General features: G+C 41.9%; 1 protein-coding gene, 1 long non-coding RNA gene and 1 pseudogene across 21 annotated transcripts; 2 read left to right on the forward strand and 1 right to left on the reverse strand.

Annotated features, from left to right (window-relative positions):
- The first annotated feature begins 19828 nt into the window (after positions 1–19828).
- LOC125537457 lies at positions 19829–22325 on the forward strand. 3 transcript variants are annotated; one of them, XR_007295915.1, is made up of 4 exons: positions 19829–21039; positions 21375–21477; positions 21546–21717; positions 21818–22325. It is a non-coding gene; the product is annotated as an uncharacterized LOC125537457 (long non-coding RNA). The 3 variants fall into 3 exon arrangements; XR_007295916.1 differs by having other exon boundaries at positions 21546–21692; XR_007295914.1 differs by having other exon boundaries at positions 21546–22325.
- Positions 22326–26069: 3744 nt separating this feature from the next.
- LOC125537460 lies at positions 26070–28278 on the forward strand (annotated as a pseudogene).
- A 364-nt stretch (positions 28279–28642) lies between these two features.
- LOC125537458 lies at positions 28643–46110 on the reverse strand. Of its 18 annotated transcripts, XR_007295922.1 has the most exons (15): positions 45957–46110; positions 45792–45869; positions 45618–45689; positions 36850–36948; positions 35915–36001; positions 35212–35820; positions 34662–35123; positions 34099–34160; positions 33903–34002; positions 33152–33231; positions 32770–33060; positions 32082–32580; positions 31873–31959; positions 31706–31772; positions 28643–31473 (listed from the first exon to the last, which is right to left on the reverse strand). XR_007295922.1 is itself a non-coding variant. In XM_048700776.1 (12 exons), exons 1-12 carry the CDS (start codon positions 46038–46040, stop codon positions 32544–32546), a joined length of 2052 nt encoding a protein of 683 aa, XP_048556733.1. In that variant the 5' UTR covers positions 46041–46110; the 3' UTR covers positions 31998–32543. The 18 variants fall into 18 exon arrangements, 7 of the variants coding, with proteins under 7 accessions (XP_048556733.1, XP_048556732.1, XP_048556737.1 ...); XR_007295921.1 differs by having other exon boundaries at positions 28643–31772; XR_007295920.1 differs by having other exon boundaries at positions 28643–31772; positions 31869–31959.
- Positions 46111–72089: the final 25979 nt, after the last annotated feature.

A 72089-nucleotide genomic window follows, 5' to 3' on the forward strand; every position in this document is an offset into this window, starting at 1 on the left:
TATGGATTTTAATGTGGCAGGCCCGTTGACTAAGCCTCTTCCATGAGAAAAACATGATCATCACCAAGACTCCATGGGTGTTAGAATCATTACAATGTAATCTAGATTATTGACTCTAGTGCAAGTGGGAGAGTGAAGAAAATATGCCTTGGAGGCAATAATAAAGTTGTTATTTTATATTTCCTTATATCATGATAAATGTTTATTATTCATGCTAGAATTGTATTAACCGGAAACTTGATACATGTGTGGATACATAGACAAAACACCGTGTCCCTAGTAAGCCTCTACTAGACTAGCTCGTTAATCAAAGATGGTTAAGTTTCCTAACCATAGATATGTGTTGTCATTTGATGAACGGGATCACATCATTAGGAGAATGATGTGATGGACAAGACCCATCCGTTAGCTTAGCATGTTGATCATTCAGTTTTATTGCTATTGCCTTCTTTGTGTGAAATACATATTCCTTCGACTATGAGATTATGCAACTCCCGGATACCGAAGGAATACCTTGTGTGCTCTCAAACGTCACAACCTAACTGGGTGATTATAAAGATGCTCTACAGGTATCTCTGAAGGTATTTGTTGGGTTGGCATAGATCAAGATTAGGATTTGTCACTCCGAGTATCGGAGAGGTATCTCTGGGCCCTCTCGCTAATGCACATCATAATAAGCCTTGCAAGCAATGTGACTAATGAGTTAGTTACGGGATGATGTATTACGAAACGACTAAAGGGACTTGCCGGTAACGAGATTGAACTAGGTATGACGATACCGACGATCGAATCTCGGGCAAGTAACATGCCGATGACAAAGAGAATAACGTATGTTGTCATTACGGTACGACCGATAAAGATCTTCGTAGAATATGTGGGAACCAATATGAGCATCCAGGTTCCGTTGTTGATTATTAACCGGAGAGGTGTCTCGGTCATGTCTACATAGTTCTCGAACCCGTAGGGTCCGCACGCTTAACGTTCAATGACGATTTTGTATTATATGAGTTATGTGATTTGGTGACTGAATGTTGTTCAGAGTACCGAATGAGATAATAGACATGACGAGGAGTCTCGAAATGGTCAAGAGGTAAAGATTCATATATGGGACGATGATATTCGGACACTGGAAGTGTTCCGGGGGTATCGGGTACATATCGGGTCACCCGAAGGGGTTCCGGGCACCCCCGAGCAACTATATGGGCCTAATGGGCCAAGAGGTGGACAGACCAGCCTCTGAGGGCCTGGTGCGCCCCCATATAGGTCGAACCTGTAGGGGAAGAGATGAGGAAGGGGAGGGATTCGGCCTCCCCCATCCTTCCCTCCTCCCTCCTCCTTCCTTCCCCCACCGGAAGTTATGGTAAGGGGGGCGAGTTGCACTAGGGCCCCAAGTAGGATTCCTCCTACTTGGGCGCCCCCTTGGCTGCTCCCTCCCTCTCCCTCCCACATATATATATTCTGATCACAACCTGAACCGCCTGAGTAACGCGCCTGAACTTCCCTCTGTACGAACCCGACCTTCGGGCTATCTTCGCAACCGTGGCTTCCCTCGCGAATTATTCTGGTTAGTCGTGTTGTATATGATGTTAGTGTAATCTAGAAATGTTTTTAGCAACTAAATATCGGTTTTAAATAGGAATCTCATGCGTTGGCGGATCTTGCTCTCGGGTCGTGATGAAATTGCGTTTTTTGCATTTTACTGCCTGAGTTGTTCGACCTGAACTTCTCCCACTGCTAGGTTGAACTTCCGCCAACATTGCCCAAATGGGACTTGCTATATACCATTGGAAAGCTATCGACACCAGTATCATCACCCAAGTTAAATTTTTGGCAAAATTTAAGCGGTTTAAGAGCAGTTTTGAAAATCGTTTTTTCTTCATACAAAAAACGTGAATCGTATTTTCGATCGCATTTTAAAAGCGTTTATCAGAATGAGGCAAATAATATGGTGTTGGAAAGCTGCTGCAAAACCTCTCCTTCCACATGTTGAAAGTTTTCTCTAATTCCCTACGGTTAAAGAGTAATTTGGAAAATCGTAAAATTTCACAAACTGAACAACCAAGTTCGTATTTTCGATGTCATTTCTAAACAGCTAATCCAATTGAGACAAATGATATGGCGTTGGAAAGCCTATGAAGATGCGCTACTTTTTTATGTAGAAAGTTTTTTCTAATTTTGAACGGTTTAAGAGTAATTTAGACAACAGTACAAGTTCCACCGAGTTCGTATTTTCGATATATTTTTATAACCGTATGTTCGAATGCAGCAAATGATATGGTGTTGGAAAGCTTGAGAAAATGCAAAACTTTTTGGTATATATTGTTTCTCCCAATTCCTTACTGTTTTAAGTAAATTTTGAAAATGGCTAAAAACTTATTTTCACCGTAATTTATACAAACCTTATCGGAATGGGGCAAGTAATATACCATTGAAAAGCTAAGGAAAATGCAAAACTTTTTCATGTTGATGGTTTTCCCTGATTCCTAGCCGTTTTCAAGTAATTTAGAAAATGGCGAGATCATTTGTTTCGCCTTTATCGCGAAACAGATTATTCGAAAATGCACCGCATGAAGAACCTGAACTTCTCGGCATGTCTACTTGAACTTTACTCTGTTTTTCACGTGCTTTTTTTGCCCGTAGCTCTCCATCCACTCACCGGAACACTCACCGAAATTGAGCAAGTAATATACCGGTGGAAAACTGATGTAAACACGCAACTTTCTCGTGTTGATCATTTTTTCATACTCGCGAAGTTTAAAAGTTTTTCATCTCAAATTCATTCACTATAGTAGTCGAACTTCCTGTTGTTTTCACGTTGAACTTCTGTGACGTATTTTCATTTGTAATTTTCTCATCCATTTCATCAGTGTTACACAAATGATATTCTTTTTGTACAAACCTCTCTCACAATATTTTTTTAACTTTCTCCGGCTGAGGACTTGAACTTACACAAATGATATTCCTGTCGTTTTGAAGTAAATTAGAGAAATGATGAGATCATGATTTCTGCCTTCATTGCGAATAGAAGCGCACTGCATGAAGTAGTTGAACTTCTCGGGCATGTCTGTTTGAACCTCACTCTGTTTTCGACGTGTTGTTTTTTGCATTGCGTGAAGTAGTTGAACTTCTGGGGCATGTCTATTTGAACTTCACTCTGTTTCACTTTATTATTATTGTTTTCTTATATGAAATACACACCATTTAGTACGTGAACTTTTGGTTATTATCACTCTGAACTTCTCTCTGGTTTGAGAGAATTATTTTAAAACACAAGAAACAAATATTTTTTAATGTATTTTGGAAATCTAAATACACGGTGAACCTCTCTCACAAGAATTTTTTGAACCTTTCCTCACCAAGCACTTGAACTTCTAGCAACCATTTTTTCGGTTATGAGTTGTTTTTAAAAGTGCAAAAAACGGTGTTGTGTTTTTTATTTTTTGAACAAGTAAATCCTAGGTTTTAATAAACTCTGAACTTCTCTGTTATTTCAATATGAACTTCACCTTTTTATATTTTGAGTAAAGAATTGTATTCGATCTTTATATGGGAGAAATCAAACATGGAAATACAAGGTGAACCTCTCTCGCAAGAATTTTTGAACTTCCCCGGACAGAGCACTTGAACTTATTTCAACAAACCTTTTAAGCTTTTCTTTTTCTATTCTTTTATTCATACCTAAAATGCATTCCTTGTAGTAGTTGACTTCTCGTTGTTTTCACCTTGAACTTCTATCACATATTTTTGTTCAACCTCTCTCACCGGAATTTTTGACATTTCTCGGGCTGAGCACTTGAACTTCTAGCAACAAAACTTTAGGCTTTGCATTTTCATTGTTTTTTAATACAAAATGCACTTCATGTAGTACATGAACTTCTGGCAGTTATCAATCTGAACTTCTGAGATCATGCATTCTGCTTTCATCAGAAAAATAAAGTCTCTGAAAATGCACTTCGTGAAGAGGTTGAACTTTTGGAGCAGTTCTTTTTGAACTTCACTCTGTTTTTCACGTGTTTTCTTTTACCCATAACTCCCCAACCACTTACCAGAATTTTGCAAATGATATACCAATGAAAAGCTGTTGAAAACACACAACTTTGCCGTGTCGATCATTTTGTCATACTCTTGACGGTTCAAAACATTTTTTTTCAATACATAAAAATGTTTTTTAATTGGTATACATGAAATATTTAAACCATACATCGGAATGTAGCATATAATATACCTTTGGAAAGCTTATGAATAGGAGCAACTTTTTCATGTAGACAGTTGTCACAAATTCAGTGCCGTTTGACTATAGTTTTAAAAATGTCAAAAACAACATAATTTCTCACCCGGTCGTCAGAGTTGCATGAATGATATACATTTTGGGAGCAGTTTTAAAAAATGGCAAAACAACATCGTTTTGCCTTTTTTTACATGCAACGGAAGGTCGGACGTCTCGCAATATAATTTTTGAACCGTGCAGGGAGGAGCACATGAGCTTCTTGCAACAAACCTTTTAGGCTTTTAATTTTGTATTCTTTTATTCTCATCAGAAACGCATTCCAGGTAGCAGTCGAACTGCTCGTTGTTTTCACATTGAACTTTTTTCACGTATTTTTGTTCGTAATTCCTCACCCGTTCGTTGGAGTTACACAAATTATATACCTTTTTTGAAACTTGTTGAAAAGATGCAAATTTTTTTAATACGGTTAAATTTTTTTTCCAACAACATACACCAATTTGATTATAATCGTTTTATTTTTGGAATAAGAATAAGATATATCCTTGGAAAATTGTTGAATAGGAAGAACATTTTTTCTATCGAGTATTGTGTTTCAAATTTGTAATGCATTGACAGAATTGTTTTGAAACACAAAAAATAGCATTTTTTGTGTGTTTTTGCACAAGTAAATACAGGGTGGACCTCCTTTACAAGAATTTTTGAACTTCCTGGGCCGACCACGTGAACTTCTAGCAACAAAATTTTAGACATTGCCTTTTATTCTTTTTTATCATATGAAACACACACCATGTAGTATGTGAACTTCTAGTTGTCATCACATTAAAGCGCTCTTTGTTTTTTTAGCCTAACTCCTAAAACACTCATCAAAATTGAGCATGTAAATCCTAGGTTTTATAAACTTCGAACCTGTCTATTTTTCTTAACTTCTTAGTTTAATTCTTAGGAAAGCAAAAAATAATTTTGAAGTAAAAATCGACCAACTTTTTTTGAAATTGAACTTCATACATTTATTTTGCCTAAAAAAATTGGAATGTTTTCGAGTTTTTTGTATACATTGAACTTCTGTCATATTTTTGTTCGTAATTTCCACTCGCTCATCGAATTTTGCACAAATGATGTACCTTCGGATAGCTGTTGAAAAGAGGCAAAATTTTCTTGTTGACTTTTTTAAATCTCCATGGGTTTTAAACTTTCTTTGAATACGATAAAACTTATTTTTTACAAACGATATACACCTAAATTTTGAACCGCTTTTAACATAATAAGTCCTATGATACACCGTTTTAGAAAGAGTCTAAATAGTAGAAAACTTTTCATGTATAAAGTTTTTTTAATTTGTCGTTGTATTATGAGAAACTTTAAGAGTGCCAAAAATGATGGTGTTCTTTTTTGGTTCTTGCCCATGTAAATCTTAGGTTTTAATAAACTTCGAACTTCTGTGTTTTCTTTTAATTTAAACTTCACAATTTTTACTATTTGAGTAAAAAATTCTTTTTATTTTGAAATAATCATTGAATTTGCCTATTTCTTAAATTTGAACTTCATGGTTGTATTCATTATTAACGAGGGATATCTAAGTTTTTTATAGGGTCGAACTTCATGGTCGTATTCTTGTTTTTTTTAATAAATGTTGAACTTCTACATAATTGAAATTTAAACTTGAGATTTTTTAGAAATGAGGGATTTTATTAATAATTTTTTAACTGCTCTATTTTTTAAATTTGAACTTCTTAGTTTATTGTTTAATAAGGGGGAAAACCCAAGTTTCGTAATAAACATCGAATCGCTGCACTATATAAATTTGAACTCCTAGGTTTTTTCACCTTCTCTCTTATGTAAATTTGAACTTCTAAGTTTATTTAGAAATGGGGTATGCCCATTTTTATAAACCTTTTTGAACTTCTTTTGTTTTTCTAATTTGACCTTCTTGGTTTTGTAATATACATTACATTTCTCTGTTTATTGTTTAGTAACGGGAAAAATCATAGTTTTGCAATAAACATCAAACTGCTCCGCCTTTTAATTTGAACTTCTCATATTTCTAGATATGAGGAAAATCATTTTCTTTGTTGAACTTTTTTGAACTATTCAGTTTGTTTTAATTTGCCCCCCTTGGGTTGTTATAGAAATGTAAGAAATATAAATTGTTACAAAATTCAGACATCTTTATGTTATTTCAATTTAAATTTTGGTCATATTTTTATACACCCGTAATATTTTCTTCGAACTATATCATCTTTTCAAAACTAGACACGTCGCTTTAATGTTTTTTCAGCAACATGTACATTTTAGTATGTTGTACATCCCGGCTCATTTTTTTCTTTTGACACATTAAAACAAATAGCTTGGGGAGAAGGAATGCTTTAAAAAAAGTTTGCCAATTACCATAAAATCAAATAGATGTGGTCTATTTAGAAACACATGTAGCTACATACATATAAGCCTTTTTTAATGTACGTATAAGGAAACACTAGGTAGTAGCAGAATTATTCTAGAAGAAAAATAGTTGAAGGTCAAATTGACAACGTAGTCATCTTGACTAGTCTATTTTCTTTCATTAGTACATCTTCTGAACTTGTCAGCACTACACTGCCATCAAAATCTGCAGTTCATTCAGTGAGCCTGTGCAGTCCGACGAAGCTTGCGTGCTTGTATCCAATAGTATACACTACCGATATATCAAAAGGCAAGCACCAATCTTTTTCATTACTAAACAATAGTGTGTGCTGTTTGATGGAATGGACTCGCAATGAAGTGGGCAAAATTTCTCGTGTTTAAGTTGAGCCAATTTGTGGCTTTAATCATCCCGTGTCAATAGGAAAAATTGGTTGCTTCACATGTGCCTATGCGGCTCTGTTGGTGGTTTCTTGCATGAAATTTAAGATGACAGCCAACCTGGGCCAATGGTTGACCACCAGCCCCACGCGTGTATTAGGCGCTGCCTGTAGCTGCAGGAGACGTCGACCTGTAGTTGGAGGAGGCCCTGACCTTCAGCTGGAAATTTGGAGGAACTTGCCACTCTGAAAATCTGAAAAACGCTATACTTGTTTTTGTTCTTTAGAAGTTCCGGTAACTGGCTAGCTCACTATGAAAACCTTCTCTGGCTGTACTAACTAGTACGTACTACTAAACTAAAATAATCCGGTGAAGTAGATAATGCTCGTGCCCATGGACGCATGGGAGATTTTGATGGCAGTGTAGTGATGACAAGTTCAAAAGATGTACTAATGGAAGAAAACAGACTAGTCAAGATGACTACGTTGTCAATTTGACCTTCAACTATTTTTCTTCTAGAGTAATTCTCCTACTACCTAGTGTTTCCTTATACGTACATTAAAAAAGGCAGTCCGACGATGCTTGCGTGCTTGTATCCAATAGTATACACTACGGATATAACAAAAGGCAAGCACCGATCTCTTTCATTACTAAACAATAGTGTGTGATGTTTGATGGAATGGATTCGCAATAAAGTGGGCAAAATTTCTCGTGTTTAAGTTGAGCCAATTAGTGGCTTTAATCATCTTGTGTCAGTAGGAAAAATTGGTTGCTTCACATGTGCGTGTGCGGCTCTGTTGGTGGTTTCTTGCATGACATTTAAGATGACAGCCAACCTGGGCCAATGGTTGACCACCAGCCCCACGCGTGGATTAGGCGCTGCCTGCAGCTGCAGGAGACATCGACCTGCAGTTGGAGGAGGCCCTGACCTTCAGCTGGCAATTTGGAGGAACTTGCCACTCTAAAATCTGAAAACACTGTACTTGTTTTTGTTCTTCAGAAGTTCGGGTAACTGGCTTGCTCACTGTGAAAACCTTCTCTGGCTGTACTAACTAGTACGTACTACTAAACTAAAATAATCTTGTGAAGTAGATAATGCTCGTGCCCATGGACGCATGGGAGATTTTGATGGCAGTGTAGTGATGACAAGTTCAGAAGATGAGCTAATGAAAGAAAACAAACTAGTCAAGATGATTACATTATCAATTTGACCTTCAACTATTTTTCTTCTAGAATAATTCTGCTACTACCTAGTGTTTCCTCATACGTACATTAAAAAGGCTTATATGTATGTAGCTACATGTGTTTCTAAATAGACCGCATCTATTTGATTTTATGGTAATTGGCAAACATTTTTTTAAAAGCATTCCTTCTCCCCAAGCTATTTGTTTTAATGTGTCAAAAGAAGAAGAAAAATGAGTCGGGATGTACAACATACTAAAATGTACATGTTGCTGAAAAAACACTAAAGCGTCATCTCTAGTTTTGAAAAGATGATATAGTTCAAAGAAAATATTATGGGTCTACAAAAATATGACCAAAATTCAAATTGAAATAACAGAAAGATGTCTGAATTTTGTAACAATTTATATTTCTTACATTTCTATAACAACCCAAGGGGGTCAAATTAAAACAAACTGAATAGTTCAAAAAAGTTCAACAAATAAAATGATTTTCCTCATATCTAGCAAAATGAGAAATTCAAATTAAAAAGGCGGAGCGGATTGATGTTTATTGCAAAACTATGATTTTCCTGTTATTAAACAATAAATAGAGAAATGCAATGTATATTACAAAACCAAGAAGGTCAAATTAGAAAAACAAAAGAAGTTCAAAAAGGTTTATAAAAATGGGCATACCCCATTTCTAAAAAAACTCAGAAGTTCAAATTTACATAAGAGAGAAGGTCCAAAAAACCTACGAGTTCAAATTTATATAGTGCAGCGATTCGATGTTTATTACGAAACTTGGGTTTTCCCCCTTATTAAACAATAAACTAGGAGGTTCAAATTTTAAAAACAGAGCAGTTAAAAAAATTATTAATAAAATCCCTCATTTCTAAAAAATCTTGAGTTTAAATTTAAATTATGTAGAAGTTCAACATTTGTTAAAAAACAAGAATACGACCATGAAGTTTGACCCTATAAAAAACTTAGATATCCCTCATTAATAATGAATACAACCATGAAGTTCAAATTTAAAAAATAGACAAATTCGATGATTATTTCAAAATAAAAAGAATTTTTTACTCAGATAGTAAAAATTATGAAGTTCAAATTAAAAAAACACAGAAGTTCGAAGTTTATTAAAACCTAAGATTTACATGGGCAAAAACCAAAAAAGAACAACGTCAATTTTGCCACTCTTAAAGTTTCTCATAATACAACGACAAATTAAAAAAAAATTTATACATGAAATTTTTCTACTATTTAGAATCTTTCTAAAAAAGTGTATCATAGGACCTATTATATTAAAAGTGGTTCAAAATTTAGGTGTATATCGTTTGTAAATAGTAAGTTTTATCGTATTCAAAGAAAGTTTAAAACCCATGGAGATTTAAAAAAGTCAACAAGAAAATTTTGCCTCTTTTCAACAGCTATCCGAAGGTACATCATTTGTGCAAAATTCAATGAGCGAGTGAAAAATTACGAAAAAAAACATGACAGAAGTTCAATGTATACAAAAAAACTCAAAAACATTCCAAATTTTTTAGGAAAAATAAATGTATGAAGTTCAATTTCAAAAAAAGTTGGCCGATTTTTACTTCGAAATTATTTTTTGCTTTCCTAAGAATTAAACTAAGAAGTTAAGAAAAATAGACAGGTTCAAATTTTATAAAACCTAGGATTTACAAGCTCAATTTTGATGAGTGTTTTAGGAGTTAGGCTAAAAAACAAAGAGAGGTTTAATGTGATGACAACTAGAAGTTCACGTACTACATGGTGTGTGTTTCATATGAGAGAAAAAGAATAAAAGGCAATGTTTAAAATTTTGTTGCTAGAAGTTCACGTGGTCGGCCCAGGAAGTTCAAAAATTCTTGTAAAGGAGGTTCACCCTGTATTTACTTGTGCAAAAACACACAAAAATGCTATTTTTTGTGTTTCAAAACAATTAGGTCAATCCATTACAAATTTGAAACACAATGCTCGATAGGAAAAATGTTCTTCCTATTCAACAATTTTCCAAGGATATATCTTATTCTTATTCCAAAAATAAAACGATTATAAACAAATTGGTGTATGTTGTTGGAAAAAAAGTTTAACCATATTAAAAAAAGTTGCATCTTTTCAACAAGTTTCAGAAAAGGTATATAATTTGTGTAACTCCAATGAACGGGTGAGGAATTGCGAACAGAAATACGTGACAAAAGTTCAATGTGAAAACAACAAGCAGTTCGACTACTACACGGAATGCGTTTCTGATGATAATAAAAGAATACAAAATTAAAAGCCTAAAAGGTTTTTTGCAAGAAGCTCATGTGCTCCTCCCTGCACGGTTCAAAAATTATATTGCGAGATGTTCGACCTTCCGTTACATGTAAAAAAAGGCAAAACGATGTTGTTTTGCCATTTTTTAGAACTGCTCCCAAAACGTATATCATTCATGCAACTTTGACGACCGGGTGAGAAATTATGTTGTTTTTTACATTTTTAAAACTGTAGTCAAACGGCACCGAATTTGTGACAACTGTCTACATGAAAAAGTTGCTCCTATTCATAAGCTTTCCAACGGTATATTATATGCTACATTCCGATGTATGGTTTAAATATTTCATGTATACCAATTAAAACACATTTTTATGTATTGAAAAAAAATCTTTTGAACCGTCAAGAGTATGAAAAAATGATCGACACGGCAAAGTTGCGTGTTTTCAACAGCTTTCCATTGGTATATCATTTACTCAATTCCGGTAAGTGTTTGGGGAGTTATGGGTAAAAGAAAACACGTGAAAAATAGAGTGAAGTTCAAAAAGAACTGCTCCAAAAGTTCAACCGCTTCACGAAGTGCATTTTCGGAGACTCTATTTTTCTGATGAAGGCAGAACACATGATCTCAGAGGTTCAGATTGATAACTGCCAGAAGTTCACGTACTACGCGGAGTGCATTTTGTATTAAAAAACAATGAAAATGCAAAGCCTAAAGTTTTGTTGCTAGAAGTTCAAGTGCTCAGCCCGAGAAATGTCAAAAATTCTTGTGAGAGAGGTTGAACAAAAATATGTGACAGAAGTTCAAGGTGAAAACAACGAGAAGTTCAACTACTACAAGGAATGCATTTTAGGTATGAATAAAAGTATAGGAAAAGAAAAGCTTAAAAGGTTTGTTGAAAGAAGTTCAAGTGCTCTGTCCGGGGAAGTTCAAAAATTCTTGCGAGAGAGGTTCACCTTGTATTTCCATGTTTGATTTCTCCGGTATAAAAATCGAATACAATTCTTTACTCAAAATATAAAAAGGTGAAGTTCATATTGAAATAACAAAGAAGTTCAGAGTTTATTAAAACCTAGGATTTACTTGTTCAAAAAATAAAAAACACAACGCCATTTTTTGCACTTTTAAAAACAACTCATAAACGAAAAAAATGGTTGCTAGAAGTTCAAGTGCTCGGTGAGGAAAAATTCAAAAAAAAATTGTGAGAGGTTCACCATGTATTTAGATGTCCAAAATACATTAAAAATGTTATTTTTTGTGTTTTAAAATAATTCTCTCAAACCAGAGAGAAGTTCAAAGTGATAATAACCAAAAGTTCACGTATTAAAGGGTGTGTATTTCATATAAGAAAAAATAATAATAAAGTGAAACAGAGTGAAGTTCAAATAAACATGCCCCAGAAGTTCAACTACTTCACGCAATGCAAAAAACAGCACGTCGAAAACAGAGTGAGGTTCAAATATACATGCCCGAGAAGTTCAACTACTTCACACAGTGCGTTTCCATTCGCAATGAAGGCAGAAATCGTGATCTCATCATTTCTCTAATTTACTTCAAAATGACAGGAATATCATTTGTGTAAGTTCAAGTCCTCAGTCGGAGAAAGTTAAAAAATATTGTGAGAAAGGTTTGTACAAAAAGAATATCATTTGTGTAACACTGACGAAATGGATGAGAAAATTACAAATGAAAATACGAAGTTCAACGTGAAAACAGCAAGAAGTTTGACTACTATAGTGAATGAATTTGAGATGATTTTTTTTTAAATCGTCGCGAGTATGAAAAAACAATCAACACGAGAAAGTTGCGTGTTTACATCAGTTTTCCACTGGTATATTACTTGCTCAATTTCGGTGAGTGTTCCGGTGAGTGGATGGAGAGCTACGGGCAAAGAAAGCACGTGAAAAACAAAGTGAAGTTCAAGTAGACATGTCGAGAAGTTTAGGTTCTTCACGTGGTGCATTTTCGAAGAATCTATTTCGCGATAAAGGCAGAACGAATGATCTCACCATTTTCTAAATTACTTGAAAACGGCTAGGAATCAGGGAAAACCATCAACATGAAAAAGTTTTGCATTTTCCTTAGCTTTTCAACGGTATATTATTTGCCCCATTGTGATAAAGTTTGTATAAATTACGGCGAAAATACGTTTTTAGCCATTTTCAAAATTGACTTAAAACAGTAAGGAATTGGGAGAAACAATATATACCAAAAACTTTCGCATTTCCTCAAGATTTCCAACGCCATATCATTTGCTGCATTCGAACATACGGTTATAAAAATAGATTGAAAATACGAACTCGGTGGAACTTGTACCGTTTTCTCAATTACTCTTAAACCATTCAAAACTAGAAAAAACTTTCTTCATGAAAAAGTAGCGCATCTTTCCAACGCCATATCATTTGCCTCAATTGGATTAGCCGTTTAGAAAATGACATCGAAAATACGAACTCGGTTGTTCGGTTTGTGAAATTTTACGATTTTCCAAATTACTCTTTAGCCGTAGGGAATTAGAGAAAACTTTAAACATGTGGAAGGAGCGGTTTTGCAGCAGCTTTCCGACACCATATTATTTGCCTCATTCCGATGAACGGTTTTAAAATGCGATCGAAAATACGATTCACGTTTTTGTATGAAGAAAAAACGATTTTCAAAACTGCTCTTAAACCGCTTACATTTTGCAAAAATTTAACTTGGGTGATGATACTGGTGTCGATAGCTTTCCAATGGTATATCGCAAGTCCCATTTGGGCAATGTTGGCGGAAGTTCAACCTAGCACTGGGAGAAGTTCAGGTCGAACAACTCAAGCAGTAAAATTGCAAAAACGCAATTTCATCACGACCCGAGAGCAAAATCCGCCAACGAGCGAGATTCCTATTTAAAACCGGTATTTAGTTGCTAAAAAACGTTTCTAGATTACACTAACATCATATAGAACACGACTAACCAGAATAATTCGCGGGGGAAGCCACGGTTGCGAAGATAGCCCGAAGGTCGGGTTCGTACAGAGGAAAGTTCAGGCGCGTTACTCGGGAGGTTCAGGTTGTGATCAGAATATTATTCTCATCCCGTGATCATAATAGTGTTTATGTGTGTGTGTGTGTGTGTATTATATATATATAGTAGTACGTTGAACTTCCCTGTGAACTAGGTTGAACTTCCGCCAATATTGCCCGAATGGGGCTTGCGATATACCGTTGGAAAGGTATGGACACCAGTATCATAACCCAACTTAAATTTTTGGCAAAATGCAAGCGGTTTAAGAGTAGTTTTGAAAACCGTTTTTTCTTCACACAAAAAACGTGAATCGTATTTTCGATCCCATTTCTAAACCATTTATCGGAATGAGGCATATAATATGGCGTTGGAAAGCTGCTGCAAAACCGCTCCTTCCACATGTTGAAAGTTTTCTCTAATTCCCTATGGTTAAAGAGTAATTTGAAAAATCATAGAATTTCACAAATGGAACAGCTGAGTTCGTATTTTCGATGTCATTTTTAAATGGCTAATCCAATTGAGGCATATGATATGGCGTTGGAAAGCTTATGAAAATGCGCTACTTTTTCATCTTGAAAGTTTTTTTTTCTAATTTTGAATGGTTTAAGAGTAATTTAGAAAATGGTCCAAGTCCTACCGAGTTCGTATTTTTGAGCTAATTTTTTAATCGTGCGTCCGAATGCAGCAAATGATATGGCGTTGGAAATCTTGAATAAATGCGAAACTTTTTGGTATGTATTGTTTCTCCTAATTCATTACGGTTTTATGTCAGTATTGAAAATGGCTAAAAATGTATTTTTGCCATAATTTCTACAAACTTTATCGGAATGGGGAAAATAATATACCGCTGAAAAGCTACGGAAAATGCGAAAAGAATTCATGTTGATGGTTTTCTGTGATTCCTTGCCGTTTTCAAGTAATTTCGTAAATGGCGAGATCATTCGTTCTGCCTTTATCGCGAAACAGATTCTTCGAAAATGCACCGCGTGAAGAACCTGAACTTCTCGACATGTCTACTTGAACTTCACTCTGTTTTTCACGTGCTTTTTTTGCCCATAGCTCTCCATCCACTGCTCGTAGCTCTCCATCCACTCGCCGGAATTGAGCAAGTGATATACCGATGGAAAGCTGCTGTAAACACGCAACTTTCCCGTGTTGATCGTTTTTCATACTCGCGATGATTTAAAAAAAATCATCTCAAATTCATTCACTATAGTAGTCGAACTTCGTGTTGTTTTCACGTTGACTTCTGTGACGTATTTTTGTTTTGAATTTTCCCATCCATTTCGTCAGTGTTACACAAATGATATTCTTTTTGTACAAACCTCTCTCACAATATATTTTTTAACTTCTCCGACGGAGGACTTGAATTTACACTAATGATATTCCTGTTTTTTTGAAGTAAATTAGAGAAATGACGAGATCATGATTTATGCCGTCATTGCGAATGGAAACGCACTGCGTGAAGTAGTTTAACTTCTCGCGCATGTTTGTTTGACCCTCACTCTGTTTTTGACATGTTTTTTGCACTCCGTGAAGTATTTGAACTTCTGGGGCATGTCTATTTGAACTTCACTCTGTTTCACTTTATTGTATTTTTCTTATATGAAATACACACCATGTAGTACGTGAACTTCCGATTGTTATCACTTTGAACTTCTCTCTGGTTTGAGAGAACTATTTTAAAACACAAAAAACAACATATTTTTAATGTATTTTGGACATCTAAATACACGGTGAACCTCTCTCAAAAGATTTTTTGAACTTTTCCTCGCCGAGCACTTGAACTTCTAGCAACCATTTTTTCCGATTATGAGTTGTTTTTAAAAGTGCAAAAAATGGCATTGTGTTTTTTATTTTTTTTGAATAGGTAAATCCTAGGTTTTAATAAACTGTGAACTTCTCTGTATTTCAATTTGAACTTCACCTTTTTATATTTTTAGTAAAGAATTGTATTTGATTTTTATACGGAAAAAATCGAACATAGAAATACAAGGTGAACCACTCTCGCAAGAATTTTTGAACTTCCGCGGAAAGAGCACTTGAACTTCTTTCAACAAACCTTTTAAGCTTTTATTTTTCTATACTTTTTATTCTCACCTAAAATGCATTCCTTGCAGTACTTGAACTTCTCGTTGTTTTCACTATGAACTTCTGTTGCATTTTTGTGTATACGTTGAATTACACGCAATTGATGGTCGGATGTCATTTTTTGCCATTTTAAAACATGTAATTGGAGGTCGGACGCCCCGCAATATAAATTCTGAACCGTGCATGGAGGTGCTGGTGAACTGCTTGCAACAAATCTGAGTTTTATATATACTTTGAACTTCTCTATTATTTTAATTTCAACTTCTTAGTCATATTCTTAGAAAGGAAATATGTTTTTAAATAAGCATCAAATATTTTTTTTGTAAATTGAACTTCATAGTTTTATTTTTCTTAGAAACGGTAATAATTTGAGTTCCCCGTATACATCAAACTACTCTTCTATTTTAAATTGAACTTCTTGGGGTTTTTTTTCAATTTGGAAATCTGGGTTCTTCATGTACATGGAACTATTCTAGTTATCAAAATTGAACTTCTTGATTTTTTCAATTTGGACTTCTTGGTGTTATTCATTTGTAACGGGAAAAAAATCATAGTTTGTAATAAACATCGTACAACTTCTATGTTATTTCGAACTTAATTTCTTGGTTTATTCGTTAGTGATGAAAAAATTTGAGTTTTTGTAATAAACATTGAACTGCTCCATTTTTTGAAATTGAACTTCTTGGTTTATTCATTAGTAACGAGGAAAATCAAAGTTTTTTATATATATTAGACTTCTCTATTTTTGTCAATTGGACTTCTCGGTTTATTTATTTTAGTAACAGAAATATCCTAGTTTTGTAATAAATATTGGACCGTCCGTTATTTAAATTTGAACTCCTAGAGGTTTTTAAATTTTAGAAATGATGAAAGTCCTTTTTATGATTTTTCAACTTCTCTATTTTGAAAATCAAACTTCTTTTATTTTTATTTTTAGGAACGGTGAAATATCCACTTCAAAGTGCTCTGCTATTTTTGTTTGAACTTCTTATTATCTTCTTGTTAGTAGATTTAGATTTTTCCCATTTTTATACATCTAACTATTATGTTATTTTATTCTGAACTTCTTGTTTCCATTCCATAATAATGAGGACAATTTGAGTTATCTATAATCATGGAACTACTCCATCTTTGTAATTTGGACTTCTTGGTCTTATCTCTTAGTAAAAGAAAAAAAATCCTAGTTTTTTTGTAATAAACATCAAAACACTCCTCTATTTTTATTTGAAGGTCTAGGTTTTCTTATAAATTGGAAAAAATTCATTGAAGTCTATGGGAATTGTTTGGACATTTTTGTTTTGTCATTTTCTTCAACCTCTCCATTTTATTAATTTTGAACTTTCAGAGTTGAAGAATTTTTCTGGATAAGGACCGACTTTCTTCTTCGTTTACTCACATAGTACCGCTCCTTTTTTTAAGTTGAACTTCTGGATTTTCCTTAGTGAAATAGCTTCCTTCTTATTTTTGTAAACTTGGGTTTTTCTTTAGTATTTGACTTTTGAACTTCCAAAATTCTTTTTGATGAATTCATCTTTTTCTTTGATGAATCCCCACATTTTTTTCCTTTCTTATATTATACTCCCTCCGTCTCAAAATAAGTGACTCAAATTTGTACTAAGTTTCCACTAAAGTTAGTACAAAGTCGAGTCACTTATTTTTGGATGGAGTGATACTTTTTTTAACTTGAAAACTTTTGAATCACGAATTCAAAAGAAGTCATTTTTAATTTGAATTTCTATAATACATTTCACTTACTAGGTAGTTATAATACATGACCTTTACACTCAGTAATATATGAACTTCTTAGAACATAATTTTCATTAAGCAATTTTAAACACAAAACATATATGAAGAAGGTCAAAGAAGCGGACGTGGGTGCATCTACATGTAAGAAAGTTTTGGCAGATCTTTTAACAATGCAAGGTCAAAATAAGTCTCATGTCCATCAAAATTTCATAACCTGGAGTTTTGTACTTGCAAAAATATTAACTATCAAACATCATCACAACAACCTGAAGAAAAAAGTTGGTTCTCATTGACATATCAACAAGCATGTACAGAGTACATAATCAGAACTTGTTCTCTACATCAACTTCACACTATGGTGCCCATCAGTAGCTGAGAGAGGTAGGGAGAGGTTCCTGTTGGAGCAGGGCTCATCAGAAGATGACCGACTTTTCTGCCCTGGCCTCTTGGAGCACTGGACGAACGAGAGGCGGGACTGTTGCAAGCTGCTCTTGCTGATGGCTTCGGGTGGACTATCGCGACACTCGGTGAGCAGGCGAGCATCCACGTAGTTGGGCAACGCCGCTCAGCTCATTATAGTGAGCAGAAGTAGTTTACTAATAGTAGCAGTAGCAGCTTGTGCTTTGAGAACAAGAAGCCACAAAGTGGAGAGAGGTCTTGAGGCCTGCGACTCCTGCTCCATTTTTCTTTTGCATTTTTTCCTGAAGGATTTCTAAAACTGAAACCAACATATCAAAACCCTAGTTTTTTGCTTGCACTGATACTATTGAACTTTAGAAAAATAGAATAGAACTAGAACTAGACAACACAATTTTAAACTGAATAATGGGGATAGATAATATTGTGAAGGACGTATGCGCCGAACTATTGTTTACATGGCTGGTGAACCTTGGTCAAAGCTAAAGTGGAATTGGCAGAACATACAAACATACATACACACATATATGGAGGGAGAAATTATAGGTGCACACACTTAGTAATACACGAACCTTCTGGGTTAGTAATACATGAACTTCTTTGTATAGACTTTTTTCTCATGTTCACATGCACATTTGTTTCTCAAAACAAAAGATCAACAAAATTTGGCAAAAATGGAAACATGCACGCATATATAAGTGGTTGGGCAAAACAACAAACTACGTGTATATGGCAATGGAAAGCCGCAGCTAACTCTCAAGACGCGGAGAGGTGCCTGAGGAGGTGGACGGCGACTAGCACCCGAGTCTTTTTGCGTGCTCTGTTTTTGTGGTGATAACAAGAAGAGAAGGTGTCGCGGGTGGGGATGGCAACTAGTAGAAATGAGCCAGAAAACTATTCCACGGAGACAGTGCAGCCATTAGCCTACTGACCAACTACTTTTAATATACAGATTCACAAACATTCTACCTGCTATAATTTTTTAGTGCACAGAATTGGTTAATGAACACATTGGCCTGCTGAATAATCAAACATTGGACTGCAGTATATTACACTTACGGTGATACATAACCAGTTCAACTTGTTGAGGTATAGAAAAACTTTAGGTTGTTTTACCTACATAATAACAGACACCTTTGAGAGCAAAATTTTACAATGGCAGGGTGGCCTCGACGCAGATGGACCTCGATGAAAAAAGATGGATGCCCTATCACAGGGCCCTGCAAAATATACATAGTTATAGTCCACTTAATGATCTTCAGAAAATCAACACACTGAACTTCTCGAGGACCAGATGCTGACCTTTTTTTGTTCGCACCGCTGGTGCTGACCTGTAATTGAAGAGAGACCAGATGCATCTAGGGGAGAAAGAACGGTATGGGTGTTGTAGGGAGCAGGACATTCGCCGTGTGGGGGAGAAGGGAGGTCGAGGCAAAGCGGGAGTAGCCATTGTACTGTTTGGAGAAGGAATCCATCGACGATTGGGCAGGTCAGCCATAGAAGCTCAGGCAGATGTGGATCAGGGTCGAGGAAGACGACCACCACCTCGATGGGCTGTAGCGGCTGGTGCAGGCCATCTATGGAGGAGGTGCGGACTGCAGCGGCGGGGAGGGACCGCGCCGGTCACAGAGGAGAATTGGCAGGCGTGTGTCGGCCGTGGGGAGGGAGCACGCCATCCGGGGAGGGAGCTCGCCAGCCGCAGGAAGGGAGCGCGCCGGTTGGGGAGGGAGCATACCGACCGCGGGGAGGGAGCGTGCCGGCCGGGGAGTGAGCGTGCTAGCCGCGAGGAGGGAGCGCGCCGGCCGCAGGGAGGGAGCGCGCTGGCAGGGGAGGGAGCGCGCCGGCCATGAGGAGGGAGTGCATCGATGACGGAGAAGGAGTGGCGACGGCAACGCGGGTCGTGGGGGCGGCGACGGCGAGATCTGGCGTTCGGCGGATGGAATCGAGGGAGGAGGTGGGGATCGGGGCAGCGGGTGGAGTGTGGTGCGGTGTTTTTCTGTTATATCTGGTGTGGATCTCAGGAGAATTTCATTGGGCCCTTATATACATAGAAAAAGTAACACTATTCTAATCCGAGGATCAGAATAACTATTCGAATCACGATCGGGCCTATAAGAGGGCGCGGAGATGTTCCTGGATCTGAAAAGGCCAACCCGCCCGAACTTCCCGTAAAAGAAAAAAAATCCCTCGGCGCCCACCTTATCCACTCCCCCTGCGTCCTCCCACGATCCTCCCCGGCCAACCTCCCGCCGCCGTCTCCCTGGCTCCGGCGCACCTCCCGCCGCTAGCCCCACGACCCCGGCGTGCTTCCCGCCGCTGCATCCCTCGGCCCCGGTGCGCCCCCGCCGCCGCCCACCCTGGCTGTGACGCGCCTTCGCCACTACTTCGCCCACCCTGGCCCCGACGCGCCTCCATCCGCCGCCCCCCGACGCGCCTCCCGCCGCCGCCCTTCCGGTCCCGATGCGCCTCCTGCTGCCTCCCTCCACCTGCTTCGACGACGGCGCCGGCCACCTCCACCTTCTTCCACCTGCAGCCACCGGCCTCCTACCACAGCAAGCGACCGCCGCGGCCATCCTCCACCTGTCGCTGTAGCCTTCCTATCCGACCGCCTCCACGACACGCTGGCCTTCGTCTACCTCTGGCTCCGCTGCTGCCCAAGGTCGTGTGCGCGATGGCAGCCCATGTCGTTTATCGTCCTAGTTGCGTACACGCTGACGAGTGATGCCCCGATCCAGCTCCCCCATCCTCCAGCCACGGCAAGTCCAAAAGAAATACATTCAGTCTAGCAAGCTAAATGGTTGACTACCAGCCCATGCGTGGATTGGCCCCGACCTGCAGCTGGAGGAGGCCGCAACCTTCAGCTGTAGGAGACGTCGACCTACAGCTGGAGGAGGCACCGACCTTCAGCTGACAATTTTGAGGAACTAGCTACTCGGAAAATCTAACTTGACACCGTACTTGTTTTTGTTCTTCAGAAGTTCAGGCAACTAGGTTGCTCACTAGGAAAAGCCTGAACCACCATGAACAAAAGCAATTTCATGGCTGAGGCCCAGCAAATGCAAAGCTTCGTCATCTTCATAGTAGAGAGCTTTGCTTACTTGCTTGCTTGCTTCATGCCTACAACATGCATGCACTTTCTATGTGACCAAAGAAGTCAGAGACCTCAGAGGAGGCATGTGGACTGTAAGGCAAAACAGGCACATGGACTCAAGGACTTGTACATCGGTGAAATATGAAGCATTTTTCAGGCTTCAAGTTTGAGAAGAAGATGGCATCAACGAGGAATGGAGCCGAGGGAGGTTCACAGTTGCGAACATCGCCGTCTCAACGCTTTCTGGAGCGCCCCTTGAGGAATCTGGTAAGAAACGTGGAGTCTGCTCCTGCCACTGCTACGTACAAGGAGGAAATCCATGTGTTAGGTGTTTAAACTGCTAGCATAAATGTGTGGTTGATTGATTGGCAGCAATGTCAGAGCCATAAGTGAGAATACAAATGCAATAGCAAAGCTCCATGATTAGCAATTCTCAGTCATCGATCCTTCTTTTTTGTAGATGAACATTTGTAGTGAAGTAATCAATCAAATTGTTCAACAATATTTCCTCAGTATATTCCTTTTTGAGCCTCTATGTACAGACAGTTCACTGTATCTCTCTTTAAGGAAAACCAACACCTTTGTGCCACATACATGTGCAGTTGACGATTTGGCCGGCAGCAGCAACATTTCTTGGCACGTGAGTGCTGCTTTTGGCAGGCAAGCAAGCAGCAACGAGCAGCTGTAGGAAAAAGCTACTAGCAGGTGAAAAAATAATTCTAGATCAACAATGTTTTACAACACGACCTCACTTGTTCATAATTTGATTGTAGGATGTTAGATTTAGTCGACAGTTGATGGTGTCATGTCATTCCTACTATTGAATGCACTCTGAATTTGTATGGTCAATGCTATGAATTATTGAAGCGGATGGACAAGTTTGTAGAATACTCAACCAGATGTTTCACACAGCAACAGAGGTCGTTTTCAAACAGCAGCACCAATGTACATCTTCTACAAACAAAAAAAGGGAAAATATGCTAGTCTTGCTGCTTATCTACTCTTAATTTTGAACTAACAAAAAATTATTGATCTGAACTGGCAGGTGTTGATTGGCTCCTCTCACTCCCTTCGCGATGCCACTCACCTCGCGTCGCTAGACCAACGCGGTCGCTGGCAGAATCCTTTTGTTCAGTATCCAGCGCAAGCAATCTGAATCCGCACGCGCAAGCCTTCTGTTCCGAGTCAGCCCTCCTTCTGCTGACTGCTTCTGCGGTAGCAAGTTGCGCCACCTGCACTTGTTATCACCACAAGACGTTCTACTACACCTATATGTTCTACTACGACTAAACGCCGGTGGTGGTGAAGTTCTACTACGGCTATACGCTAAGTTCTACTACAGTTGTATGTCAGCGACCATGAAAATTCTACTACAGATGTACGCCAAGTTGTACTACAGTTATACTCCTGTGTGGTTACAGGACATGTGTGTGTGTGCGCGCTTGTAGGATTGATGGACGTGTGTTGGCCTAAGCAATAGGCTTTCTCTCAACACTACATCCTTATATTTTTCTCTCTTGCTATTTACTTCACAAAAATGTACGCATGCTTTATTTTCTCTCTAAAAACTGTGCGCACACGAGTGAAAAACCTAGAATTTCAAATTAAAAAATGATCATTTCAAAAACTATAAAAAGAAGGATTTCCCCGTTTCAAGAAAAAACCTTGGGGTTCAAATTTAGAAGACAAAGAAGATCAAAGTTTATTAGAAACCCAAGAAGGTAGAATGAAAAAACATCTCATTTTTTAAATAAAGACGGGATATTCTCCGTTAGAAAAAATCCTAGAAGTTCGATTGAAAAAATGGAGCAGTGTGATGTTTATACAAAATTCAAAATTTCCTGCTTATTAAAGAATGAAAACACGAAGTTCAAAATAAAATAACGCAGTATTTCAAAATCTTAAAATAGAACAGTTCAAAATTCATAAAAAGGATTTCACCATTTCAAAAGAAAAAACTTTCGAAGTTCAAATTTAAATAACAAAGCGGTTTAATACTTATTACAAAACTAGGAAACCAAGAAGTCCAATTTACAAAAATAGAGCAGTTCGGTATTTATAAAAAATATATTTCCTTGCTACCAAAGAAATAAAATCATGAAGTTAAATTTAAATCAAGAAATAAAAAATTGATGTATATGGAAAATCTAAAATTCTTTCCATTTCTAGGGAAAATAAAAGTATGTGGTTCAATTTTAAAAATGTTTGATGCTTATTTGAAAACATATTTTTTTCGAGGAAATAAGACTAAGAAGTTCAATTTAAAATAACATAGAAGTTCGAAGTATATAAAAAACTTAGACTTGTTGCAAAAAGTTCACGTGCACCTCCGTGCAAGGATCAGAATTTATATTGCGGGACGTCCGACCTCCAATTACATGTTTTCAAAAATGGCAAAAAATGATGTCCGACCTTCAATTGTATGTAATTCGACGTATACACAAAAATGTGACAGAAGTTCATGATGAAAACAACGAGAAGTTCAAGTACTGCAATAAATGCATTTCAGGTGAAAATAAAAGTATAAAAAATGAAAGCTTAAAAGGTTTGTTGAAAGAAGTTCAAGTGCTCTATCTGGGAAGGTTCAAAATTCTTGCGAGAGAGGTTCACCTTGTATTTCCTTGTTTCAAAACACAAAAAGGGAAAAAATGCATTTTAAAACAATTCTCTCAATCCACAAAGAAATTCAGTTATTATTTGGTAGCAATTTGATTTCAAAAAGAAAATAAAAAATTCAAATTACAATGGATAAAGTTAATGTACTACATGGTGTGTGTTTAATATGAGAAAAATGAATTAAAGGGCAATGTCCACTTTTTGTTATTATAAGTTCAAGTCCTCGGTCGGAAAAAGTAAAAAAAAAGAGAGGTTTGTGTAAAAGGAATATCATTTGTGTAACACTAACGAATGGATGAGAAAATTATAGACGAAAATACGTCATAGAAGTTCAACGTGAAAACAGCAGGAAGTTCAACGACTGCACTGAATGAATTTCGGATGAAAAACTTTTAAAACAATCGCGAGTATGAAAAGATGATCAACACGGGAAAGTTGTGTGTTTACAACAACTTTTCATCAATATATCACTTGCTCAATTCTGGTGAGTGGATGGAGAACTAGGATAGAAAAAAGCACATAAAAATAGAGTGAAGTTCAAGTAGACATGACGAGAAGTTCAAGTCTTCACGTGGTGCATTTTTGAAAAATCCGTTTCGCGATAAAGACAGAATGCGTGATCTCGTCGTTTTCGAAATTACTTGAAACGGATAGGAATCAGAGAAAACCGTCAACATGAAAAAGTTTCACATTTTCCGTAGCTTTTCAGCGGTATATTATTTGCCACATTCCGATAAAGTTTTAGAAATTACAGCAAACATATGTTTTTAGCCATTTTCAAAATTGACTTAAAACTGTAACGAATTGGGAGAAATAATATATATACCAAAAAGTTTCGCATTTTCCCAAGCTTTCCAATGCCATATCATTTGCTGCATTCGGAATTACGGTTAAAAAATTAGCTCGAAAATACAAACTCGGTGGAACTTATACCATTTTCTAAATTACTTTTAAACCGTTCAAAATTAGAAAAAACTTTTAGCGTGAAAAAGTAGAGTATTTTCATAAGCTTTCCAATGCCATATCATTTGCCTCAATTGCATTAGCCATTTAGAAATGTCATAAAAATACGAACTCGGTTGTTCAGTTTGCGAAATTTTACGATTTGCCAAATTACTCTTTATCAATAGGGAATTAGAGAAAACATTCAATATGTGGAAGGAGCGGTTTTGCAGTAGCTTTCCAACGCCATATTATTTGCCTCATTTCGATGAACGGTTTAGAAATGTGATCGAAAATACGATTCACGTTTTCTGTATGAAGAAAAAATGATTTTCGAAACTGCTCTTAAACCGCTTACATTTTGCCAAAAGTTTGACTTGGGTCATGATACTTGTGTACATAGCTTTCCAACGGTGTATCACAAGCCTCATTTAGACAATGTTGGCGGAAGTTCAACCTAGCACAGGGGGAAGTTCAGGTCGAACAACTCAGGCAGTAAAATTACAAAAAATGCAATTTCATCATGACCCGAGAGCAAAATCCGCCAACGAGCGAGATTCCTATTTAAAACCGGTATTTAGTTGCTAAAAAACGTTTCTAAATTACACTAACATCATATAGAACACGATTAACCAGAATAATTCGCATATATATATATATATATATGAGGGGGGAGGCGCCTAGAAAACACAACAACATATATTAGTCGTGTGCGGCGTCTCCCTCCATAGATTACACCTCTGGTCATATCTTCGTAGTGCTTAGGCGAAGTCCTGCGCGGATCACTTCACCATCATCGTCACCATGTCGTCATGCTGATGTAACTCTCCCTCGACACTTTGCTGGATCAAGAGTTCGAGGGACGTTATCGAGCTGAACGTGTGCAGAACTCGAAGGTGCCGTATGTTCGGTGCTTGATCGGTCGGAACGAGAAGAAGTTCGACTACATCAACCGCGTTGTCGAACGCTTCCGCTTTCGGTCTACAAGGGTACATGGACACACTCTCTCCCTCTCGTTGATGTGCGTCTCCTAAATAGATCTTGCGTGAGCGTAGGAATTTTCTTAAAATTGCATGCTGCGTTTCTCAACAATTCTGCGAAACAAAAAACATGCAACAAACGGAATTGGCACTGGGCACTGGACCAATATGTTAGTCACAAAAATAATATAAAAAGTTAACAAAAGTATATGAAAGTTGTAGAATATTGACATGAAACAATCAAAAATTATAGATACGACGGAGACGTATCAGCATCCCCAAGCTTAATTGCTACTCGTCCTCGAGTAGGTAAATGATAAAAGGAATGTTTTTGATATGAAACGCTACCTAGCATAATCCTTCCTACTTTGGGTTCTTAGCATGACAACTTTTTAATTATCTACTACAAATCATCACTAGGTGGTATACAAATATGGATGTATATTTTACGATAATTTTATACCTACATAAATTTTACACTATCCTTTCAACCGATTAATCTCTCCTCCCCTGAATTTTAGGGGGTGAGCCTCTCCCTCCCTCTACACCCAATAATAACCCTGATGTTAGACAGACCGTTAATTCTCTATCTTTTATTACTTCTGTTCGTTGTATTGTCATGATTGAAGATGAATAAATCAGAAGTTTCTACTATTTTTAAAAATACAGGTTGTATTTCCTATAAAAAAGAAAAGAAAAGAAAGATTCACTCGAGACTTTCCCATCTGACATCTCCTACTCTTAACAGCTTGAGTGGGGCCGGGAGGCAGTGAGAACGGACAAGAGAGCCGAAGCAGTACTTGTCGCATTCCTCCTCTTGTTCCGTCCCCAGCAAAAACTCCTCCGACATGCCGCCGGCGACGGCGCTGATGGACGATGTGGTCGTGGAGATCCTGCTTCGCCTCCCGCCCGACGAGCCCGGGTGCCTCGTCCGCGCCTGCCTCGTCTCCAAGCCCTGGCGCCGCCTCCTCACGGGTAACGCTTTCCTCCGCAGCTACCGCAAGTTCCACGGGGCACTGCCCATGCTGGGATTCCTCCACCGCCTCTACGACGAGGATCCCTGCGTCGCCCGATTCGTCCCCACCGCGAAGTCCTTCCGCCCGCCACGCACCGACCGCCGCTGCTGGTACGCACTCGATGCCCGCCATGGCCGAGCCCTCTTCTACGATTCAGAATCAGAACAGAAGCCCGCTGAGTTCGTCGTCTGGGACCCCGTCACCGACGGGCACCGGAGGATTCCCCTTCCCGAGACCCCCAAGTCCTGGAACGCGGCGGTGCTCTGCGCCGTAGATGGCTGCGACCACCTCGACTGCCATGGCGACGACCCCTTCCTTGTGGCATTCGTGGGCACCGACAAGGAGGAGAGGATCTGGATCACGTCCGCGTGCTTCTACTCGTCGGAAGCGAGTTCATGGAGCAGCACGAGCTTTGTTGAGCATCCGGATGCTTCCATCGAGATGCAGCCAAGCGCCCTCTCGGGAAACGCAGTCTACTTCCTCTGCGATCCGAGCACGCGAATTCTGCAATGCGACTTTGTTGGCGAGAGGAAGCTATCGGTGATTGACCGGCCGGACGTGCATGAGAATAACATCGTCCTCATAACAGCGGAGGACGGCACACTGGGATTTGCAGGCGTGCAGGAATCCAGCATCTACCTCTGGTCCATGGAAGTCGATCCCGATGGAGCTGCAGCGTGGGTACAACATCGTGTCGTCGACCTCGGGAAGCTGCTCCCCTCTCGCGCCCTCATGATCACGCCCGATGTGAGTGGTTTCGCCGAAGGCGTCGGTGTCATTTTCGTGAGGACTATTGTTGGCCTGTTCACCATCGAGCTCAAGTCCGGCCGAGTAAGAAAGGTGTCCAGCAGGGGAAGCGTCTGCACTGCCATTCCCTACACCAGCTTCTACACTCCAGGTACTAGCATCGTGCTTGGATATTTATTTAGTTATGAATTGGGAATTTTTGGTCAGAGTCTCAGAGACCATAGTACAAGTACGTAGTATTTTTGTTGGCAAGCAACATAAAAATATGGATGATGGTATCTGTGCTGGAACATGAACTAGATAAGTATAACCGGGAACTTGTATATGTTGTCTCCTTTGTACTCCCTCCATCGCATAATATAGGAGCGTTTTTGACACTATGTAGTGTCAAAAAAGTGTCAAAAACGCTTATATTATGGGACAGAGGGAGTAGTTTGTACTCAACCTGAAGCACACCTTCCAAACTCAATCATTTGTATGTCCCAATTTTCATTCTTCGTAGAAGTGAAGTTTTAGCAATGGCATGCTTATGCTTCTTCTTTTTTTCTTTACGAAATGCAGCTGCGCTGCTTCCATTCAATTAGCTGACATGCTTATGATTTTTGTGACTCATATCTTTGCAGATCGTGCTATTCGTCAATTGAACGCCAGTGATGATGCATTGATACATCTGTCGACATGAACCTGCTGGTGCTGGCTTCTTGCATAGCTCGTGCTTAAATAAGTGGTTTATCTTCAGCTGTGTAGTTTAAATAAGAGAGGAGCAAGTCCGCTTGATCAATCTAGAAAAGTGGAAGTCACTGTAATCAACCAACTAGATTTGTTTCTAGTTGGGAGGTTGAAATGAGAAAAGAGAAACGCGTGGTCAATTAGTATGTCTTCTCATTCAGCTGTTTGTAATCGTGGGTGAGTTCAACATGTCAGGTTTACATTTATGCCTGCTCGAGTAAATGCCATTTCAACGTGTCCTGTGCTGTAGAGGTACCGTTTTCTCTGAATATATTGATGTCAAAGTCATCAGAAAGCTGCATGTTAATTACTCGAGACCACTATGGGGAGAATTGCATCAAGATGAGGAAGGTACGGGTCTGCACTCTGCAGTGTAAATGCGGTTTCAGAAGCCTGTATTATAAACTGTAATACATCTTACATTTGGTATGCCAACCTAAATTTCCAATTAAGTACCTATATTATGTTGTGTATGCGCAAATTCAAGTGTCTGTGTGAAGGTCCCATTTGTTGTTTAACAGAATCATTTGTGCAATGCTGTGGGTGGACCATAATTTTCTTTGTGTTGTGATGGCCGGTTCGTTGCAGAGGAGCTCTGCTCTAGCAGTAGAAATGGAACTGCTGCTCCAGATCAAGGATTACAAATGAAGCGACCTGTTAAATCAACAGAGACTAGCTAGAAACATTGCCTTGTTCCAATCTTGAAGATTATTACAGATTTCCAGTCTTGATTATGGCGACAGATTTAGCGGAGCAGGTGTGAGGCTCAACGGTGATCTTAAAACAGGGTTTCTTCACTCTTCAGTAGAGGAAAGACTGCAGGAAGGATTGCAAGGGGAGTAAAATAACATGGAAGATAGTTTATGATTGTCATGCCACCCATCCGCCCCTCTCTGGGTTGGGTTTTACTAACATGAACACAACCCAGAGCCATGACAAATTACTACACTACTAAAAGCGCATCTAACAAGCGCTGAAATTGGGCTACAAAGCAAGATTACACGACGACGACGACGACTGTAGTAAGGGACCAATCCCATGTGTTGTTGCTACTTGCTAGTCCACTAGCGGGCCTTCTTCATGAAGTAGCAAGGGATCGGGAGCTCGCTCGGATCCGGGGGCACGACGCTCATGAACGTCGGGCCAGCGAACAGTTGCTCTGTCTCCGGAGCAGCTTCCTTGTCGACCGGAGCCTTGGGCTTCTTGTCACACCGATCGGTGGAAGGAGCGCGGCTGGCAGGCCTCTTGACAGCGCTCCAGCTTGTTTGGGACTCCTCGCGACCGGCGCGGTCACCGCCGCCCATGCCCAATGCCACGCGTCCGGCACGATCACCGCCGTCCGTGTCCGATGCCACGCGTCCGGCACGGTCGCCGCCGCCCATGTCCGATGCCACGCGTCTGACTCGCTCGCCTCCGCTCATCTCCGACAGCACGCGTCCGACGCGCTCACCGCCGGTCAAGTCCGACGCGGCGGCCAGAATCATAAATTTGTTATCTATCCATCTCCGGCTCGCCGACGCACGGCCAGGCTTCCCGTCCGTCCGCGATGTCTTGAGCAACGTGGCGATTGGGGCCGACGGTGGGGTTGGCAGCAGCGCAGGAAGAACCGCGGCCATCTTGATCTTGCCCTGTCAAGAACAGAGACAAAAGACCAAGGAAGCAGAAAAGGGGACGAAAAGCACGAACCCTAATTCGATCGGATCGACGGAGGAAGAAGAAGGCGACTTACTCGATTTGATCTTCGCGTTCCGCCGATCACCTTGCTGCCCAACGCGAGAGCTTCGAAACGAAAGGGAAAGCCGGGGTACGTATGTGGTTCCAGTATCTACGTATTTCTAGATCCGGACCTAGGTATTTGTAATTGTCTAGGTCGGTCGTATCTGTACGTCGTATTTCTAGATCTGACCTGCGTACATATCCTAGGTCTTTTTTTTTTTGAGAATCTCCTACGATGATAGGTAGCCGGCTCAGACCGGGACTCCTATTTCCCAACCCGTGCGGTGGAAAGCGAGGCCGCGCCCTGTCGCGCGAACTTGGGCTGGCCCAGCTACGTGGCAGGCCTTCCCTAAATTTTTTCGTTTATTTTTGTTTGTTATTTTTATTTTCTGTTTTTTCTTTTTTAGCTTCTTTAAAAATCTTCGAGATTTTAAAAAATTCCTTTGTTTAAAAAATATCAATTAAGTTTTAAAAAAAGTTCCAAAATTCAAAAACTGTTCGTGAGTCCAAAATTTGTTCTCAAATTGAAAAAATGCTCTTAAATTTGAAAATTATTATCTAATTTTAAATTAGTCCTTGCGTTGAAAAAAAGGGCCATAGAACTTTGTTGTAAGTTTCAAGCCTGTCTTGATACCAAATGCTGCAAGTCTGTAAGGCTGCATCTTTAAATAAAGAATATCTCCCACATTGTATTGTCTATATGTTATGTTTCTATCTGCATACTTTTTCATCCTTTCTTGTGCTACTAGAAGGTTGTGTTTGAGTTGAGCCATCATAGTTTCTTTTTTCTGGAGAAAAGTTTGGGCATCAGCATCTATTGGTCTAGGTACTGAGACTTCACCAATCATAGGTGGAGGAAATCCATACATGCACTGAAATGGAGTAAATTTTGTTGCAATGTGATAAGTGGTATTGAACCGCCACTCTGCCAAGAACAACCAGGAGCACCAGTTCTTGGGCTCATTAAATGCCATACTTCTCAAATAATTTTCCAGACATTAATTAACTCTCTCTGTCTAGCCATCACTTTGAGGATGGTGGGCAGTGCTCACTGTGTGGACCCATTGTTGAAGTTCTGAGTTGCCATCTTATTCTGCTGATGCTTACAGAACTATACTGTACTTGTTATATTCACATATTTTACCATTCTGTCAAGGTGACCAATAAAAGATAATGATGGATTGGGAATCTGGTATGTCCGATTGGTAAAATTGTTGAGAGTTTTGGACCCACTTTAGTTTGCTTCACAATGTCTTTAGCGGCGCGAATCTTGCGTCATAACAACTTATTTTATTTTTGAAATGGAGGCAAAAGATTTGCCTCATCTATTAAATAAAAAAAGAATAGAGTTTGTTACAAGGGTACACTTTTACACGGCATGGATGATTACTCACACAAAATAATGTTCCCTAATTTTTTAGCTCCCGTGGTGATCCAAAGGTTTGCCTCGCAGATGATGTTGTTTAGCAAGATTGGTGGTGGGGCGCTCTTGTTTCGAAAAACACGGGCATTCCGCTCGTTCCAAATGGTCCATGACACAAGCATGATTAGAGAGGCCATGGCCTTCCTGTTGGGGACTCAAGATGACTGGTAATCTGGTGTGTCCAATTAATTTGCTGTGTTTTAGTTTTGAGTCTGGATTGGTGGAAATAGTGTGTTGCTTACTGAAGTACTTGCATTGAAGTCTAACCACATTTTGATTTACTTTTATAAGGTTTGTCCTTGGGTGGCCGAAAGGTACATGTATTGTCATGCACATATATCTACAGACCACAAACTGCAGTTACATATACAACTCTTCCCTGTAGTACTGACTTGCTACTACCTCTGTTTCCGACCCTTGGAACTGCCTTTCAACTCATTGTACCCATGTACGTGTCCTGTGTTGTAGAGGTACTGTTTTCTCTCGAAGGGTAGAAGCTGATCAATGAGTTGAAAGGCAGGTACTGTTTTCTCTGAATATATTGATGTCAAAATAATCAGAAAGCTGCATGTGAGTTTCAGGCGAGATGAATCATAGCCTGTAATATGCATGCATTCATCGGAGTATCTATAAACTATAAAACATCTGACATTTGGTATGACAACCTAAATTTCCATTTAAGTACCTATAGTATGTTGTGTATGCACAAATTCAAGTGTTGTTGCTGACTGAATCATTTGTGCTATGTTGTGGGTGGACCATACCTTTCTTCCTGTTCTGATTCTGATGGCCCGTGCCATGCCCAATGGAAGCTTTTAACTCGCGGATTTTCTAATTCTCATATATAGCAAAAGCAAGGTATGAAGATAAAGCGAAAGAACCAATTGCCACTAAACCAGTACCACTTAAGCTAGGTGAAGAAGGTACCTACAAAATATCAACAGCACTTCACTTTTGGTGCAGCGCAGGATCTACAATGTCATGATTGTGTGCAGCCTGACGCCACAAACTTCCTTATCTGTAAGATTCAGCCAATTCAGATGGTACACCAGATCATAAACTTTTTCACGAATACGCTTTGGAGCGTATCTTTGCATTGATAGAGGGGAGAAAGTACAGAGAAGCGACTTAGCCACGTACACAAGCTGGCGTGGCCGGGACGCTAGGTGAGCAGAGGACAGAGGGGATGCTCAGCCCCAAAAACATCAGTTCAAGTTACAGGGATTAATGCATTAACTCCTGTGGCTCCGGCAGCTGCCCAGGAGCGAGCTTCCTCCATGATCGCGCGAACAAGGTCCGAGGTAGAGGGCATGATCTTGTCGAAGACTGCAGCGTTGCGGTATTGCCAGAGTGACCAGGCAATGAGGGTGGCAACGGAGACCAGGCCGCACCGCAGAGAGGCTGGAGAAGCGTCCAAGACCGTGGACAACCAATCAGAGAAACCAGATCATAAACTGAAGTACTAATTAAAAGTTGTAGTTACCAAATGAATTGTGCGAGCCAATATATACACATGTAACCAGCAAAGGAAGTTACAGTATCTGATTACCAAATATTCAACCACAGAAATGGTAGCGTGTCACCGGGTGCAACTTAATTGTTTCAGTACTGCACACAGAGCTCCTCAAATCTGGACAAGCTGCAACAAAACATTATCTATATGCGCATTTTGAGTAAAAGGTACTCCCTCCGTCCCATAATGTAAGACGTTTTTTGACACTACACTAGTATGGGACGGAGGGAGTGGTTGAATAAAAAAAGGCGAAAGTAGAAGCGAAACAAATATATCACTGAACTAAGCAGGGAAAAGATCATCATGGTCACGGACCTTTTAAGCAGAGGCTTTGGATTGTAAGGGAATAAATCTTTCTTATGAAGATCCTCCAAAGTTCGCTTTAACGAAAGGAGACACACTTTAGCACTCAGGAAAAGCTGTTCTTTGCTCTTATTTTCCTTGTCATGAGAGGAACCCAACTTAGTGCCTTCCATTGAGCTGCCAGTTAAACTATTTATATTTTTCAAGGTTCTTTGCCTTTTACAGTTGAATTTTTGTATTTGTGCCTCGTAAACTGAATCATCGACAAAAGCATCCCAACACCCAGATACCAGTCGTAAGCACCTGAGAACAGAGACATAGACATCACATTGGGGAGCCTACACGTGTCTGTCATTTGACTGTATCAGAAAAAATATGGAAGCTACTAACTGACCGTAATAGATACTGGGCACAATGCACACCTACATCTTTAGATATGAGATAATCAACAAGTACCAAGTGATCATAGTGCAACTGCAAAATAAATACAATAAACAATTAACAACTCAAAATGTATATTATACAGTCAAACAGGAGAATGAATTTGGATGATCTATAGAAAAGAAATGACTCATGGGTCAGCAAACTCAGGAGTCCTAAATAACACATTTGGTAAGTGTCGTTACAAATTGCCGAACACTCTAATAAAAATATATTTATTTGTACTTATGTGCAAACTGCAACACATTCCTACAATCTGAAGTTATAGACCATCTGAAATTTACCCATGCCTACAGTCTCACACTCACTTAGAAAACCAGTATGCTTAAGTTGAGTACGTGATAGTAACAAGAGATGATTTACCTCTAGCTATGGTAGCTGATGTACACTTATCCGGACCTATTATCTTGATTGTTATTAGAGCCCTAACGAATTAGCTGCCTACTTACTCTATGGAGTGCAGTAACCAGAATTCCTCAGCTAAAAAATCATTATAGGATGGCATCTCCTATCCTGTACTGCATAAACTACTGGAAGCTTGTTGCTACATCTTTAATAACACGTCACCAAGAAACCATGACAGCATGAAGCTATTTGCACAATCAAATGAACAAGAACTGAATGTCATAATACTGCTTTGCAGTGATAAATGAGCATCTAGCAAATCTAGCAGAATAAGATGTATAACATGTTGACTGACTCACCAATGAAAGCCATTGATGAAAAATACGAACTGGGTCAAAAACTACGGAGAACAGTTTGGCACCAATAAGTTCAGACGTCCATTTAGTTTCCATCTTATCTCTGCAAATTTGGATAGAAGGTGGTAACTATATAAACATACCTACAGTCTGGATAACTTTCCATTATGAAATATTATATGGTATATCTTCTGCTTACATTGCCAACGAAATAAGTGGAGCATCCAAAAGCTGCAAGAGAATGATGAATAACATATCGTCCTGCAATATGAAGGAGCATATGCCCAATACTATAACATTTACTCAAACACGAGGAATACATGTTAACACTAATAAAACAAAGCATTAAGAAGATAAAGGCTTCAGCATTTGGCCTGAAGTACAATTTACATTGGACGAACGGGGACAGGAGAGGAGAGGAACTGTATGTGCAAAGAAAAACATTAGCAAATTTGAGGTATAATGAGCATGATATCTCACTGATGCTCAAGATGTACTCAACACAGAAAGCAACTCCCTAGCAATGTGCACTAATATAGATCCAAATACTCTACTGTAAAGAAACAAACTACCTGCAAAAGCTGACAACAATCACTTATGAAGACAAACAGAATCAGAAATGCATGAGTATGAACATGAAACCCAACTTATCTAGTACCTAGAAGACATAACGAAAACCGACCAACTCACACAGAAGCTCGTTTTGTCATTGAACAATGAACAAAGTTAATGAGATTTCTGGCATTTAGAGCAGAAGCATACCTCCTCCATATATAACTGCAGAAAGCATAAAACAATGTCTGTTGATGATTTTGAGTCCAAAATCTTGTCTAAGCAACATCTCTGAAACCAAACTGAGATTTCTGATAAGCCAAAATAGTTGCAATTATCAGTGCAGCCTTCCCCCTTGTGACAACATTGATCTCTCTTACATGAACATTTCAGTCTACTATCATTTCCACTGCAAGCCAAGACTATCGAACAACTAAGAAACAAATACATAGCCTGCCTTTGTAAGTGCCGAGTAGATTTATCCTGAAGCTCGCCCAAACCTACACCACTTAACAAAAATGGGGATCCTTCTAAACAGTTCTCCAGTTTAGTGCTATGTTGGAACATAGGTTCATGGAGTGGACTCTGAAAGTGGCGTTGAAGTAATTTCAGCAAACAAACAACATGTGAGCAGTTCTGCTGTATGTGAGGCTTAAGCCTTATCATTAACATCTGCATCGAGAAAGCAATGATTGATGAGTACTTGGTTACAGATTGTTTCAACTTCGTAAGAAAAGATTGCTGAATGTATGAAAACTACCAATATTTTGTGCTTTGAATACTGAGAGAGACTTTTTGGGATATCCTGTTGCTCTTGTAAGAAAGTTGCTAATCTAGGAATGACATCTGCAAGTTCCACAAATATATCTCGTAGGTCTGTGTCTTCTGTGTCACTTTGCTCAACTAAAGAGCACAAGAGCTGGAGGAGACTGCCTGACACAATTCCAAACTGTGCAGAATCTTTAGTCAAACTATGTCGGTCATCTGTGACAATGCTTACAACTTTCCCGGCATTGAGTCGGTAACCAGGATCCCAATGTAACTTCTGAATATGATGAATGGACAGGCAAATGAAGTCATCTTTCAGTTCAGAGTCATTGAGTTTCAGAAGCTTCAGAATAATGTGTAGTACTCGAAAGAGGCAAGTCATTATCTGCCTATTGGTATTGACACATCGTAGTTTGAGTACTGCTATAAAGCTTGTAATACTGGTGCTTTCAGTCGTAGTGTCTTGACTTATGCTTTCCGCAGCAGAGGAACAACCAACAGAACCTTTGGTGGCATTAATTGTAGAATGATTATGAGCGCATGTTGATACCGTGTGTATAGCTGCCCAGACCAGCTCAACAAACTGAATCCAAACGGCTTCCTATGAACACAACAACAGATACAATAATAAATAAATAATTCTATAGAGAAACTTATGCACCATAAAAACAAGGAGAAGAGCATGAGCAGCATACAAACTTCATTAGGGAATTAGAGATGGCCATCAAGATATTCCCAGCTGAGTGCTTAATATAATCACTACATAGATGAAGTAAGCCAACCTGAAAAGGATGGGGTAACATAGAAGTTCAGTAGCTTATGAGCCATGATACTCCGGGCTGCAATAATACATAAAATAAGATAAATAACAACACACTAGCCAATATTCATAATATGAATTTAAGTGGATGGTGTATAAGAACAATGAAAATCACCAAGGCAAAAGGTTATGCCAAGCCGAGCATATTGACAGCAGCACACACAGTTCTGCACATGCTAGATGTTAGATGGGGTGGCAAATTGGCATGAATAGGATGCACACCCAAAACATTATGCCAAATTGCCACTTCAACAATAAATAATATCTTCATTATAAACCTAAAAGCAGCGAGTCCAACAAATAGCCTGATGTGATGCCACCACAAATTATCAATCTAATACTGAAATAATAAAGGACTCAAAGTTCCACAAGTTCCTCAGGTTAATTATTGGTGCAATGTTGATGTTATCCATTGTCATGTAGGTAGGTTTAGTTTGGACACGCCAACGCTACTTATGGACCAAACGATAAGATTGATACATATTCCGAAACTGTGAGCTTCACCCTTGCTCTTCTCCTCATGTCAAAAGTAATTACTAAAAAATGTCAAAGCAGGAGGTTGCAAAATAAAATGTAGCCAAGTTCTATTATTAGAAAAGAAAACACAACATGAGTGTTATTAGTTACTGACGCCTGATAGAAAAATAACTTTCAAAAAGGTACTACTGCCCAAAAACCTTGATGGGTATATGATGCTTGTGCATGAGGGCAGGTTGGTCTGGATATGCAGCAGCTTGGCTGGGGGGGGGGGGGGGGGGGGGGGGGGGGGGGGGCATGAAACATGGAGGACATCACATGAGAACTTCTTACCACTATGGAGATAATATTGGCCAGGCAGCTAAACCCATCATCAAAATGGTGGTCAGGTGGCAAACAGCAACTGTGAGCTTCTTCCGAGCACGAAACAATCTCCAAAAAGGCAAGGGGATGAAACAGGTAAATATGTATTATCTCTTAATAACATTGTACTAAAGTATAGATAGCAAATGTGCATGAGTTTGAGTTCAACAAAATATAAGAATAAGATACAAGACAAAAATTAAGTATGGTACAGAATATCTCAATAAAAATGCACAAGACCTGTAGGTTTCAAGGAAAGCATGTGAAAGCTCAATTTTCTATTCTAACTACTGACTGAAACTCACTCTGTCGGTTGCATGATTGGCACACTCGAGCTGCTCCACGAGACATCTTACAATACGGACTACATTTATGTGCTACTGGTTACTTGCAAGTTTGGTACGTGTTGACACCTGATTTTGGCAAGATATAGATTGCAATGAAGATGGTCTCGAGTGAACGGGTTTTCAGCATGAAAAGATTCACATCGCCGCGTGGGACAACTTTGATGTTTCGGTTATATTCATTTGACCTTATCTTACGGACCGAAACTATACTCCGAGTGTCATAATTCAATGTTTCGAGTGGTTTTTGGCCAATCACGTCTTCAAGATGAACCTCGGATGAAGGAGCACTCTTAAGGAATTGTCTTCGTCTCGTTGAGCCAATCGATTTTGATATATAAATCATCTCAATCCGAGTTCATATGCAAAAGTTAGAGGCAATACACTGCAGACCGAACCTCAACGGAAATATGGCGCGAGGTGCGAGACACTTGTCTGATAGGTTGCGCGAGTAATTCGGCCATCAAGGCGGCCTTGAATCGAAAAACCTTCAACACGAAAAAGTTTTGTCTCGTCGAGCCGATCGTTTTTCATATAAAATTTGTCTCAATCCAGATCGTATGCAACCTGGAGAGGCAAATCAAGATCAGGCTGTGTTTTCAGTCGGGAAATCCGAGTGAAAAGTTTACCATCCGAGTGAAAACCTACCGATCGAGTAAAAGGTCGAGTGAAAACTTATCGATCGAGTAAAAGATTGGCTTCCGAGTGAAAATATAGTAATCCGAGTGAAATTATCATCCGAGTGAAGTTATTCCGAGTGAAAAGATTACCATCGGAATGAAAACTTGACGTTCGAGTAAGATATTGCCTTCCGAGTGAAATATAGTCATCCGAGTGAAAGATTGTCATCCGAGTGAAAGACTCTAACATCCGAGTGAAAAGGTCTAGTTGGACGAAAAACTCTAATATCCGAGTGAGATGAGCTCGGATCCGAGTGAAACTGAAGATGTGCCCGAAAGGTAATCCAGATGACCTCGGATGGAAAAGTGATCAACACGGAAGTTGTGCGCATCGTCAAAACGGTGAACTTTGCTTTTGGAGTCATTATCATCTGAGATAGTATACGGCCTGTAAGTTCACTACGAGACTCGGACAATCCAGTCCGTTACATGACCGAGTCCGACTGGATATTAAAGATGGCTTCGTAGAATATTTAAGATGGTCTTATTTGGAAAAGTGTTCAACATAAGAATTGTTCGTCTCGTCGAGGCGCACAAGTTTCATATTTGGGCCGTCTTGATCGGAGGTCATATGCAAGCTCGGCGGCCCGTGCAAGGAGGAAGACAGAAGTTGGGCCAGATTCAGATTGAATCCGAGTTGGAATAGAATTAGGACTCTAGGACGTGAATTGATGTAATTTTTTGTAAGAAAAGCCTAGATGAATCCTTTGCTTGTACGGGAAGTCCAGCCGCCTCTTATATATGTTGGGGGTGATGGCCGATTGAACAACACCAATCGAACCAATCAATCTATTACACTTTTGTGTTCATCTATCTTTATCCCCTACCCTTGTATTTTTCTTTCTCGTTATTCGTTCGTTCTTCGCGTTGGAGGGCAGCGATCGACAAGGCTCTAGGGGCGAGCAAATCGACCTAGGGCAGCCCATAGCCGCCGCACTCCCTGGCGGGGTCCCTCCCGGGCGTGTGGGGTTTCGGGTCTTCAAAAGTGCCCGCTGACTGTCTTGCGTATCGCGTTGTCGGTCGGGTCTCCTTCGACGTGAGCTGCGGTGCATCACCCCCGGCGTCAAGGGTACACGTGACATGTTCGTGTGTCAACACACTTTTTGGCGACTCCGCTGGGGACGAAGCTTTGAACAGTCTCCAGCCTGTTCTTGCTACGAGGAGAGCGTCATCGAGCGGCTGCAATCTACAACGGTAACATGTATCATCAATCTCCTTACGTAGATGCAAATAGCCATTATGCTGATGTTGCTAGATCTTTCAATGGACATGTCATGTCGGCTAGCCCTAACGAGCAAAGGCCGACTAGTTATTCCGTTGGAGAAACTTGGAATTTACATAATCGCGACATGCAACTTATGAATCTGAACTTTCGTGCATCGACAACATCTTTCAATATGCCGATGAACAACACAATTTGTTCGAGTGATCAATATATGACACCTCATGTGCAGGAGGGCATCTCACAGTTTTATCCATCGGCAGCCAACTCGCAATATGCGGGTTTATCCCCAAACATGCCGATGAATGAGGCAATCGGCCATGCTTCCATTAGCTATTTGGACGGTTATCCTCAGTCATCATATAATACACCTCATAATATTAATTGTTCAGCATCATATGCAACTAAAAGTATTCATGACTCGGCTCACTTTTATGGCCGAGTGAATGGAGATTCTACAGGAGTGTATGTGTCTAATATTGCAGGAGATGAGGTGACTTTGGCTGCGTTAAAAATCTTAGCGCAAAATAAGAAGATTACCACTCTTTGCCTTGAGCAACATGATAAAGGTTTGGTTCCTGATTATGAGGCAATAAAAGCTAGGGTTTTGAAAGAAGATGAAGTGTTACCGATTGATCAAATTGGCATGAGAAAATATTCAACAACAGTGCACATGTCTTCACCTATCATTGCAGCATGTTATACACCCCCTATACAATCGCAAAATTTCGGCAACATCAATTCATTGCCGAAAGATCATAAAAGTATTGGGGGGCAAGCTGATCCAAGCAGGGCTGAGTATAAAGAAAAACATGTGGCCCAAGTGGACAAGATCAAGCCAAAGCTCACAGGGAATAGCGTCAACGAATTTACTACGCCAACTCTTGAGGAATTACCAGCAGAATATCGACATGCTTATGAAGCACTCAAGAAGAAACGTGGAGTGGAATATTTGCAAGAATACGTCAAGTGCCTTCATCCATGTAGCAACCATGTTGGCTCCTTTGCAATTTTGGGGCAAGATAAAAAAGAAGCTTTGCAAGAAAATCGTCAAGAAAGGGTTCACTCGGCTAATACGGTTGATTCGGTTGAAACTGAGTCAAATATGACTAAGTCGTCTACAGCTGAGTTGAACAGTTCCTTTTGTGACAAGACAATGGTGGATTCAATTGAAACCAAATTAACCACTGAGACGTTTAAGGCCGAGTGCGTTGCATCGAGCCAGTCGAGTGCATCGTGTCAGCCGAGTGCATCACCGGCTAAAGCCGCTGGAGCCGAGTGCATCAAGCCAGTTATTGCTGCGTGTACCAAAATAGAAGATGCAAGCTTCACCAAGCAAAAGAACGGTAAACGCAACAAATTGGCCGTGCTCGATTTTTCTGGATGTGAGGGAGCTTACATGCTGCCCTATGAGTTCCGTGCAAAAGAAATTGATGAGCATCAAGAGCAAAGTTATATGGGCAAACAAAGTTTGACTAGTGACGAAGACCAGGAACCAGAGCGTGCAGCTGAACGAAGTATAGCTGACGAAGAGCGGCCGAGTGGAATCCATTCGGGTAATCCGAGTGAAATCTACTCGGGAAATCCAAGTCAAATCTATTCAGGCAATCCGAGTGATGCGGCACGAGATCCAGAAAAAGAGGAAGATGCATTCGAGAATTATTCAGAAGCGGAGCAAGGTATTGTTCCAGTGGTGCAACCATCTTCTCGTTCCAACGACTTCACAAAGGTACACCTAGCCGAGAGTTTACTCAGTTTTCGATTCGGTCAAAATCATATTGTTGATGCACCCGTTAGTAAGATTCTAATTAATTTTGAAAGACCGATCGAGATGAGTAATCTGTTTGTTTCGAATTATCTTGTTACTAATCATGCTGATCAACACATGGCACCATTCATAGAGGCTAATAGTGACAACTTATCGCAACCAAAGTTGTTCCCGTCATGCCGACTGAACTTTATATTCATATGGGCAACTTTGTTTGTTTCATGCCTGGCTAACATTTGGTCTCAGATGAGACGTATATTCTGTAATTATTTTGGTTGCAGGAGTATAAAGCCAGGTTCAAAGTTCTCCAGGATAGCCGATTCAAGAGCATCGGGAAAGGAGGACGAAAATCAATGCATAGACGAGTCGGATGATGTTAAACTGACACCGCTCGGTTGTTTTGTATCGAAGCCGGTATCACAATATCGGTTAATGGACCAGGAGTGTACGTCCAGTGCAGTCATAGTGGATCACATCATCGGTACATCGCTGACTAATCTTATTATTATAATTGATCACGATGTCGAGCCGTCAAGACAAGAGCCAACGCAATGTTCATTTAAGCAAAATGTCAAAGATTGCAACATGATCCATCAAGTCAAGCAATCGGACAAGATAGGACGTTTGGAGTTTGTTGAGGCACGATCATTTGGACAGTCGGATCATTTTGACGGCCATCAAATGTTGACTCGGCTATCTTCAGCCGATTTATCTAAAAGTGGACATGTACACATCAATGATGATGGGGTCAAGTCTTCGAGCAATGATATTGTTAAAAAGTGCATCAAGAACAATCTTGAAGATGGAAATTTCATCAAAGCTACAATGATAACATCTAGCACTGGGGGGCAACAAGAGAATTCAAAGACCGGTGCACGCACAACCAAAGAAAGCAAATGCCATGGTAAGCACAAAAGCAAAAAACCAAAAGTCACTTTCGCGCAGTTATTAGAAAAGTACCAAAAGATAAGTGAGGCAAAGAGTGCTTATCGGCCGAGTGAAGCAAAAGCATCGAAGTCACCCCCAAGGCATAAATCTGAAGACTTGGATTGGCAAAGGAAGACGTTGAGCAAGCAGACTTCATATCCTGCTTTTGGGCCGCCAATGCCAATGTCGTGGATGCCTCCCTACGCTCATGTAAATCCATATCCATCATGGGGCACGTATGATACAAGGGCAAATTATCCATCTTATTTTAGATCATCTCGCCAACATTATGCAGCTCCAAAAAGATCAACATTTGATGAACAATCACACGTCAAAGACCGTTTCAATCATAAGGAATCGGTCCGGAGCTCAAGGAACAAGAAAGAGGTGGTCAAGCAAGTGTACCAGGTCAAGAAAGATGGTCGTAAGTGTGCTACTTCAGATTTGTTCTCAAATAACAAAGAGCCAGTTAAAGTATTGACATTGGCTACAAAAGGCAACGAGGCAAGTCAATCAAGTGCCAAATCTGAAGGGAAGAAGTTGAGAGTGCACAAGGCCAAAAAAGAGTTGGCATTGGTTGAAACAAAATCACAGCCGACGTGCTCACTCGGCTTAGCACATTGGCAAGAGAAGGAATTACAAAGACTTAGTGCACATGAGTTGAGAAAGAAGAACATGGCATGGGTTCCCAAGAGGAGCAGTCAAAATAGAAATGATGTCCGACCTTCTATTGCAACAAGTGTTAAAAAGGTGAAGAAAGAAAAGGATGGCCGCAAGAGTGCTATTTCAGATCCGACTCCAAATGACAAAAAGCCAGCCGGGCCTATGTTGGCTGCTAAGGACAAGAAAGTGAAGCAAGTAAAATTCAAGGATCCAATAGTCAAGTTTGGACAGGCCAAGCCAGAGATGCCCAAAGTCAGGAAGAATTTGCCAGTGCATAAACCAAAGTCCCAGCCGGGACGCCCACTCGGCTTACCATATTCGCAACAGAAGAAGCTAAAACGTCTTAGGGCCAAAGAGCTGGAGAAGAGGAACATGGCCTGGGTTCCTAAGGAAAATCCTCGAGTCAAGAGCGGCATCACATCTCCTGTTGCGAAGCCAGCAGAAATAAGGGAGTACAAGTGTAAAGCCCGTAGGCGAGGACGACAATTTTCATATAGGAGACTCCAGGAGGCGTCTCATCCATATTCTTCAATCGTACCATCAAAATCAACGCTATGGAATTTATCCTCAGCCGAAACATCTGACTTATTTCGGCTATTCACACTTTGGTGGACGGACTCCCGAGCACTTTTGAGATAAGAACGCATGGCCAATATTTGCATATCGCCCTCAGAATTCATTGTGTTGACAAACCTGGCATCTAGCTAACGGTGTTCACCATGGTTGATTTCCTACTCCTATAGCCGATGCTCATTGTTTGCCAATACTGGCGAGGCCGACTTAATTATTGAGTCGACCACCAATCAAGGGTCTAGTGCATAAAAGAGCCCCGACTCCAAATGTTATTTATTTGCAGGATCCAAGTCAGGAGACAGACGTTGTTCGGCGGAGGCTTGATGGTGTACTTTGATAACGAGTTGAGTCGCCGAACAGTTGACGGTATTCCTTTGAGGTGCATGGTCATAATCGTTCGGCAACCGTCTTCGTTGAAGGGTTCTAATATTCCCAGGGAATGCCTGGACAAATGCAAGGTCCGGATTGACATAAGAAACTTACGTGGAAGCCTTTGTGACATCCAATTGTTGTTTTCAGACAACTATTATCCAAGAGGCTCTACCGAAGAAGCAACAAACATGAGCATATGGATGATTAAAATTATCATACTCAACATGCACAGCCGATGGAGTGTTGACATCGTGCTTAAACATTACCCTAAGCAAGGTATTTTCTGGCACGCAAGCTCTGCCAGAAAACAGGGGGGCATGTGTTGACACCTGATTTTGGCAAGATATAGATTGCAATGAAGATGGTCTCGAGTGAACGGGTTTTCAGCATGAAAAGATTCACATCGCTGAGTGGGACAACTTTGATGTTTCGGTTATATTCATTCGACCTTATCTTACGGACCGAAACTATACTCCGAGTGTCATAATTCAATGTTTCGAGTGGTTTTTGGCCAATCACGTCTTTATGATGACCTCGGATGAAGGAGCACTCTTAAGGAATTGTCTTCGTCTCGTCAAGCCAATCGATTTTGATATATAAATCATCTCAATCCGAGTTCATATGCAAAAGTTAGAGGCAATACACTGCAGACCGAACCTCAACGGAAATATGGCGCGAGGTGCGAGACACTTGTCTGATAGGTTGTGCGAGTAATTCGGCCATCAAGGCGGCCTTGAATCGAAAAACCTTCAACACGAAAAAGTTTTGTCTCGTCGAGCCGATCGTTTTTCATATAAAATTTGTCTCAATCCAAGATCGTATGCAACCTGGAGAGGCAAATCAAGATCAGGCTGTGTTTTCAGTCGGGAAATCCGAGTGAAAAGTTTACCATCCGAGTGAAAACCTACCGATCGAGTAAAAGGTCGAGTGAAAACTTATCGATCGAGTAAAAGATTGGCTTCCGAGTGAAAATATAGTAATCCGAGTGAAATTATCATCCGAGTGAAGTTATTCCGAGTGAAAAGATTACCGTCGGAATGAAAACTTGACGTTCGAGTAAGATATCGCCTTCCGAGTGAAATATAGTCATCCGAGTGAAAGATTGTCTTCCGAGTGAAAGACTCTAACATCCGAGTGAAAAGGTCCAGTCGGACGAAAAACTCTAATATCCGAGTGGATGAGCTCGGATCCGAGTGAAACTGAAGATGTGCCCGAAAGGTAATCCAGATGACCTCGGATGGAAAAGTGATCAACACGGAAGTTGTGCGCATCGTCAAAACGGTGAACTTTGGTTTTGGAGTCATTATCATCTGAGATAGTATACGGCCTGTAAGTTCACTACGAGACTCGGACAATCCAGTCCGTTACATGACCGAGTCCGACTGGATATTAAAGATGGCTTCGTAGAATATTCAAGATGGTCTTATTTGGAAAAGTGTTCAACATAAGAATTGTTCGGTCTCGTCGAGGCGCACAAGTTTCATATTTGGGCCGTCTTGATCGGAGGTCATATGCAAGCTCGGCGGCCCGCGCAAGGAGGAAGACAGAAGTTGGGCCAGATTCAGACTGAATCCGAGTTGGAATAGAATTAGGACTCTAGGACGTGAATTGATATAATTTTTTGTAAGAAAAGCCTAGATGAATCCTTTGCTTGTACGGGAAGTCCAGCCGCCTCTTATATATGTTGGGGGTGATGGCCGATTGAACAACACCAATCGAACCAATCAATCTATTACACTTTTGTGTTCATCTATCTTTATCCCCTACCCTTGTATTTTTCTTTCTCGTTATTCGTTCGTTCTTCGCGTTGGAGGGCAGCGATCCACGAGGCTCTAGGGGCGAGCGAATCGACCTAGGGCAGCCCATAGCCGCCGCACTCCCTGACGGGGTCCCTCCCGGGCGTGTGGGGTTTCGGGTCTTCAAAAGCGCCCGCTGACTGTCTTGCGTATCGCGCTGTCGGTCGGGTCTCCTTCGACGTGAGCTGCGGTGCATCACCCCCGGCGTCGAGGGTACACGTGACGTGTTCGTGTGTCAACAGTATGTTAATTCTAATAATCCAGTAAACCCTAAAACTAAACATCAGAGCGACCGATGAATGGCTCAGGGAAATCCAACTAAGGACTACTGTAGTACAGAGATAAACAGTTAAAAGGGACCAAAAACTAAGCAACTGAAGTCTGAAGCAATACCTGATCCGATGCGCACCCTTGCTCCCCATCATCCACCTCGTCGTCGTCCCAACCTCGAATTGCCTTGTTTACCTAATAACAAACAAAAGTCCTCAAAACAAGCATGGGAAGAACGGGAACGGAAAACGTAAAGCAGCAGTAAATCAAATCATCGAATCGAAGCTAGAGGATTACCCGGGAGAGCGCGACGAGTATGCGCCGCTCTTCCTCTCTCGTGAGCTGCGGCCGCCGCGTCGCCAGCGGTTCGGGTTCCTGCAGAGGAGGGACGACAGCGCAAGCGGCGTGAGAGGCTAGCTGGGAGACCGCGGTTACCAGATACGAGCGCCCGGCGTTGCTTACGAGGTGGGGGAGGAGGGAGTCGGCGACGAGGTCGCAGAGGCGCGCGAGCTGCTGCCTCTCCTGCCACCGCGGCCGCTCTGCCATTTCCTCGCCGTGGGTCTGATTCGAATCGATGGCTTCGATAGGGGGATTACCGTCTACCGCTTTGAGGAGAATAGCGTTTTTTTTCCTTCTAAATCAAACCTGCTTTGTGGGCCAGTTCTTTTGGATACAACAATGTTATAGGATTATTTTTCGCAAGAAAATGCCATAGGAATAATTGAACCCGTATGCACACAAAAGGCCACTATCTAGAAAAAAAATGACAGATTACAACTATGACTATATCATTACCATATCCACTCTTCATTTATTCCTAATTTGCAAACTGATTGAAATGGATACACTTCATATTTCTAATTATTGTGCACTTTTTTTTACTAACATCATTCTTTTGCTAATATTATGCCATGAGAACATGGTCTACAAATTCTCTTCTTGATGGAATAGAGGATTCCTATTTTCTAGTATTCTCATGAGAACATCTACTAATAAGTCAAATGAATTGTAAATTTTATTATTCTAGAGGTTTTTTTGATAAGTTATATGAAATCTTGCTAAGTGCATCATCCAGGCTCTTCATCTCTACTCAGTCCATATATAACATAAACAACAACATTAGATTTACATATTTTTCTTTTGCGAGTGAAATCGGAGTTTTATTCCAAAAGTGTAGAGTTACAATCAGCCGACAAAGAAAAATGCTACACATTAGATAAATGGATTGAGCATCAAATAAAACAAATGCAAAGAAAAATATCTTATCAATTGACAGTAAAATGTAAGTTTGAAACTTGCTGATGTAAAAGTTCATGTTTAATAGAAAAATAAAAGTATTTTGGATTCGAAATGCCATGTCTGTAAAATTGCAGAGCATGCCCTATAAAGATGTGCTCCAATGCAAAGGAAGGTGGGATGTGACTTGTGAGCCATTACAATTGTGTTTCATAAGGCATCAATCTAGATAACAAATTGAAGTCAATAGTTATTTTTATGAATAGTCAGTAGAGAATTTTTCTCACGTAACCATAAAAAGGAGTGCATGTACAAGAAAAACCACCACACAAATCATCCTAGAGTTGATATTTGCTGGTTCAAAAGTATCGTCTGTCTCTCGTTGTAAACACGACCTCATACCAAAACAAAGCACTAGTGCGGCAGTGCCCTATATGTTAGGGAATACAGTAATTTTAAAAAAATTCATACGCACACGCAAGATCATGGTGATGCATAGCAACAAGAGGGAAGAGTGTAGTCCACGTACCCTTGTAGACCGTAAGCGGAAGCGTTATGACAACGCGGTTGATGTAGTTGTACGTCTTCATGATCCGACCGATCCTAGTACCGGAAGTACGACACCTCCGCGATCTGCACACGTTCAGCTCGGTGACGTCCCACGAACTCTCGATCCAGCTGAGTGTCGCGGGAGAGCTTCGTCAGTACGACGGCGTGATGACGGTGATGATGATGCTACCGGAACAGGGCTTAGCCTAAGCACCGCTACGATATGACCGAGGTGGATTATGGTGGAGGGGAGCACCGCACACGGCTAAGGGATCAATGATCAACTTGTGTGTTTATGAGATGTCCCCTGGCCACGCATATAAAGGATGGAGGGAGGAGGAGGCCGGTCCTCATAGGGCGCGCCCAAAGTGTGGAGTCCTACTAGGCTCCCTAGTCCTAGTAGGATTCCCCCTCCCACATGGAATAGGAAAAAGGGAAAGGAGAAAGAGAAGGAAGGAAGGTGGCGCCCCCTTTCCCTAGTCCAATTCGGACCAGTCCATGGGGAAGGGGCGCGGCCACCCTTGAGGCCTTTCTCTCCTTTCCCGTATGGCCCATTAAGGCCCAATACGAATTCCCGTAACTCTCCGCTACTCCGAAAAATACCCGAATCACTCGGAAACTTTTCGATGTCCGAATATAGCCTTCCAATATATCAATCTTTACGTCTCGACCATTTCGAGACTCCTCGTCATGTCCTCGATCTCATCCGGGACTCCGAACAAACTTCGGTCATCAAATCACATAACTCATAATACAGATCGTCACAGAACGTTAAGCGTGCGGACCCCACGGGTTTGAGAACTATGTAGACATGATCGAGACTCATCTCCGGTCAATGGCCAATAGCGGAACCTGGATGCTCATATTGGTTCCTACATATTCTACGAAGATCTTTATCGGTCAAACTGCATAACAACATACATTGTTCCCTTTGTCATCGGTATGTTACTTGCCCGAGATTCGATCGTTGGTATCTCAATGCCTAGTTCAATCTCGTTACCGGCAAGTCTCTCTACTCGTTTCATAATGCATCATGCCGCAACTAACTCATTAGTCACATTGCTTGCAAGGCTTATAGTGATGTGCATTACCGAGAGGGCCCAGAGATACCTCTCCGACAATCAGAGTGACAAATCCTAATCTCGATCTATGCCAACTCAACAAACACCATCGGAGACACCTGTAGAGCATCTTTATAGTCACCTAGTTACGTTGTGACGTTTGATAGCACACTAAGTGTTCCTCCGGTATTCGGGAGTTGCATAATCTCATAGTCATAGGAACATGTATAAGTTATGAAGAAAGCAATAGCAACAAACTAAACGATCATCGTGCTAAGTTAACAGATGGGTCAAGTCAATCACATCATTCTCTAATGATGTGATCCTGTTAATCAAATGACAACTCTTTGTCCATGGCTAGGAAACATAACCATCTTTGATTAACGAGCTAGTCAAGTAGAGGCATACTAGCGACACCCAGTTTGTCTATGTATTCACACATGACTAAGATTCCGGTTAATACAATTCTAGCATGAATAATAAACATTTATCATGATATAAGGAAATATAAATAATAACTTTATTATTGCCTCTAGGGCATATTTCCTTCAGTCTCCCACTTGCACTAGAGTCAATAATCTAGTTCACATCGTCATGTGATTTCACACCAATAGTTCACATCTTTATGTGATTAGTTCACATCTTCATGTGACTAATACCCAAAGGGTTTACTAGAGTCAATGATCTAGTTCACATCGCTATGTGATTAATACCCAAAGAGTGATCATGTTTTGCTTGTGAGAGAAGTTTAGTCTACGGATCTGCAACATTCAGATCCGTATGTATTTCGCAAATTTCTATGTCTACAATACTCTGCACGGAACTACTCTAGCTAACTGCTCCCACTTTCAATATGTATCCAGATCGAGACTTAGAGCCATCTAGATTGATGTAAAAAGATTGCATCAACGTAACTCTTTACGATGAACTCTTTTATCACCTCCATAACCGAGAAATATTTCCTTAGTCCTCTAAGGATAATTTTGACCGCTGTCCAGTGATCTACTCCTAGATCACTATTGTACTCCCTTGCCAGAATCATGCTAAGGTATACAATAGGACTGGTACACAACATAGCATGCTTTATAGAACCTATGACTGAGGCATAGGGAATGACTTTTCATTCTCTTTCTATTTTCTGCTGTGGTCGGGTTTTGAGTCTTTACTCAACTTCATGATGACCCACAAGTATAGGGTATCTATCGTAGCCTTTTCGATAAGTAAGAGTGTCGAACCCAACGAGGAGCAGAAGGAAATGATAAGCGGTTTTCAGTAAGGTATTTTCCGCAAGCACTGAAATTATCGGTAACAGATAGTTTTGTGATAATGTAATTTGTAACAGGTAACAAGTAATGCAAGTAAATAAGGTGCAGCAAGATGGCCCAATCCTTTTTGTAGCAAAGGACAAGCCTGGACAAACTCTTATATAAAGTAAAGCGCTCCCAAGGACACATGGGAATTATCGGCAAGCTAGTTTTCATATGATCCGCGTTCGGTACTTTGATAATTTGATATGTGGGTGGACTGGTGCTTGGGTACTGCCCTTACTTGGACAACCATCCCACTTATGATTAACCCCTATTGCAAGCATCCGCAACTACAACAGAAGTATTAAGGTAAACCTAACCATAGCATGAAACATATGGATCCAAATCAAACCCCTTACGAAGCAACACATAAACTAGGGTTTAAGCTTCTGTCACTCTAGCAACCCGTCATCTACTTATTACTTCCCAATGCCTCCCTCTAGGCCCGAACAATGGTGAAGTGTCATGTAGTCGACGTTCACATGACACCACTAGAGGGATGACAACATACATCTCATCAAAATATCGAACGAATACCAAATTCACATGACTACTTATAGCAAGAATTCTCCCATGTCCTCAGGAACAAACGTAACTACTCACAAAGCATATTCATGTTCATAATCAGAGGGGTATTAATATGCATAATGGATCTGAACATATGATATTCCACCAAGTAAACCAACTAGCATCAACTACAAGTAGTAATCAACACTACTAGCAACCCGCAGGTACCAATCTGAGGTTTGGATACAAGAGATGAACTAGGGTTTGAGATGAGATGGTGCTGGTGAAGATGTTGATGGAGATTGACCCCCTCCCAATGAGAGGATCGTTGGTGATGACGATGGTGATGATTTCCCCCTCCCAGAGGGAAGTTTCCCCGGCAGAACAGCTCCGCCGGATCCCTAGATTGGTTTGGCCAAGGTTCCGCCTCGTGGCGGCGGATTTTTGTCCCGTGAGCTTGCTTATGATTTTTTTCCTGGACGAAAGACTCCATATAGCCAAAGATGGGCATCAAAGGGCCACCAGGGGGCCCACGAGGTAGGGGGGCGCGCCCCCCACCCTCGTGGATGGTGGGTGGCCCCCCTCTGGTACTTCTTTCGCCCAATATTTTTTATATATTCTAGAAATAATTCCCGTGGAGTTTCATGACTTTTGGAGATGTGCAGAATAGGTCTCTAATATTTGCTCCTTTTCCATCCCAGAATTCCAGCTGCCGGCATTCCCCCTCTTCATGTAAACCTTGTAAAATAAGAGAGAATAGGCATAAGTATTGTGACATAATGTGTAATAACAACCCATAATGCAATAAATATCGATATAAAAGCATGATGCAAAATGGACGTACCAACTCCCCCAAGCTTAGACCTCGCTTGTCCTCAAGCGAAAGCCAAAATCGAAAAATATGTCCATATGTTTAGAGATAGATGTGTCGATAAAATAAAATATGGACATGAGGGCATCATGGTCATTCTTAGAACAGCAATATATATATATATATTGTCATATGATCTCTTATGCTAAAGTAACAATTCATTCACATACTCAAGTATGAATCAGAAACTTCATTGAAAACTAACAAACTATAATCTCAGTCATTGAAGCAATTGCAAATTATCATAACATAGGAAAGAGTCAATATAAGAGCTTCTCAGCAAGTCCACATACTCAACCATCATTTAGTCTTTCACAATTTCTAACACTCACGCAATATTTATGGTTATGACGTTTTAATCGGACACAGAGAAAAATAGGGGCTTATAGTTTTGCCTCCCAACCTTTTACCTCAAGGGTAATGTCAACAATAATAGTTCATGAAAACCCACATCCAATTATCCATATATATCAGGATCTTTCCAACACATTGTGCTTGCCAAAGGATAAAATATAAAAAGGAAAGGTGAAGATCACCGTGACTCTTATATGAAGTATAAGACAAGAATAAAAGATAGGCCCTTCGCAGAGGGAAGCATAGGTTGTCATGTACTTTTATGGTTGGATGCACAAAATCTTAATGCGAAAGAACATCACTTTATATTGCCACTTGTGATATGGAACTTTATTATGCAGTCCGTCGCTTTTATTTCTTCCACATCACAAGATCGTATAAAACTTATTTTCTCCACACTAATAAATCATACATATTTGGGCCATTTGCATTTCTGTCCCTAACTCGAACCACCTAATCAGATATACCCCTAATTCGAAAGCCTGCTCAAAAATGCCCCTCCGCCGTTACGTGCCCTTACAGAAATGCCCTTTTGCGCCGTTACCGTCCGGTCAAACAACTTTGACTGTCCTAAAAAAAATAGCAAAAAAAATTAAAAAAAATCTAAAATTTTGTGAGATCGAAGATACTCATGTGCGCAAGGTGCGTGCAAATTTTTGTGCTATTTGGACATTCCAGGAGCTCGTGGCGAGGAAAAACAGTTAATATGCACGCTAGTGAACAGTAAATTTGAAATAAAATAGCCAGAAAATTCAAAAAAATATGAAATTTTTTGGCATCAAAGAGGCTTGGGTGCACAAGGTGCTTGCAAGTTTTTGTGATCAAATGACTTGCGAGGAGCTCTCGCAAGAAAAAACAAAATAGTCATTTTTTCCCAAGTTTTTTCCCGGGCCAGATTTTGTTTTTTTCTCCACAAGCCCCTCCAATGTCCAAACACAACAAAAATTGGCACGCAGCTTTTAGACCATAGCCTCTTTGATGCCAAAAAATTTCATATTTTTTTGAATTTTCTTGCTATTTTTTTGAATTTACTGTTCACAGGCTTACATATTTACTGTTTTTCCTTTGACACGAGCTCCTGGAATGCCCAAACAGCACGAAAAATTGCACGCACCTTGCGAACCTGAGTATCTTTGATCTCACAAATTTTCAGATTTTTTAGATTTTTTTTTGCTATTTTTTTAGGGCCGATCAATGCCCTTTGACCGGCTTTGACCGGACGGTAACGGCGCAAAAGGGCATTTCTGTAAGGGCACGTAACGGCAGAGGGGCATTTTTGAGCAGGCTTTCGAATTAGGGGCAAATGTGAGTAGTGGGTTCGAGTTAGGGACACAGATGTAAAAGACCCTACATATTTAGAGAGCAATTTTTATTGCTTGCAACGATGACAACTTACTTGAAGGATCTTACTCAATCCATAGGTAGATAAGGTCGACTTTCATGGTAAAACTAGGTTTAAGGATATTTGGAAGCACAAGTAGTATCTCTGCTTGGTGCAAAGAATTTGGCTAGCATGAGAGGGAAAGGCAAGCTCAACATGTTGGATGATCCATGACAATATAATTTATCTTAGATGTAAGAAAACATAATCCATTACGTTGTCTTCCTTGTCCAACGTCAACTCTTTAGCATATCATATTTTAATGAGTGCTCACAATCATAAAAGATGTCCAAGATGGTATATTTATATGTGAAAACCTCTCTTTCTTTATTACTTCCTATTAATTGCAACGATGACCCAAACTATGTTTGTCAACTCTCAACAACTTTTATTCATCATACTCTTTATATGTGAAGTCATTACTCTCCATAAGATCCATATGATCTCTTTATTTATTTTTATTTATTCTCTTTTATTCTATTCCCTCAAGATCATAGCAAAATAATCAAGCCCTTGACTCAACACTAATCTTTATGATATATAGCTCACGGACTCGATTACATAGAAGGATCATAAAGCAAAACTCACAACTAGATCATACTAAAACTTTATTCTACTAGATCAAGAAATTACCAAAAGGATTGAACTAAGAAAAAGGGTAAAGATAAAAGTGATGGTGATACGATACCGGGGCACTCCCCCAATCTTGGAAGCTGCCAAGGGGAGTGCCCATTCGCGATACTCAGTTCTTCTTTGTTGGTGAAGAAGGTGTTGGTGATGATGGATAGTCGCACATCGAGCGTAGGAGATCCTCCAATTTGCGGATAATGCCCTTGAGTGCGATGATATGCTCCTTCAACAAAAGATTTTCACTTGTGAGATACTTGTTTTGAATACGAGCTAACTCAATCATCTTGAAAGCCTCAATCTCCGTTGGTGTCGTGCGATTGTCACGGCAGATGTCCTCATGGAAGGACTTAGTCGTGGAGCCATCACTACGGGTTAGCTTGAAGGAGTTAAACCGGACAAAGGGACATGAGAGTTTATACTAGTCCGGCCCCTTCGATGAAGGTAAAGGCCTACGTCTAGTTGTGATTGGTATTGCTGGGGTTTCGAAGACCAGGGAGCGAATCCGCTTTGTCTGGCTTTGAGTTATTGTTTTCTGTCCCTGAACTGCTGCTGGGTCACCCCTTTATATATTCAGGAGGATCCCGGCCGGTCTACGGAGTCCCGAGGCTGGCTCATACAAGTGTCTGCCTCGGTCTCTTCTTTCTTATCTTACAATGCAAGTTTATACAATCATGGCGGTTTACTATCATGGGCCCTAAACCGCCCGTGGGCTCTGGGCCTCTAAGCTTCATCCGTAAAGCGCCATCTTCTGAGTTTCCTTGGGCTTCGGTATAACTGAAGGTGAACCGGCCCCTCCTGGGCGGTTTACCCTCAATGGTTATATCTTCAACATTAGGCCCCAGATTGATTTGAACCTGTTCATGTCAGTCTTCAATCCTTAAACTTTTGGCAATTCTCGTAAACCGCCATATTGTCTTCTCCCTGTGAACTTTGATGAATCGCCATGACGTCATCTTCTGTTACTGTAGTAAATCATTGTGATGTCATTCCTGTATAAAAAATTTTATAAAGATTCCCTTCTCTTTAATTAATTCCCGAAGATCGAGGCGACAACTGCATCCTCTTTTGCCGCCTCTGATTCCTTGATTTTCGCGCCTGCCGTTTTATCCCACTTCCTTATAAATAAAACCGGGGCGCCTTCCATTTTCTCTCTTTCCAAACTTCATCGTCTTCCTCCTCGCGACCCGAAGACCTCAAGTATCGCCGCCGCCGCCGTCGTTGATCTTCCAGTCCACACCGACTCAGGCCGCTGCATCGACCTGACTCTGACTAGAAATCGACGGTGAACCTCCGCAGCTCGTCCACATCCGTGAGTTCTTCTCCTTCCCCTTCTCAGATCTGCATTGGAACTTTTTGTTGAGTTCGTCGGCGGTCATCGCCGCCCCATGCAAACCCTTGTTAGTTTTCACCTCCAATACCCTGTTTAGATTGTAAAAACAATGTAGAACTGCTACAGCAATTGTTTGCGCTTATCCTGCATAAAAATAGATCTTATTTCCATTGTTTGGAAGCTCTCTTTGAATGTATGAACTTCTCTGCACTGTTTTAGGTCTAGAAATTTTTCCTTCCAGAGCGACCATTTGATCCAAAATAATAATTGCAACTTGTGAAACCTGTTTGTTCCATACTTAACAGATTTCCAGCTTGGGGTTCTGCCTCCAAAGGGCGGTTTATCCTTTAGTGTTGATAATTCGTCGTATGTCATTAGCCCTCTCTTAAACCGCCATCTAGACTTTGAACAACCATGCCCGGTTCACTTCATACGTATACCTTGAATTGCCGGTTTAACATTTTGACAAACAGATACGAACCGCTAATCGTAAACCGTCCATTTTCCTTTTACAGACTTTGTAAGATGACGAAACAATTTGCTGCTTGCAACTGGGTTCCGTCTCGGATCACAGAAACGCAAATCAATGAATATGTCACCACCGGCGCTTTAGCCTCAAAAAATGTCCTCCGTTGGCGAGTTCCTGGCCCTGAATGCCCCCCTGAACCTCAAGATGGAGAAGTGATTGTATTCTTGCAAAATTTAGCTCGAGGTTTCAGTCCTCCCGGATCAAAAATTTTCCGGGATGTTCTTGCCAGGCTCCAACTTCATCCTCAAGATATTGGACCAAATTCTGTGTCCAACATATGCTATTTCCAAGTATTCTGTGAGGTTTATCTGCAAGAAGAACCCACTGTCGATCTCTTTCTAGATCTCTTTCACTTAAACCGCCGGACGGAATTTTCTGATGGACCTAATACTGAACTTGGCGGTGTGTCGATTCAAAAGAGGAAAGAGGTTGATTTTCCTCGCGCCAAACTTCACAGCCATTCAAAAGACTAGAACCACACTTGGTTCTATTGTCAAAATACTGCCCCTGCTGAAGAGAATCCTCTACCGGGCTACCGTCCGTACCGACTCAGCAATAATCACCCCTTACCTCAGAGATTGCCTGCCAAAGACCGACAAGCTAATGCATCTCAACTCGCCAAACTTCGGGCTCTCCTTGCCAACGGTTTAACTGGTGTTGATCTCGTCCATTGCTGGATTTCATGGTGCATTCTCCCTTTAAGCTGCCGGCGCGGATTGATGTTTGAATACACCGGCGACACCAATGATCCTCAACGGTTTAACTCAATAGAACTGAGAGACGATGAAGTCAGTGAAAGTGTAAAGAAAATACTCGACGAACCGCTCGCCGTATGTACTCAAATTGGTCTTCGTCCTTTTTACGCCTCCAACAAACCGCCAGGGGTAAATATTTTAACCTTGTACTTTTCCTTATTCTTCTTCGCTTTGACACTGCTATAATAATACTTTTGTGCAATCCCATAGGCCAGTAACTCTTTTTGGAAAAAGAAAACTCAAGACAAAGTAGCTAAGGCCCCTTGTGGTAAGACCAAGGTCATCAAGAAAGCTGCCAAAAAGAAAACCGCTGAGTCTTCAGAGCCACCAGAAGATGTTGATGACTCGGCTGAAGAGGTAAAGTTTGACTCCCTTGACTTCTATCCATATATTTTACTGATAATGATTACTCCTAGGATGATGCGGAGGCCAGCCATGCAGATCATATTGAGGTAATTTGTCTTTCTTCTGACTCAGAACTTGTGCCGGTTCAACGATTTCGCCGTGCAGTTCGGAAAGTGAAATGCTCTCACCCTGTTGCTCATTTGGATCAAAAACTTTCTTTGAAGACACAGCAAACCGAAGGGCGTCGCACAACCCGGCACAGTGGTCAACAGGTCACTTCTTCCGGTTTACCTCACACCCCAAACCGGAAACGTCGTCCAGAGGTTGCTTGTTCTCCTGAAAAACGTTATCTTTTGAAAGGTTTCTTCTGATGCCCTCTCAATTCATCTCATTCAAATTATCAGGCATCTTCTAATTCGTCTGGCGGTTCATCAACCACTAGGCTGCCTCCACTGAAAACCGTCGCTGGGTAAGTGTGTAGCCTTCCCTTCTCTTTCCTAACTCAGTTGACCATGCTAATCTTTGTTTTAATATTAGTGCTCAAGCTCGTTTGAGTAAGAAGGCCAAGACCAGCGCCCCTACCGGTGAAGTTGAACCGGAGAAAACTCCTGAGGGTCTTGATAAAAATCTTGATAATGTCGTGGATGATTTTGCCCTGCCAGAGCCAACTATCAATGCTAATCCGCCAGAAGTTGATCCGGCCATACATGAGGATACCTCAAGTCCACATGTTATGCCTGCAAGTCCGGCTGCTGATCCGCTGAAGTCAAGTGCTAATCCGCCAAGCCCAGCCAAAGACGATGGCGTTATTGTTATTGGCACTGCTTATACCGCTTCGGGTGATCCAGTTGTCTTGGCAAAACATACCGCCAAGGATGAGTTTATTTCAATGGGCAAGAGGAAGATGGAAACTGATATGTCAAAATATGCTAATCTTTCTGCCCAGGATCTTCATTCCGGTTTCTTGAACCGGCTTTATACAAGTCGAGATGATGAGGCTGACTTGGTAAATCTGATGAAGGAACGTTATGAGGTAAACATTTTCCTCCTTATCTTTGTATTTCCACTGCCTTGTATCCTGTAGCCCCCAAGGGTCGGTTTAATTTGTAAAAACAAACCGGGACTTTGAATTTCCAAACTGCACATTGTTGACTTTTAAGTTTTTTGAACAAACACACATTAGCCCCCAAGTGCCAGGATTGAAACTTGTATGAATCCTTGGGACTTTGAAGAAGCAGTAAGAAATAATTAATCCGCATTAGCCCCCAAGTGCCAGGATTGAAACTTGTATGAATCCTTGGGACTTTGAATAAGCAGTAAGAAAGAATTAATCCACATTAGCCCCCAAGTGCCAAGTGTAGAACCAGTTGTATGCTTGGGACTTTTGATAAAATATTGAAATGCTCCTCTTGTTTTTGGCAGGCTGACATAAACCATCAACGGACGCAGATTGCTGATCTTCAAGAAAGTATCAAATATCACCAAGAAGAATCCTCCAAAGCCAAAGATGAGCTTCGAGACGCTTTAACTTTCATAGAACGACTGAAAGAAGAATTCAAGACGGAACGTGCCAACTGGGACACTGAAAAGGGGACATTACTGAAATGGGCTGAAGACGCCGAATCTGCACTTAAACCGGTGGCAGAAGAGCTTTCTGGGTTAAAGCGTCAAGTGAACGCTATGACCTCCGTAGTATTTGGTAAGTACTCCTAGCGAAGTATTTGAAATACCCATCTTGTAAGGTGCCGGTTGAAATATGAAATTCTTAAACCGTTGCAGGGAGCCGCATTACTCATCTGGGCTCAGATGTACGGATGAAGCTGAAAGCATCATATACTCTTCTAGAACAACTTTACACCGGTGCTCAACGGGTTATCTGTGCAGCCTCCTATGACAATCCGGCCCCAACACTGATCAAGGATACTCTGACAAGGCTATCCATGGTACCAACACAGCTAGAAGAGGTGAAGCGATCTGCTGCCAGGGCCGGTGCTTTGTTGGCACTTACCCGAGCCAAAGCATGGATAGCTGACTCGGATCCGGTTGACCTTGCCAAAGGCTTTCCAAGCACACAAGAAAACGGGGCAGATTTTGATGATGCGGCCCTTAAAAGAGTGACAAGGGAGATGCGTCCTCTAGCGAGTCAGCTGGCAGAGGATGCTAACTTGACGGTTCACCGGTCTTATTATGATGCCAACAACAAACGGGTTAACCCTGTCATTCCGGAGGCGCAAAATCTTATTCCAGGAATCCGTAAGCACACTTATGCCCCTGACATTGATCCGTCAGAACTTATCAGTGAAGAAGCTATCTTTTAGGCCTTAACCCGGATTGACTGGACCGCCACAAACTTCCAGCCGCTAGGTGGGGAAGAGGAAGCTGAACTGACGCCAGATGACCCATCAACTTCGCAGCAACATGGTAATGAGACTTGATCCGGCAATTAGAGTGATGCTCCAGAAACCTTGTTCTGCTGGAAACACCATATTTTGGGCCTTCAAGCGCCTTGTAATAAGCTAGTGGAAATACTTTGATCCGTTGCCCTCGTGCAACGGGATACACTTTGCGTTGATTTGTCATGAGAATTTCAGTACTGGCTTATGTATTTTTACCATATTATGCAATCCCTGTGTCTGCATACGGAAAATCTGTCCAGGCGGTTTACCACCGGACGGGTCAAAATATCCCACTTGGTAAGCAACTATGGTTGCAGCAATAATAAATCATACCTGTGATATAAAACATTGCTGTCGGTTTACCAATTGTGATTTGAAGAAGGGTGAAAACCCAAACTCCACCATACCATGTTGGTATATATATGATATAGAACTGGGTTGTGACGAACGCCGGCTGGTTGCTGGAGACAAAGCGTCAAAGCCAGACCGGTTTTGAAGGATGCCGGATTACCTTTAATTGTATACTTGAACAGAAGATCCGTAAGCCATGCCGGGTTTAAAAAACTCCGGTTTAACGTAGACTTCACGAAAAATAAAAACTTGGTAGAAAAAAGCAAACAAAAAACTGTAGTCGAGGCTTTTCGAGGGCTGCCAGGCCCAAATCGAGGCTTTTCATGGGCTGCCAGGCCACTGAGTTAAACCATTTTGGCAAAGCCTTTTAAGATGGCCCTCCAACTAACCAATCATTGTTTTAACTTTGACAAGTTCAGGGTCTCAATGAGAGTAACTGTCAAATGTTCGAAGGGTCGTGCCAGGATTACCTGGATAGGAGTGGCTTACTTGATGAAGGCGGGTTAACCCGGGGTTTTAGGTGAATACACCAGGCTTCCAAGCCGTGGGTCGATACCCAGCTGCAAGGGTCCTTTCAAACTCTTTGGTATTTGACGCAAAGAGCCCCCAAGTAACTTTGTGAGCTGTGCTCAATGGGTGCCTATGTTTGAGTTGTGCGTAGCAACAAGACTCTCTTTGGCCCCTTGGGTGTGAAGCTCCCAAGCTTTGTTGTGGCATGATAGCCGCATCAACAGGGTAGTAATGCTATGTTCTCTTTGGTGAATACACCTATGTTTGAACAGGGAGCCCCCCAAGGCGTGATAGCCGCATCAAGAGGGTAGTAACGCTATGTTCTCTTTGGTGAATACACCTATGTTTGAACAGGAAGCCCCCAAGTTAACAGATATTTGAAGGAAGAAAACGGCGGAGGCCCTGCTTGATAGCAAGGATGCCGGTTTATTATATTGATCATAATATATACATTGTTGAAATATGTACATACGAAAAGCCTATGACTTTAAGTGTAATAAGGCCGTAGGAGAGCTATGTTCCATGGCCGCCGGGTCTCCTCCTCAGAGCTATGTGAGTCTTCTCGAACGTCAATGAGGTAGTATGATCCGTTGTGCAGATTTTTGCTGACCACAAAAGGCCCTTCCCAAGGTGGGGATAACTTGTGCATATCAGTCTGGTCTTGAATGAGCCGAAGTACCAAATCACCTTCTTGAAAGGTTCTTGTCTTAACCCGGCGGCTGTGATAACGCTGTAGGTCTTGTTGATAAATCGCCGACCGAGCCAAAGCCATGTCTCGCTTCTCATCTAATAGGTCTAGCGCCTCTTGGCGTGCTTGCTCGTTGTCTGCTTCAACATAATTCGCGACCCGGGGCGAGTCGTGACGAATATCACTTGGAAGGATAGCCTCAGCCCCATAGACCAGAAAAAAGGGCGTATATCCCGTAGATCAGTTTGGGGTGGTATTTATGCTCCATAACACAGATGGTAATTCCTCCACCCAACAACCCGGCGTCCGCTTCAAAGGGACCATGAGCCGAGGCTTGATGCCCTTCAGGATTTCTTGATTCGCCCTCTCAGCTTGACCATTAGACTGGGGGTGAGCCACGGACGCTACATCAAGCCGGATGTGCTCTCGTTGGCAGAACTCCTCCATCTCACCTTTAGAAAGGTTCATACCATTATCTGTGATGATGCTATGTGGAAAGCCGAAACGGAAAATAATCTTTTTGAGAAATTGAACCGCCGTGGCTGCATCACATTTACTGACGGGCTCCGCTTCAACCCATTTGGTAAACTTGTCAACCGCCACCAACAGGTGGGTCTTCTTGTCCTTAGAACGCTTAAAGGGTCCAACCATATCAAGCCCCCAAGTAGCAAACGGCCAAGTGATGGGAATCATGCGTAACTCCTGAGCAGGAACATGAGCACGACGTGAAAATTTCTGACAAGCGTTACACCGCTTTACCAAGTCTTCCGCATCAGAATGAGCTGTCAACCAGTAGAACCCATGTCAGAAAGCCTTAGCAACCAAGGACTTTGAGCTGACATGGTGACTGCAATCCCCTTCATGGATTTCCCGTAGAATCTCTTGTCCTTCTTCAGGAGAAACACAACGTTGGAATACGCCTGAAATGCTAGAACGGTGCAACTCGCCATTGTGAACAACCATAGACTTGGACCGCAGGACTATCTGCCTGGCGAAAAGTTTGTCTTCTGGTAATTCACCCCGGTTCAGATAAGCCAAATATGGAACCGTCCAATCCGGAGTGGCATGTAGAACGGCTACCAACTGGGCCTCCGGATCAGGAACAGCTAAATCCTCTTCTGTAGGCAACTTTACAGACGGGTTATGCAAGATATCTATAAAGGTATTAGGTGGTACTGGTTTACGCTGAGATCCCAGCCTGCTTAGAGCATCTGTTGCTTCATTCTTGCGCCGGTCGATGTGCTCCACCTGATAACCCTTAAAGTGACCTGCTACAATATCCACCTCGCGCCTATAAGCCGCCATGAGCGGGTCTTTAGAATCCCAAGTACCAGAAACTTGCTGAGCCACCAGATCAGAATCTCCAAAGCATCAAACCCGGCTTAAGTTCATTTCCTTAGCTACACGAAGACCATGGAGCAAGGCCTCGTACTCCGCTGCATTGTTAGTACAAGGAAACATTAAGCGGAGAACATAACAAATCTTATCTCCTCAAGGGGAAGTGAGGACAACTCCAGCCCCCGAGCCTTCCAGCTGCCTGGATCCATCAAAGTGAATGGTCCAGTATGTATTATCCGGTTTGTCTTCTGGTGCCTGTAACTCGGTCCAATCATTGATGAAGTCCACAAGCGCCTGAGATTTGATAGCTGTTCGAGGTGTATACCTCAAACCATGGGGACGAAGCTCAATCGCCCACTTCGCAACCCGGCCAGTTGCCTCTCTATTCTGGATTATATCACCCAAGGGAGCAGAACTGACCACTGTGATAGGATGACCTTGAAAATATTGCTTGAGTTTCCTACTTGCCATGAAAACTCCATACACTAGCTTTTGCCAATGCGGATATCTTTGCTTTGATTCAATCAGTACCTCACTGATATAATAAACTGGTCGTTGAACCGGATATTCTTTTTCGGCCTCCTTACGTTCAACCACAATCGCCACACTGACCGCCCGGGCGTTGGCAGCCACGTACAACAATAGAGGCTCATTATCAACTGGAGCAGCGAGGACAGGCGGTTCAGCTAGCTGCCGCTTCAATTCCTCGAATGCCGCATTGGCGGCGTCAGTCCAGACGAATTTATCTGTTTTCTTCAACATCTTATACAGGGGAATCGCCTTTTCTCCCAAACGGCTGATAAATCAGCTGAGGGCTGCAATCCGGCCCGCCAGACGCTGAACATCATTGATACATGCCGGTTTAGCCAAGGATGTGATTGCTTTGATCTTTTCCGGATTTGCCTCAATACCTCTGTTAGACACAAGAAAACCCAAGAGTTTGCCTGCCGGAACACCAAAAACACATTTGTCCGGGTTGAGCATCATTTTGTAAACCCGAAGATTGTCAAACGTCTCCTTGAAATCATTTATCAGGGTTTCCTGCTTCCTGGATTTCACCACAATGTCATCCACATAGGCATGAACATTACGCCCGATCTGCTTGTGAAGACAATTTTGCACACAACGCTGGTAGGTTGCTTGGGCACTCTTGAGCCCAAAGGGCATAGAAACATAGCAGAAGGCTCCAAAGGGAGTGATGAAGGCCGTCTTCTCCTAGTCCTTAACTGCCATCTTAATCTGATGATAACCTGAATAAGCATCCAGGAAACTCAGGCGCTCACAACCCGCCGTTGCATCAATAATCTGATCAATACGCAGGAGAGCGAAAGGATCTGCCGGGCAAGCTTTATTCAAATCAGTGTAGTCCACACACATACGCCAAGTGCCATTTTTCTTAAGAACAAGCACCGGATTAGCCAACCATTCGGGATGAAACACTTCAACAATAAACCCAGCTGCCAGCAGCCGGGCTACCTCTTCGCCGATGGCCTTGCGTCTTTCTTCGTTAAAGCGGCGAAGGTACTATTTGACCAGTTTAAACTTAGGATCAATATTTAGCGTGTGCTCAGCGAGTTCCCTCGGTACACCTGGCATGTCAGAAGGTTTCCATGCAAAAATGTCCCGGTTCTCACGGATGAACTCGATGAGCGCACTTTCCTATTTCGGATCCAGATTTGTACTGATACTAAACTGCTTGGATGAATCACCAGGGACGAAGTCAACGAGTTTAGTCTCATTAGCCGGTTTGAACGTCAGGGCCGGGTTATGCTCCGTTGTAGGCTTCTTCAGAGGGGTCATGTCCGCCGGATCAACATTGTCTTTATAGAATTTCAGCTCCTCTGTTGCACAAACCGATTCAGCATAGACCGCTTCACCTTCCTCGCAATCCAAGGCAATCTTTTGACTCCCATGTACCGTGATCGTCCCCTTATAACCCGACATTTTGAGCTATAGATAAACATAACAGGGCCTCGCCATGAACTTCGCGTAAGCCGGCCGTCCAAATAGCGCGTGATATGGACTCTGGATTTTCACCACCTCAAAGGTCAACGTCTCAGACCTAGAATCAAGCTCATCTCCAAACACAACTTCCAAAGCAATCTTCCCCACAGGGTATGCCGATTTACCTGGTACTACACCATGAAAAACAGTGTTTGACGGTTTAAGATTCTTATCTGTCAACCCCATGCGACGGAAAGTCTCATAATACAGGATGTTGATGTTGCTCCCTCCATCCATCAGAACCTTGGTAAACTTATAGCCCCCTACCTGAGGGGCTACCACCAAAGCTAGTTGACCCGGATTGTCAACCCGGGGTGGGTGATCCTCTCTGCTCCACACAATAGGCTGCTCCGACCATCGTAGATTATGCGGTACAGCCGGTTCAACAGTATTGACTGCCCTCTTGTGAAGTTTCTGATCCCGCTTGCACAAGCTGGTAGTGAACACATGATATTGTCCGCTGTTCAACTGCTTGGGGTGACTCTGGTAACCTGACTGTTGTTGATTCCCTTGGTTATTCTGCTGGTTATTACCATGGTTGTTCTGATGGCCCTGGTTGTTCTGAAATCCAGAGCTTGAACTGCCGCCCCCATGGAAACCTGGGCCTGAACCGCCGGGTGGATCCTGATCATACCGGTATAAATCAGAATTTTTGAACTCCCTCATTATGTGACAACCTTTCCAAAGATGTGTGGCAGGGGCCTCCTTGGTTCCATGCTTCGGGCAGGGCTGGTTTAACAAACGCTCCAGATTTATGCCGCGCTGGGGCGGTTTACCTTTGCGACGCTGCATATTTGTGTTAGCCACCAAATTTGAATTATCCGCTTTACGCTTACTGTTATTCCCATGGCCCCCTTGGTTGTGGTGCTGCCCTTTTGCACCGCCGTTCTTCTTTCCCTTCTCCGGTTTGTCCTCCTCTGAATCTGGATCCTTAGTATTATCTGAATCGGCATACTTAACTAAAGCGGCCATGAGTGTTGACATGTCGCTGCAATGACGTTTGAGCCTTCCCAACTTCTGTTTTAACGGCTTGAAACGGCAATTGCCCTCCAACGTTAATACTGCGGTATCTGCATTAATACGATCTGACGAATGCAAAACCGTCGAGGCTTGTTTAACCCAATGGGTCATGGACTCCCCTTCCTCTTGGACACAAGCGGCCAGATCTACAATTGACATCGGCTGCTTGCACGTATCCTTGAAGTTCTGGATAAACCAGCGCTTTAATTCGGCCCATGAGTCGATAGAGTTGGTTGGCAAGCTCTTCAACCAAGTACGAGTTGTTCCTTCCAGCATCATGGTGAAATACTCAGCACAAACCGCCTCATCCACATCTAACATCTCCATTGCCATCTCATAGCTCTCCACCCATGCTTCTGGCTGCAAATCGGCGATGTAATTTGGTACCTTACGAGGTCCCTTGAAATCCTTGGGCAATCGCACATTACGCAATGCGGGAGTTAAACATAGAACCCCTAGGGAACTAAACATTACCCCTGGCTTCACGGAGGCAGTGGGGTGAACCGGAGTATGATGTCGTGCTTCGTGTCGAGCTGTCAACTCGGCCCCCCGTCGTGCGCGGCCGTGGTCCACAACATCTTGCGCATTAGCACCTCCCCCGGCCGGGTTGTTCCCCCGTGGCGAATTTCGGTGGCGTGCGCTACTGGATACGGACGGTTCGTCCTCCACGTGTCTGCTATAACTCCGACTTGGACAGGGAGTGGAATGAATCCTCTCACGACTGTGTGAATACGCTTGCTGTTGATTCAGTGCTGTCTGAAGGAGATCCCTGGCCCGACGCGCTTCCACTGCCACTGGTGATTCACCGTCGGTTGGGAGAGCCGCCAGGCGTGAAGCGACGGCCACAATATTATCCAACAGGTTGGAATAATGCCCGGGCGGCGTTGATGATACAACGTTGTTCTGGCGAGGCAGGTTTGTTGCGCGTGGCTGAACCGGCGCTCCTGCTTCCGGTGCCCCCGCCCGGTTTGGCGCGGGTTGATTACCAGCTCCTGCACCTGGCGTGTTGAAGAGATTTTGCGGCTCATAAACCGATGGGAGACGTGATCGGTACCTTCTTCTCATGACCTCTTCTGAAGCATTCTGATCTAGTCTAATCCGGTAAGCCTGTGCTTCCAACTCGGCCCGCTCTGTGGCCATCCTGGCGTTCTCTGCTGCTAGGTCTGCTTTAGCCTGGGCTATATGATCTTTTACCTTTAGAATCTCCGCATTGTGTTGGTCCTTGGCTGCTGTGTCTACCTCCGCGGACATCAGTGCCGCTAGAGCGTCGAACAAATCAGACAAGACTTGGGCCGGAGGCGGCGCCGAGCTTCCTGCACCTGCTGGCGTGGCCGTTGTTGAACCGGAGAGTACTGCTGCGGCGGTAGATGAATGAGGCATCGGTCGTGTGTCGGCCATGAAGACAGCGGCCCAGTTTGGCAGACCGGGGGAATCTGGAATACTGTTGCCCTCGGATCCTCCCTCAATCCGGCCATCATACAACTGGTAGAGCGATTCGGTTTCTCCGGAAGACTCGTCATCACTGCGGACTACGTTTTCTCCATCGGAGATCGGTTCCTCCTCGTAACCCGAACCATGGATGACACCCATGAAAACATGCCTGGCCTCAGGCTGAACCGGTGAAGAACTTGCGTGCCGAGCCGTCTCAATGATGTCGGTGCGGGTGTCCGGCTCGGGGGCCGGTTCGCCGATCTTGCCGATGAAGACGTGAATCCCACCAAAGGGGACCCGGTACTCGTATTCGATTGAATCAGCCTCGGGACCCCATCCTGCGTTGTCGATGTAGAGCTTGCCGCGGTGACTCTTCGTCATCCGCCCCACAGCGTATCCCTTCAGTCCATCGAAATTGCCCTTCAAGAACTCGAAACCATCGTGCGATAGCCCCACGGTGGGCGCCAACTGTCGTGCGATTGTCACGGCAGATGTCCTCATGGAAGGACTTAGTCGTGGAGCCATCACTACGGGTTAGCTTGAAGGGGTTAAACCGGATAAAGGGACACAGGAGTTTATACTAGTTCAGCCCCTTCGATGAAGGTAAAGGCCTACGTCTAGTTGTGATTGGTATTGCTGGGGTTTCGAATACCAGGGAGCGAATCCGCTTTGTCTGGCTTTGAGTTATTGTTTTCTGTCCTTGAACCGCCGCCGGGTCACCCCTTTATATATTCAGGAGGATCCCGGCCGGTGTACGGAGTCCCGAGGCTGGCTCATACAAGTGTCCGCCTCGGTCTCTTCTTTCTTATCTTACAATGCAAGTTTATACAATCATGGCGGTTTACTATCATGGGCCCTAAACCGCCTGTGGGCTCTGGGCCTCTAAGCTTCATCCGTAAAGCGCCATCTTCTGGGTTTCCTTGGGCTTCAGTATAACTGAAGGTGAACCGGCCCCTCCTGGGCGGTTTACCCTCAGTGGTTATATCTTCAACAGTTGGGGTAAAGAGATTGTGGTGAGGTTGAAGGATGTCTTCTTCTGCTACTGCCGGAACTTGGTCCCCCATGGCCTTCTTGATCCCATCATCCTTGTTGATCTCTACGGGCTCTTCTCTCTTCAGCTCTATCTTCATTAGACAAGCATCGTTTGATGAGCACATGGGTACATCATACATGACATTTCAGAAAAGTGCACAATTTAGTTGGAAAGAATTACTAAGCCGAATCAAGCAAACACATGGCCAGGTGAACGCTAACTTAAGTTCATATCTTGACCACATGGCCGCACTTTCATCTCCATTGTTGTTGGTTGAACTTAGGTATCACATGGAAGAAATCCAACAACCTATGAGCTTTTGGAGCAACCGCTTTGGAGGAAAAAGTTTGGAGAAAATAAGTTTCAAGTGAAGCTGATGCTATTAGATTTTACCTCTGATGTTTCTTTGTGCCACACCCATGTGGTAGAGAGACGGGGCCATAGGGGTACATCACCAGAAGCTCCATCAAATTATCTTTCCAATGCAAGAAACCTCACATCATTTGGAGTTGTGAGTCAAAAGTTGTAGTCATTCTCGTGGAAGGTGTCTAGGCTGTCAAGGCTTCGCGAATTTCTGAGGAGCTATCCAACAACTCCCAAAGTTGACTATTCCCCCAAGAAAGCCATGCAAACCTGTTTACTTTTGAAACCATTTTCACACCTAGCCAAGGGGGGTTGTCCCTGCTATGAAACCCCATCTCCCCCATCCTTTTGGGAACCTTTTGTAAAACCATTTAGCTACAAGCTTATGCAGCAAGACTGCTAGAGAGATCCAAGAGATCTTGCTACCTTTGCTCTTGTGATTTCATTCAGATTCGCGAGAAGGAACCTCTGGTTCCCCCTAGTTCGTGCTCTACGGTTCCGGCTGTTTTGTGTGGATTAGTCCCGGTTTGTGGTTCTACAATTGTTCGGACAGCGGGTTGGAGTTCTTGTAGGTTCGGCCAGCCTTCCCCAACGTACGGGTTGCATCCAACCTTGGCAGGTATAAAGCTAGTTATCCTGACTGCTTGCAGCTAGTTATCCCTCCAGATTCAATCCTACGACGTGAAGATCGGGCCACCCTCGGGCGTGAACTCGTTCATCGGGTTCCCACCTATCATCTGGCATCAGAGCCTTCGTTGACATGGTAGGATCTGTTATCCAAGTTTATCTTGCTATCATCCTTTTAGATCGAGTGTTTTTCATGCTATATTTTCTATCTTAGAAGTCCATAGCCCCACCAAAAATAATTCCAAGCCTTGTTCGTGCTGAGATCTTGTTGTTGCATACCTTGCATGTTCTTCATCTTTTAGATCTGCACCAAGTTCATCTTCGTAATTGCTTTCAGATTTGGTTATTGTGCTTTGGAGAAAGAGAGGGAAAAAAGTGGCAAAAAATCAAAGAGAGAAAGAAAAGAGTGGCAGAAAAAAAATCAAGAGAGAAAAAGAAAGTGTTGTGTAAGATCCAAAAGTTTCAGCTTGGTAGAAAAAATTTCAGAAGCTTGTGTGTTGTGTGTTATCCAATCTTGGTGCAAAGGTACAGCGGATCTATCTCCATATTTTCTTGATTTGCATCAACTTGATTTTAGCACAAGACTTTTTTTTGTTGTTTACCCCACCGAGATCCACCAAAAATCGAAGCTAGTTATTTGATCCCTGTCTTTCAATCGCTTTAACACATCCGAGAGAAGCATGGTCTGATGTGAACTCATAAGAACTTTGGTGAGTAAGAGGTGAGGTTGTGTGATTCCACAAAATTATCCTATTCCACTTTTTAGCCCTACTAACATGGCAGGATCTACACCAAGTGTGCGTCGAAAGAATCATGGAGAAGGAAATTGTTTGGCCACCCGCGATGATGTGCAACAACTCAAGAACAACATACTACGAGCCATGGAGAGGATGCTTCACGAGCGTCTTCCAACAGGTGGTGATAGGGTTCGACACCGACAATACCCTGTTGCTCATGAAGTGCAGCAAAGAACACATGCTCCAGGGCTTGATGTTGCTGCTTGGGGGCGTGTCACTACTACTCAAGTAGTGCAGCGACGAGGACATGTTCCCGGGCATGGTGTTGTTGCTCATGCATGTGTCGCTGCTACACCTGAAGTGCAACAAGGATGTCATGCTCGAGGGAGAAGTTGTGGCACCCGTCAGCACAACAACGACCCACCGCAAAACATGACCGTGGTTGACGGAGCGGCTCCGGTGATTCATAGCCCATGTTCACCTAAGAAGCTCACTCCTAATGTTGGCATCTTGACCACCACTATGATCTCAACATCCAAGAAACATGTGCTACAAATTCCATGTGAGGAATAGAGTCCACAATCCAAAATCCCACAACTTGTGAGTGATAAGAAAAGCAAGCTGAGTGACTCCACCAAAAGTGAGGAAGAGTGTCCACTTTCAAAAATCCCACCACTTGAGAGTGAAAAGAAAAATGAGTTGAGTGACTCCACTAAAAGTGAGGAAGAGTGTCCACTTTCAAAAATCCCACCACTTGAGAGTGAAAAGAAAAATGATTTGAGTGACTCCACCAAATGTGAGGAAGAGTGTCCACTTTCCACAATTCCATATATTGAGAGTGATAAGGAAAGTGAGGTGAGTGAGTCCACAAAATGTGAGATTGAGATCATTCCACACCACATTAGAGAGATGAGTGAACCACAACATAATATACCACATCATCCAAGAGAGAAGATTAGTGAGTTGTGTGAGTCCACCAAACGTGAGCTTGAGATGTTTTCCCATAATATGAAAGAAATGAGTGATACACCAAATGAAAAGAGAGAGGAGTATTCAATTACTAACCTTTCACAAAATTATCTTTCTTTACAATATGTGCAGATGCAAAAGTCATACCTATTAGCTCTCTTGAAACGATGGGGGGACGAGATCCAGGAACAATTGTGGTGCACTTGGAACACCACTACAGAAGGTGCATGTGTGAAGATTGATTTTCAGAAAGGCATTCAAGTACTCAGTGAGGTAAAACAAAAAGGATCTTCCATTTTGAGGAAGCCAAAGGTATGCACTTATGAGTTTTTGAAGCAATGGCGTGATAAGATTAGAGAAAAATTGTTTGGTACATCATCCATCCAGCAATGTGATTTTGTTAATCTTGAAGAGGCTATTAAAGATCCAATAAAACTTAATGTTGCACATGATTATTCATCATTTTCTTTTTCTAGTTATTTTGTAATGTCCTCGTGCCATAATTTTGTAGAGCGAACGAAGTCGAGGACGACTTTTCTCCAAGAGAGGGAGGATGATATGGAGAGGCTCATAGTTGGTTATAAATTTGTTCCCCATGAAAATATTTGCTGGAAGGAACTCCTAAGTCGAACAAAACATCATGTTGGCACCGTCCATATGATAGCAAAGATGAAAACTAAAACTCTTCATATCATGAAACATTTGCATTATGATTTGGTCTTGCCCTACTTTCTTTTGTGTGAAGACCAGGTAGAGTCGAGGACGACTCCTTTTCAAAAGAGGAGGGATGATAAGGACATCTCAATCATTGAAACAACACCGATCATCCCTGAACAAACTCCAAGTCGTGACAAACAAGTACATGATCAAATGCAACACAATTCAAAGGTGAAAGCTACAGATGAGGATTGTATTATTTCTTTGCATGGATATTATCTACTTCCCTTCTACTTATCTTTTATAGATCAAAGAGAGTCGAGGATGACTCTTCATCAAGGGATGATGAGCACATGGGTACATCATACATGACATTTCAGAAAAGTGCACAATTTAGTTGGAAAGAATTCTAAGCCGAATCAAACAAACACATGGCCAGGTGAACGCTAACTTAAGTTCATACCATAATCTTGACCACATGGCTCCACTTTCATCTCCATTGTTGTTGGTTGAACTTAGTTGTCACATGGAAGAAATCCAACAACCTATGAGCTTTTGGAGCAACCGCTTTGGAGGAAAAAGTTTGGAGAAAATAAGTTTCAAGTGAAGCTGATGCATTCAGATTTTACCTCTGATAATTCTTTGTGCCACACCCATATGGTGGAGAGACGGGGCCATAGGGGTACATCACCAGAAGCTCCATCCAATTATCTTTCCAATGCAAAAAACCTCACATCATTTAGAGTTGTGAGTCAAAAGTTGTAGTCATTCTCGTGGAAGGTGTCCAAGCTGTCAAGGCTTCGCGAATTTCCGAGGAGCTCTCCAACAACTCCCAAAGTTGACTATTCCCCCAAGAAAGCCATGCAAACCTGTTTACTTTTGAAACCATTTTCACACATAGCCAAGGGGGGTTGTCCCTGCTATAAAATCCCATCTCCCCCATCCTTTTGGGAACCTTTTGTAAAACCATTTAGCTACAAGCTTATGCAGCAAGATTGCTAGAGAGATCCAAGAGATCTTGCTACCTTTGCTCTTGTGAGTTCATTCGGATTCGCGAGAAGGAACCTCTGGTTCCCCCTAGTTCGTGCTCTACGGTTCCGGCCGTTTTGTGTGGATTAGTCCTGGTTTATGGTTTTGCGATTGTTCGGACAGCGGGTTGGAGTTCTTGTAGCTTCGGCCAGCCTTCCCCATGTACGGGTTGCATACAACCTTGGCACGTATAAAGCTAGTTATCCTGGCTGCTTGCAGCTAGTTATCCCTCCCGATTCGATCCTACGACATGAAGATCGGGCCACCCTAGGGCATGAACTCGTTCATCGGGTGCCCACCTATCATCGTTGCCCCCATTGTTGGAGGAGGAGGGAGACGACATGATGCTTGGCCTTGACAACCCTGGCAGAAAACACCGTTGAAGTGTTCTGTTGAAGTTTTGTGTGGATGAAGTGTTCGATGATCGAGAAGGTCTCGATGTGGGAAGAAGGAAGAGAGGCAAGAGCTCAAGCTTGGGGATGCCCAAGGCACCCCAAGTAAATATTCAAGGAGACTCAAACGTCTAAGCTTGGGGATGCCCGGGAAGGCATCCCCTCTTTCTTCAACAAGTATCGGTATATTTTTGG

This window comes from Triticum urartu, chromosome 2 (genome assembly GCF_003073215.2).
Source record: "Triticum urartu cultivar G1812 chromosome 2, Tu2.1, whole genome shotgun sequence".
Classification (NCBI taxonomy): Eukaryota; Viridiplantae; Streptophyta; class Magnoliopsida; order Poales; family Poaceae; genus Triticum; species Triticum urartu.

Excerpts from the sequence above, each read along its gene's own strand:
- LOC125537458 (XM_048700775.1), bottom strand. The coding sequence starts at position 46,040 with ATGGCAGAGCGGCCGCGGTGGCAGGAGAGGCAGCAGCTCGCGCGCCTC. Across the intron at positions 36,002-36,849 it reads CCAATATTATCTCCATAGTG|GTTGGCTTACTTCATCTATG; the intron begins GTAAGAAGTTCT and ends CATCCTTTTCAG. Across the intron at positions 35,821-35,914 it reads CTAATTCCCTAATGAAGTTT|GAAGCCGTTTGGATTCAGTT; the intron begins GTATGCTGCTCA and ends TTGTGTTCATAG.